The 50,906-nt window shown below is 45.7% G+C and overlaps 1 protein-coding gene across 1 annotated transcript; it reads right to left on the reverse strand.

The window, feature by feature from the left end:
• Positions 1–22,967: 22,967 nt before the first annotated feature.
• Positions 22,968–31,176, reverse strand: LOC104363424. Its single transcript, XM_033010423.2, has 8 exons — positions 31,048–31,176; positions 30,730–30,910; positions 28,724–28,911; positions 28,564–28,623; positions 28,034–28,378; positions 27,236–27,311; positions 26,454–26,540; positions 22,968–24,622 (listed from the first exon to the last, which is right to left on the reverse strand). The coding sequence occupies exons 3-8, from the start codon at positions 28,896–28,898 to the stop codon at positions 24,175–24,177; spliced, it is 1,191 nt and encodes a 396-aa protein (XP_032866314.2). The 5' UTR covers positions 28,899–28,911; positions 30,730–30,910; positions 31,048–31,176; the 3' UTR covers positions 22,968–24,174.
• Between the last annotated feature and the right edge of the window lie 19,730 nt (positions 31,177–50,906).

Below are 50,906 nucleotides of genomic sequence, written 5' to 3' on the forward strand. Positions count from 1 at the left end.
TACACCACCTGCCAAGAATTGTGCTTTGACACAAAATTCAAGGAGGTAGCATTGAGTTTTGCCAGGAGTGGGAACACTCACCTCAAGACCATTTTTTTATCTGAGGAGAAGTCAAAGCTCCTCTCAGAGGAAGACCTATTTTTTTCAGGGAACATTGCATCTGGACAGTCCCCTGGAGAGATATCGAACACTGGCCCGAATCAACAGAACCAAAGCCAAAAACACCTTCTTAAAAACACTTCCCTCTAACAAGTGTTAGTAACAAGTATTATATAAATGGGCTGCATAGACCCAAATTCCTACTCCTTCCAAGAGCACTTGGATTAGCTGATCACACAATTAACTCCAGATAAACCCTAAGGAGAAACAGGGGCTCCTCCGCTTTTCACCATCAGAATAACTAGTCCCTATTTAATTTTCTTTTTCCTTTTATAGGAAACATGACAAGAGAAGAGGTAAACCTTTCCAACTCCAGATGCAACACAGGATTTTGACTGTAGTAGTTTGTAGCTACAGCCCATAAAATGCTTCTTCACCAGCAGAAAGCTGCACAGAATATTGACTTTTAACACCACGTAACCTTTTAAAGCATTATCTGATTGCACAATAACTCCCTATCACTGCTCGGAGAAGAGGAGGCTTTTGCTTTCCCTATTCTCCCACAAAGCCTTTCAAAGACCTTCCTGGTGGCTTAAAGGCAGCACTTCAAGGTTAAAAAAAAAAAAAAAAAAAAAAAAAAGCAGCAATAAAATCCCTCTGCCCCTTTAGAGCCTGACTTGTATTCACTTAAATGAGCCCTGGCCAAAATCTCTACAAAATAACCAGATTCATCATCACCTCAATCCAAAAGCATCTCTCTACCACTTACAGGCTGGGCAGGAGGAAGGAGGGGAGAGTTAATTCGTTAATTAACCATCCCTGATACAGGCTCCTTTCCTTTCCCAGCTCCCACAGTTGAGGTTCCTGTGCTCGCGGGAGGCTGAGGAGGAGGAGGCCGAGTCCCATCCTCCTGCTGACCTTTCTTGTGGCAGAGCACAGCAAACTTTGGCAATGAATCTCCTCCCCTTTACCCCTTTATAAGACTTTTGTTTGAAAGTGGAGAGAAATGCTTGCTGGAGTTTCCCTGCAGCATAAACACATGATATGTTAATAATACCTCCTGCAGATTTACATTTTGCATATCCTTGTTAGCATACTCGCATAAACACCAGGGCATTTGCATACTTCACTTACACTGTGAATATTGCTGTAACTCCTGTGCATCTTAACATCTGAATGTACGCAGATGTTTTATCTTAGCTGTGAGCTCCTTTGCTGTGTGGATGCAGAGAGGACCATGACTGGTTTTCTGTGTTGGCTCCCAGGATCCCACCCAAGGGGGTCGGGGGAGCAGAGCTGCCACACACGGCTGAAACGTGTCCTCAGTTGCGCAGACAGCAGGAAATTTAAACAGAAATACGAGCAGTAGCACTGCTTGCTTTTGGCTAAGATGAAATGGGAACAACTCTTGCTGTTGGAAAACAGCAAGAAAAAAGCCCCCCCTCCTCGAGGGGCTCTCAGGAGAAATCTTGTGATGCTGCTGAACCGATATCGCAGCCTTTCACGTGGCCAATTCCCCCTCCGGGGCTGGGGAAACATCATTTCATACACCAGCATCAACCAACTTGTTGCAGATCTCCTGAACCTGTTGGTTGTGAATCAGACTGAAGAGGCTCTTTCCAAGGACCTCGTTCCCACCTCTCTGAGCAGCAGGCAGAGAAAGCAATAAGGCTGAGTCTTATTATCTCTGTTTGCAACCAGTCATCAGGGGAAAATGTTGTTTCAGTTTCTGTGCATCTCGCAGCCTGTGATCAAGGTTCACAACGGAGTCTCATCAGCAAATATTATATTTTAGTGATTCACATGGTTTCCCATATTGAAGGCTCATGAACTCATTTGGGAAACCCAGAAAAAGTGCAAGACTCACTGCTGTGAGAAATGCTTTTTTCTAACTGAAGAGAAATCCAGCCACTATTGCAAAATGAAATCCCAAATGAGTTTTTTCATTCTCTCCTGCACAATGACCCTTGCATATGATCTTTAGATGCCTAAAAATACAGAAGGTACCTACAAGATCAGGTCTGCAAGCTAACGCAGAGACCAAAATAAAGTTCCCATGCTGCAAACCACCTTCAAAAGCAGCAGTACTTCCACAGCATTAGATCTGCTATAAAGCAGGATATTTCTCTTTTTTCATAAATTCTGTAATGTCTTGGGCTCCTTAAGTACCATAAATAAAGTACTCCTGCAAAAAAAAATATTGCAGCTATATAAGTATGTGTTGATTTTTAGGCTCTAATTCTAGCTTTCTGCTCTCTACCACCACAGATACCCAAATGCATCTTTATTTCATTAGCACTAACTCACACAAAGACAACTGAAATGAAAACAAGCTAAATGATTCTTTATCTTTTCTTAAACTCCTTCTGAATTTTAATCTCTGCTAAATAAGCTTTGATGGTTGAAATCATTGAAAACAATACTTTGGTTTAAAAGGAAAAAAAAATCATGCTGTTGAACATCAAAAATATTATTCTTTCCTCTTGATTTTGACCGGGTTTTAATCAAGTAACACATTAGCTCACAATGAGGAGGTTCAAGAAGATCACTCATTTTTTTTCTGTATACAGAAAGGAAAATGAGAAGAACAAAAACCTGCTACAGAAGTGTTTCACTTGGCACTCCATTATCAGTCAGTCCTTCACTACGCTTTAATTAGTGGAGCTGTTGGCTGTGGTCATGCATGCTGCTAAAAGTCTGTTCCTGTAAGTCCAAAGCTGTTCATATATTTACACTGGCACCACTAATGAAGCTGGAGCAGAAACAGACATGTTGGTCCCTGGGATGTGTGGAGTGGGCTTCTACATAAGCTAGAATAAGTATTTCCCTGTCAAGACCCTGTGGTGTGACTTGTAGGACTAAAATTAGATGGGTGCTTCGTCTGGCTGGAGGGCAGAGGCAGTTAAAGAAAGCAAGGTTAACACTGTGACTCACGGCAAGAAACAGGCCACGTGGCATGTATTTTGGTGAAGGAGGCTGTGGTTGGAATGTAAGCAAGTCACAGCCAAAGTTGGAACTAGATGATCTTTAAGGTCCCTTCCAACCCAAGCCATTCTATAATCTTATGATAAATCAGGGAGAAGCTCTGCTTGTTTTCATTTCAGTTGTCTTTGTGTGAGTTAGTGCTAATGAAATAAAGATGCATTTGGGTATCTGTGGTGGTAGAGAGCAGAAAGCTAGAATTTGAGCCTAAAAATCAACACATACTTATATATGAACACATCAGTTGGGAAGGCCCAGGCTCCTCTCTAAGGTCTACCCTGTTCCTGCAAGGCTGATGAGTGAGGCAATGCTCTTCATCAAGTGAAGGGAAGAGGAAGAAATCTGGTGTCATGGGTGAACACCAGAGCCTATTTCTTCCCTGTGATGACCAGCTAGGATTTTTTTTTTTTTTTTTTAATTTAGCAGAGAAAGGTATTAAAAAAATCAACAGCTGTAACCCACTGCCAGAAAATTCACACTGTATATTCAATGCCCACCTCCTAGCAGGGAGGGAGATGAACCTCCCCAGCAAACCACCAGTGAAAGGAGACATCTTCCATCAGCCAGGGCTGGGCATCCCCAGGAGATCAGCTGAAAGACTGCACAAAAAATAGACCTCAAACACAGTGGCCCCAAGATGTCCAGTAATTCATCCGAGGCCACAGGGGACTGCAGGAAACATTCCCTCATCGTCCTTCCCAGGGACATGTCTCATCCATCAGAGTCCCAGTTAGTCTCAGTTTATCTCAGATGTTATTGGCCTGGTGGAGTTCTCAGATTTTATATTCTTCCAACAGGCTGGTGGATTATGGAAAGAAACAAAGGTTTAAAAATTTTTTTTTGCCTTTACATGAAAGAATAGAAGTAGTAGTTACAGGCCAGCAATTTTGGGTTGCTAGAGAGACACTCAAGGATTGTTCAAGTCCATCAGTTTATTATTAATGGTAAAACACTGCATTTGTTCAACTGTGTTTGGATGGCCACGTGATGTTAACATACTCCTGACATCTTCTGAACAAAAGAGGATTTGAACTGGAAAACTCAAGCAAGTTTTTCTTGCTTCTGAGAACTGGAAGCAAGCATGCTGCCCTTCCCGCTACAGACAGGGCTTGATCCCCAGTCCTGACCCAATCCCTGGCTCTTCAGCATCACCCAGACCTGACTCACTATGGAAATTTCCAGATTTACAAGGGAGAAATTAAAAAAAAAAAAAAAACAACAACAAAAAAACCCCTAAATATTCATATGATACCCCAGCTCCACTACCTCACAACAGCTGATGATACAACACTGGGGAGAGTTTGGCATGTCTACAGGGGGAAGAGGGATCATGCTAAACAAAATAAGACTGACACTTCTAATAAATGCCCCAAGTTCTCTGAAGAAAGCTGTCTCAACAGGATTCTATATAATAAAAAATTAGTTTCCTTGGGAAAAAGAAGTACAGGTGGAAAATGTTGATCCCATGTTTACTATTGTAAGATTTATTGCATGCTGCTATCCCATCAGCCGCAGAGCCGGCTCACTGTCTTTCCTCCTTGTTGAAATGCAATGTGCACTGTGGCATGTCAGACAAAATCCAATTTTCCAAGAAGAGAGAAGAAAGGTGTTACTAGAATGTCATCACTTCCCCCCCTTTATGGAGGCAGTATAGGAAACAGACTGCTGATGCTTGGTTTCCCCCATCCAAAATTGTTGGTATTTTAAATGGAATTTTTCTTGGTTTGAAGGAAGGGGAAGTGTTTGGGGTTTTATTGGGGTTATTTTTTCTCTTCACAAAATGGAGAAAATTCTGGTTAAAAAAAAATACAGGTTATAATTAAAATGACTTTTAAAAAAGAGCAAAGATTAGAAGTTGGGCTATAACTTTGTAATGATTTCTGAGATATTTCCTTTTCACTGTCTTCAGGGTGTGAATAGACTGGTTTTTTGGAAGTCACAAAAGTCTTTGTATGGAAAGAGCATTATTTCCTGGCCACCTTCTTTGTATGCATCAATTTTTTAAAATCATCATCTTCTGAAGGCACATTTTAATTCCACCAGGAGAGATGAGTTAGTGCAGCTGGAATATAGGACAGCCACTTACCTACTGGATAAATTACAGATTTTAAAAGAAAACATTAGGGAGGAGACTAAAAAAAAAAAAAAAAAGACAAACAACAGTTTGGCATGAGTTGTTGTTGCATTACAGCTGCCTTTAATTAATGCTTTCAAGCACTTAAGGTGCAAAATTAATTTAGACAAACTCTTTTCTTTTTTTGTCAGATAAGTATCTCAGGAGATGATCCTGAAAGCAATAGTAGGTCAAAAGTATCTTCTTGGGGTTTTTCTCTTCTTCGGGATCAGGAATATTTGGCAGCTCAGGGATATTTAAACCACTTAATACACGCCGATGAGGATTAATTCCCTGTGACAGATAATTCATCCTGGTTCAGCAACCTTGTCTGAAACTATCCTGGAACAGTGAATGTGCAACCACGGGTTTGATTGTTTTGCAAGAATCAAAATCTTCTCTTCAAATTTAATTTTGAATAGGAAATAATTCTCTGAAGCTGACGAATTTGCAAACACCCTCCATTTCTTTCTACCCGTGATGGCTCAGTCTCCTGCAATCCCACACGAGTGCAACATTCCTGCAGGATCATCCCTCTCCTGCCTGGGAAAACATCGAGCTGAGAAGACGAAGGTGAATGAGCAAGAGGAGCAAAACAGGAGATGGTGGGGAGGAGGACAGTAGCGAGCAGGTTGTGGTGTCCCTGCAGCCACCTCCTGGCCCTGATCCTCCCCTGTGCAAGGAGCGGAGCAGGACCCACACAGGGCAAGCTGGGAACCCCTCATTAGACCTATTTTCCCATTCGTGTTAGTAAAAACCTCTGTATAATTCACTAACTGCAGACATTTGGGAATTGCCTCTGAACCAAGTGTATGGAGAAACACTTGCTTTTGTCAGGTTTCTTAGAGGTGGGGTATTTTATTGAAAACCAAAAGAAAAGTGCAGCTATTTAAAGATTAAAAGAGAATCCATAATCCACAAGAAGCGCTGGAGAGTCTTACAAAATTAGCCCACGTGTTCCTTAACCTAATCTAAAAAGCATAGCTCCCATTTGACAGACTTTGAAATATTTCATAACATTTGCAATATTCTCAGCTTCAGCTTTGAAGCTCTCCCCAAAGACCGGATTTTCCTGTCTCTGCATGGATTTATAATCACCTGCCAACATCTGCGTGGAGCCTGAACTATTCGGGGAGTTTTGTGCTTTGAAGTGACAACGCATCAAAGCCGAAGCGCAATCGATGCCGCCCCCACATCACCTCCAGTCAAATATTGACATGCGAGGAGGTACCATTTCCAGCTTGCTCTAATAACACCTATTCGCTGCGTACAGAGAAAGTTTGATCTGTTTCTATCCCTTCCTAGGTCTTGGCAGGATTAAAAATAACACAAGAGGAAAAAAATGACATCTGCCCTTCTTGCCTGGTGTGATGCCTCCAAGGGTTCTCCTGATTGAATTTGTCTGATACAGACAATAAATGCTCCCTCGCGTAATGCAAAGCTGGCATCACCGACAAATAAGTTTCCTGAACCAGGACAATGAGACCGACACATCTTGCCCCCTACTTCATGTGAACTAGCTTCTTAGTAGCACTTTTTCTCCCAAAGGGGAAACTGAGGAAGGCAGCCAACACACAACCTACCCAAATGTGCCTCGATCTTCAAGCCACGGTCTCCCAAACTCCACTTCAGCTACCTCCCACCTCAAAGCCTTGTTAAAAAAGTACCAAACGGTGGTTTTGGTAGCTGCTATGGAAGCCTCAAGTATTTATTTCAGGCCCCACCACTACCCAGACAGACCTTGGAACACGGTTGTCCTCATTGCTGTAGGGACTGTACAGGGCTTTGGAGAAAGAGAGGGGACATAGTCTGAGTTCTAACAGCAATTTTTTTTAGATTTCCATTTACGTAGAAGTAATAGAGGCTGTAATAAATACTAGTGCTGATTGAATGCAGCTACAAAATCCTCCTGCAGAAGCTGTTCCTATGTAATCATTACAAGGTACTTATGCAAGGGGAGAGAAACACTGAGAGATCCAGATAAGCTCCTCTGGTCCCTACCCAGAGAGAGGAGATCTTAAAAACACCAAATAAAACAAAACAAGCAACCCCCAAAAAACCTCACCAGCCCCTCAAAACAAACATCTTTCCTCTCTTTTAGCTGAACAAAGCCTCAGTGTGCCAGATAACTGCTTTTGCTTCTTGGTAATTACTGACCCTGTGGCAGCATGACTCCAAACGGAGAAAATGACACCTTTTAAATATTGTTCTTCTCTTGTAGAATTCTAGGATCCTAATGTCCTGCCCCAGCATTTGGGGAAGAAGTGACGGTCAGGGGTGGGAGGAGAGGAGAAGGGAGAGATTGAAATGGTGTACCCAGCCCTTGGGGTCAGTGGCGGCAGGATGGGGAACATCCAGCCCTTCAGAGAAGAAGGGGATGAAGGCAGGAGCCTGGGGACCAGCGAAGGACCAGCCCCGCCAGCCACGGCTAGGCAGGAGGAGGGCAGGATCCAAGGCTCAGTTTCATCTCACTGTTGTTAGCACAGATGCCCTGCGGACCTTGGGCCATTCCTTTTTGGTCAGCGAAGGCGGGATGAGGAGATAGCAATCTTTGCACTGAAGTTGTGGTGCCCGGCAGCAAACAGGCAGGAGCCTGGCTCTGGCCTAGATTTACAGCTGCAGTTAAAGCAAAGTCCACCACCTCCCTGCAAGATTGAGGAAGCTACTTAAGTTTTTGAGAACAAGAAAGTTCTTCCTGAGATAGCACTCCCTTGGGAGCCTCCATCTCTCTCTATCTGCCTCATCTACTTACCAGACCCCCAGCAAGATATCAGACAGGTCTGCACTGCCAGATGCTGGAAGAGAAAGCCTGATCTGTAGCTTGCTCACACTTTTTTTCCCATAGGAAAAGCCCAGCCTGGGATTTCCCTCTCTTCCCCCAAGCAGCCCCAGCTCTCGCCTCGGGGAACAGCTCACCTCAAGCCCCTGAGTCCACAGGCTGGCTCAACCCACCTTCAGCACAGCCCCAACAACCCAACACAGAACGTCTCACACGGCAGACAATCAAACATTCAAACCAGCAGGATTAAGGAAGGGAATAATCAAAATGAAATCACTTGCATTTTTGCTGCACAGGTTTCACAGCTGTTCGCATCTGGCACGCGGATGCAGTCATGCACTCACAGCAGCCAAGCAGGGGGAGCAAAACCCATTGTGGCCAGGCTTGCACATGGAACCAGTTATTTTCCCAAGTGAAGCAGCTCTGATTAGCCAGCAAGTAATGAGCATCAAAATTGGAGGCTGGAGCTAAAAAGCCTGGCCTTCGTTACCAGCAATAGGAAGCAGATGGTTCTGAGCAGTGTCAGGGATTCAATTTGGTGGTTTTCAAAAAAGAAAGATTTAAAAAAATGTGAAGGCCTTCACTCCTTTTGTCAATTCATGGTATCTTTGGTCTTCTTAGCAAGAACTTTGTATCTGAGGGGAGAGCACTGTATTTTATAGGAGCTTAACATGATTTAGTGGGCACACAGCTGGACTAGTGTTTGCTTTTGCACCCTTAATATATGATGACTTAAAAAGATGTCTGAGAGAAGAATAATGTTTCTGTACTTCGTGATGAAGGACTTATTGTTTTCACTCTTATTTGTACAAAAAAAACAGTTTAAAGTGGTGTTGGGTTTAAACAATTGAAAATAAAATCCAGTGTGATGATCCAAGCACACAGTCACATGTTCACTCTTACCTCTTCATGGGCAATTAAATGGGTTCATATTAATTCTCAAAGGAAATGCCACCATTATACTATTTTTCTACCTAGTAAGTACCACTTGTACAAACATACATAAAATTTTCTGCTGGATTTTTATCTCAATCCCTGAATTAATTGAATTGTCAGGACCATTCTCCTCCATCATGTTTTAACTAGACTTTTTAGCTTCACTTGTGCTGCAAGATGAATTGTGGGCATGACACCGAATGCGTTCGAGTCCCAACAGCTGAGTTGTAGGCACAAATCTGTTTAGTAGAGGGGGGAGCAATCAGGATTCTGGGATGGTTCGGAGGCCAGCTTGGGATGAGCTGAGTCCACACCACAGCCTGAAAGTGTCCCTTCCTGTTACACATGTCCATGGGAAAAATAACCTGCAGCTTCTTGGCCTGGGAATGAGGTTGGTGTGCACTATTCAGAAGCAAAAGTGAGGTGATGATGTCCCACTTCATCACCACGCCCCCTCCACACCAGACAGGTTTCATGCAGGAGAGTAAAATTGATCCCAGATATCTCTGCTCTGATCCCAATTATCACCATGCAAAACCAGCCGGTGTTGGCGCATCATCAGTGCCTGTTGCACGGGATGCCAGCTCATTTACTGTGTGCTAATTAGCAATGCGAAGCCTGTGCCAGAGTTTATCTCATTTCCCAGAATATGGAAGGCTCAGTCAAGCAGAGCTCAGCCTCTCAGTACCTCAACTCATGACTATTGCAAAGCTCAGCAAAGTTCTCAGGAGAACAGCGGCAGGATGCCCGAGGAGGAGGCTGGGCTCCCGCAGCGCTGGCCTCAGCCCGGCTCTGAGGGGAACACAGCTCGCCCTCGCAGTGGGAGCGACGGAGCTTGTTGCTGAAGGGTGGAATGCTCCTGTGGTGAATCCCCCTTGATGGGAACCCCAGCCCCCCAGCTCGAGCACAGAAAGCCAGGGGAGTCACCAGCACTGGAGAGTCCCAGATGTTCCCAATCCACTTACCACCCCAAGAGCCTCCTCCTCTAACCAAATAAGTTTCAAATGAAATCACGGCCTCATTCAGCTGATATTTTTGCCACCTACTAGGAAAATCCCGTCCTTGCCTTTGAGGCTGGAGGGCCCAATCCCCCATGGGGACCGTCCTCTAATGAGGAGAGCGATGGCAGTTGTCACCTGCGTAGCCCGCAGCCAGTGCAGTGGCACTGCTGCTCTGCAGAGGTCCAGGCTTAGCACAGCCCAAGAGCAGCTGTTTGCCCTGGCAGAAGGAAGGGAGAGGAAAAATTAACCATCTCCTCTTCAATTCAGACAATTGTTCTGACCTCTTGTTACAAAGTATGCCTATAAATAACCTGTTTCCTTCTGAAAAGTCCATTCAAAATGACGTTTTGCTCCCTAATATCATAGTCAGGTGTTGTGATATCAGAGAAATATTTTTTTTTTCACAATAATTATTTTGTTTAAAATAATCTTGCCTTGCAAAATAGTTGCATGTTGATAGAAAAGGCATTTTTATTAACAAGCCCAGTTCTCCAGTTCTTTCACCCCACAACACTGATGAGCTCTAATCAAATGACATTCACAAACATCCCCTGGTGGCAATTATTTGTAGCATTGTTTGCTGGTGAATCCCCTCTCTGCACTTTCAAAATCCTTGCAACTGGATTTTTATCCCAGTTTCCAAAGGAGATGAGGTTTCTGCAAATGTGCTGGTTGATCACCTTACTTCTCACGTTCCGTTCACTATCAGTGTTTAAAATCATTGTTATGGGTGGAATGATAGCTAGAACAAAGGAAGGAAGAGTCTCAAATATAAGTTTAGTGAAAAATATGGCCTAAGTAAAGCAAATGAAACAAACTAGAAAACTTCATCCCTCACCTGTTTTGTTGGCAACAGGCTGCTGATGTGCTGGGGGGATCCATGCAGCCAGAGAGCAGCCCTTTCACTGCCTTGCCTCATCCAGACAGGCTCCGGGTTACTGAAATAAAGGGGGACAGATATGGGGATAAAGGATACAGACCCATGGGACACAAAAACTCATTAGTCCTCCCCTCATATGAGATGCTGCAGAACAAAACCCAGGAAAGCAGAGCTGGCAGTAATGGGAGCAGGATGCTATGAAACATGAATCACAGTCTCCAAATGAGAGAGTGGAAGTCAGGACCACACTCTTCTAATATTCTTTCCCGACAGCAATAGGAACACTTAGGGGAAAGATTCAAGGAGCTCTTGTACTTGGAGTTACGAAAAACACTACAGAGCTCTTCAGGGGCAATGTTAAACAAAATTGCAGTCATAAAACCCACCACAATATTTACATACAGCAATCCCCATTGGAGCTGGGTCTGAATGCAGATGCATATGTGTTTGGGGACAAGGAGGAGAGGAGAGGGGGGTCAGAGGTGCATTTCTCAAGGCGGCTTCCCGTGACCAGATGTGGTCTCCTCCAGCTCCATAAAGCAATGATGTGTCGCTGGTGAAAACAGGTGAATTCAAAAATTTGGGGCTGATGCATAGAAAGCCATGTCTTACAAAACATAAATATTCCACTTGACCGTTTCTGAAATGACAGGCAAGGTTGTACCCTGAACTCACCTCTGGAGCTCCCCTAACCTATGCCAGGTAGGAGTTGTGTATTGGAGAAACCTCCCCAGTAGTAAGGACACTGAAGCAATGGAGCCAATTGCGTGGGGAACGGTGAAGTCTCTAAGTTTATGAGGTCTGGGAAAACAGGATAGGAAATAATAGATCAGATATAGGTAGATGGAGGAGCAGATTTCTGTGATGTCCTGTTGCTCTGTCCCATCCCTGTTTTCTACAATTCTGTGACTGTATTAATATGTATCTAAGAGCAATAGGGAGATTTCATGCTGAAATCCTAGCCCGGTTGAGTTCAGGCAGTTCTGTAATTAATCCAAATGGCTTCATTTTGATGAAGCTCTACATTTTGATTAGCTCTACTCGGAGTTGTCAAATAGAGCTTCCACTTGCAGGGGACCCTTTGTTATCCAACAGTCTCCCCAAGGAGCACTGGGCTATGTTAGAAAGCAAAGGGCAGTTGGCTCTGTTCCTGGGTATTGGTGTTTTTATCCAGGCAGTGCTCAGAGACCCTGGAAACTGGGTATTCATTCTTTTTTGGCTGCTTAGGTCTGATATTGCAGTTCTGCTCAGTCCCATTTGTCTCAAATTACCTGCACAGCATCAAATGAAGGGTAGAGTTGCTGCTGTTGCTGTTTGGGGTCTTTCGTCCACTGTAGTCACAGTGTTAGGACCAGATAAAAGACAAAGGCAGAAGACATTATGAGAGCATTATCAGCTAGCTTTGAAAATAAATCAAAGGAAGGGACTGTGGAAATGGTGTTTGATGACATAGAATTTTGGGAAGAGAATTTTTTCAAGATCGGTTGTTTGAATCCTCCATGAAATCCACTAATGCATTGTTGTGCCTCGGAAATTGGTGGTAATTTAATTCCACTTACTCTTTCTCTCTCCTGAACTGCTGTCTCCTCAGGTCCTGTTCTTCCCTTTCAGCCCACTGTTCTGTTTTCATAGTTCATTAAGACATAACTGAGGCTCTAAGGCTGAACAAAGCCAGAAATAGGACAACAGTGATTTAAAAAAAAAAAAAAAAAAACATGCCAAAATCCAAGGCTACATCAAGACCCTGCTGGCTTCCACACATTTCAAACAGTTAGCTAACGACAGAAATGGGACCAAGGAGCTAACATTTTAAGTAGAAAGGCCCTGGTTTTGCTAAGATCTTCCTCAGCTCTAGGTCTTGCCAAGATCTCATGGCAATAAGTTCCCCAAGTTATTTGTGTCCAAGAACGGCGTCTAGAGCTTCAGCTTCGGTAGCCTGTTCTTACCAAAGACAAAAGGCAGCAACTGGGGTTCAAACAGAGAATTAACAGCTGAAGTTGGCAGATCTATTCATGTAGAGACATGGATGAGTCTTTGATGTCCATTACACAGGCTCCCTTGATGGCTAAACGAAGGGCACTTACCCTGAGAATTACCATCTTCACCAAGCCAGCACTGAGATTCAAGGTGAATTTTCCCATCTTCAGCTCCAAAGTGTCCTTTTAGGCTCATAATCAGGCAGCCACCCGGAGTCCATTGGCTTTGAAGGATGTGAAATGTCACTTGGTTGGAGACATGAGCTTCTGGCCCTGTCTCTTCAAATACATCCCTGTTTCTTGGTGAGAGCAGATTTCTAAGCCATGTTGTGGGTTGTATTATGAAAGGAACCTCTGCAAGAAGCTGGGAGGCCTGGCTGCACGTCAGCTGTGTTTCAGTAACATTTGTCCAGGGATGCTTTTGAGCAGGGATGCTCTGGAGATCCTCTTCCAAGGAGCACAGCACCCACTACCCTTTTGTTGTTTCTTCAGAAGGCATACAAAACAACAATATTTATCCTTTGCTTGCTTATCTACTAGAGAAAATTTAATTTCCTGAATTCATCCCCCCCATTTTGTTCATTAAATTGTCTTTTCTTATTTACAGCGATGAGGCTGTCAGGATGACACTTACGGATGTGTGCAGATATTTGAAATGTACCCACTTCAAACACTGTTCATGCAAAGAGCTGGTAGTTATGTTCAGACACGGTATGAAAAATAATATGCCAGGCCCAAATGTCAAATATAATCATGGTGATATTAACCTCCCCAGTGAAAGGAATACATCCCTTTGTGAAATAACCTGGCTTTAATGTTCAAGATTGCTACAACAGATTAAACGGCAGCCCCTGATAAGTTGCCTACACTAAAAGCATAATGGAAATTGAAAACATAATGTACCTCACTTAAGTGATTCACACTATTAATATGTAGAGTTTTCTAAGCTATAGTTTTATCAAAGTTGAACAGTGGGAATAAATGAGGGTTTATTTCCTCATTTTTTTTTTTTTCTGGATAGCAAAAGAAAACAGATGCATTTATGTCCAGGGAAGAAAGAAGTAGTAAAATTGTTTCTGAGAAATAAAGGTTGGCAACTTGAGCAAAATCTATTCTATGCTGAGTAGATGAAAAGAGAGAGTGCCCACTGCCCTTTTCCTGAAGAATGGCTTTGCACTGACATTTCCAATCCTATTTGCACATGCAACACGTGTTTCCGTTCTTTATACAATTATTGTGGTGTATCTTTGCATTGATCTCCTGTCCAGCTGGCAGCCAGCAGCTCAATTAACGACTGATTCCAGTTCTGTCTCTTCAGTTCATAGCTGTGCTTTCTCATCTAGAAATGCACTGTGCATGGCTGTGTGGCATCCAAAACCACTACGGGCAAGAAGTGATGGAATCCACTTTGTTAAGCACAGCTTGCACAGCAGGGCTGGGACTTTCCACAGGGACCCCCAAACCTTGGTGAGAGTATTTCAATATTCAGAGGCTGAACTGAACCTTAGGCGGTGCTGACCAAGGCTAGACTACAAATCTGGTAGGAGATGATGGGGAGACACTTCAGAGCACCGTTTCTCCAAGTATGAGATGTAAAAGCTTGTCACCTGTAGGATGTAAGAACTTCTTGCATGAGATAATAAAAAAAATAATCAAAAACCCAAACCAAACACACATCCTCCACACAGAAAAAAAGGGCAACGTCAAGGAAAGTAGATGTAACAAATAATTAATAAGCTTATTCTAGATTTTGATACAAGCAAGTGCTAATTACTATGATAATATTGAACAAGATGGTCTGTGGATGCTTGCAAGAAAGGCTAAGTGGCTCATCATGGGATGGACACACACACACAACATTGTATGCGCACCACCACCCAGCCTGTGTTCACCCACAGCTTCCAATCCTTGCAAGATTTAGAAATATCAGATTTCCTTTCAATTACGGTTTCTCATAACCAATTTCAGGGGCAAGCCTCAGGCTGGATACCTCAGCTGTAAGAGCTAAACCTTACTGTTTAATCTGCCTGTTGTCTTTTCAGATTTAGTGTTGCCAGAGCTGCACCTTTGGTCTACAAAAACATCATGCAGCTGCTCCTGTTCCCTTAAAGGCTATTTAATATCCAGAACTGCTGTCTCTTCAGAAACAGTACTCTGTGAGTCTAGAAATCCCTTGCCAGTGCTTCTGCAAGCTTGGGATACAGCTGCCTTAAAGCATCCTTCCAAACAGACATCGACAGTGAAGATATTACACCTCACCCACATATTAAATAGCTCTCGTTTTGTTTTTGCAGCGCTGTGAAACACCCACGTCCAGCCCCTTTGGGAAATGCTGAAGGACAGAGGAGGCCAAAAGCATTTTCTCACTGCCCAAATGAGAAGTCAAAAAAGTCAGCACTCTGTGACAGAGCCTCTGTTTCTCACTGCTTTGACAGCACTTACAGGACCCCGGCTGCCCCGATGGGTTTAAATCTGACTGTAGTGTATCACCCGTCCAGCCACACCTATTTCAAATCCCCCATGGGACTACAAAAACTGAGGGATTGAAGTAAGTGAAAAGAGCCAAAGGCTCCGGAAAAGAAATCCCAGTGTCCATATTTATATATGCACGTGCCAGTGCTGTAAGGGCAATGAAGGGGTGTGTGGAGGACTTGTTGGTTTTGTATTGAAAGGCAAGAGGATTTCAGAAATTATCTTCCCTCATCCCCCTGCACAGGCTCTGGCCATCGGCTCCCTGCCACGTGCTGAGGATAACGCCAACACGTACAAAACCTCTTCTTTACTAGAGCCTTGGGGAGAGGCTGGGGTTTGCCCTGTCGCAGACACATATTAGATTAATTACTTGGTACATCATAGAGTCCTTCCAATTTCCCCTAGTTGCTTTAATGCCTCAGCTATCACCATTTCAAAAGAAATACTGGTTACCCAAATTCCACGCTTGCGGGGACAGTGAGGATGTTTCAGGGATGGAGCCACGAAGCCGCCCCAGCCTCTCTTCACAATTAATTAAATCCCATGTAATACACTCTTCTGCCTTTTATTTTATAGATTTAAGTTTAGTTAATCGTGAAAAGCAAAAGCTTTGTCCAGTTCCCAGCAACTCCTCAATTTGGGTGGAAAGTGTTGCCTTTTGGATGGGTGAGTTGCGGTGCACTGGGCAAGACAGGGAGGGAGCGAACTGCGCTGCTCATCCTCAGTGTGCCTGGCGAGGGGGGACAGGACCCCCTCTTTAAAAGTTGACTGAGAGACAAGATAAAGGTCAGACCATTATAGGATTTCTAGCCATAGCACTTCCTTGGTCTTTATTCCTCTGCTTTGCAAAAAGCTCTTGATATCCCCAGTGAATAAGAGTCCCAATGCACCAAAGCAATTTTCAGCAGCAATAGCCTGTGAAAAAAAAATCATGAAGCATTATCACTCATTAACATTACAAGACAGAAAAGGCTGGGGTAGGGGAAAGAGCTGAAACCTCTTTGATTCTTTTTTTCCATGGTGAAGTGGATTGCTAAATGAGAAGTACACGGGGTGAATCTGCAGATGGGCCAGAAAAAAATCTTGCCCTTGTATTTAAGTGGATAAACATGAAGGTCTGGGGGAGGCTATTCCAAGCTGAGGGACGTTTACTCATCTCATCTCTTTGCCTGTAAATGCATCCAGCACATTTCAAGCAGAATTTCACCAATTTACTTTCTACAGGAAAGGCTTTAAAGTGATCAAACAACACAAGAGCTCTCATCACCCTCTCTCATTTCTGTCTGCAGGAAAAAATGCATTTGCATTTTTCCTATGGATTGTTGTCAGATTGAAATCCAGGGACTGGAAATTGAATCCTGCTGAGTTCTGATAACTTTTTTTTTCTTGGATCTGAACTTCTGATGGTTGAAGGTATTGAGCAAAACTCACACTGACTTCAGCAATGAAAATCAGATCTTGCACCTACAAAATAGGTGGGAAAAGCTGACAGTTCATCAGCTTACCAAAAACATCATCCCAGTTTCCAGCCTAGAAAATGAAAAAACGATTCCTCTGCTCAGGTACATTTCTGTCTGTCATTTGGGGACCCATCCACTTGTCCATGTTCTTATTATACAGACAAAGCATGATGAAGCTTAGCCTGTACCATATGGGTATCATGATTTTTTGGCTGTGCAATATTCTTAATAATTAGGCATTGCAAGTTCAAAATGAGCCTGTATGGAGGCCTCCCCTTCTATGTTTCTTTTAAAAGGTTTCCGGCATGTTGGTCCTAGGGGCCACGAAACACAAAAAAAAATATTCTGTAGCTAATTCATGGTAACTCATCGTTGGGCATTAAACTTTAACAGAAGATGTCAAAATAATGTCCATGCAGCTGGAAGTGCCTCCATTTGCTGTCTTTCCTAATCAAGAGTTAACTTATCTTTCCTCTCACAAGAGAACATGAGCTTCCTCCTTTCACACTTTCCAGGCCGTTTGTCATCAAAGATTACTCCAGATTTATGATACAGTTTTGCAGGGGCAGGCAGGGTTAGTGAGTTATTTTTCCTAGAGAACAGTGCTGTTAGGTCCCGACCCTGTTTCAGTGCTTTGGAAATGCCCACCTTACTCTGGTTTGTACTGCTGGCTCTCGAGTGACCTTGTAAAAGCAGCCCTCCAAGTTGTGCGAGCACGAGAGCGCGAGTCATGGCCTGCAGAAATTACAGGGAAAAATACAGAGCAGACAGTCTCAGCTTTCAAATCATTCACCAGAAAACAGGTCTCTCCCCGGGGCTGCTGAGTCTCTGAGGAATGGCTTTTCCTCCTGAAAATAAATGTTCCTAGCCCACTCCTCAGAGTATAAACTGAACCAGCAGTGTGTATTATATGAATAGGAATTAGTTGAATTAACAGCAAGACTACAATAAGCTGTAAAATTCCTTTACCAAAACAACCCCTTAAAGTGACTGATTTAATTTTTCACTCTAATGGTCTCATTGGAAGGGTCATGAATACACTGATATTCATTTCTTCCACTCTGAACCAAGAAATACAGAAACATCTCCAAATGGAAAGGTAGCACTTCTGCAGAAAACAAACCCAACTTCTTGGTTCAGCTCAAGTGAGAACTGGGAAGGATGCTGCACAAAGGCCCAAAGAGCAGAGAGCCACTGGCACCTCCTTTTTGATCTGGGCAAATAAAGGCAGACATTTTTTGTGGGTGTTTTATAGCTAGTTTTGTTTTTTATCTTCCAGGAGAGGAATAAGCCCTCTTCCTCAGGGCATTTCTGTAACACTGTGAGTTATAAAGGAACACACTTGAGTAATTTGGGGAGTGTGAAGAAGAGTGGGGTTCCCACATCATGACAATATTTTATTCTTGGTCCAAACCACTTTAAAGGAACAACTTTAAACCTCTGACTGTTGAGCCACCCATGCTATGGCTGGAGGGGTCTTTCTATAGCTCTCCTTCACTTTTGGCAATTTCTTGACTTCAGGTTATGAAAAAGCTCAGGGGGACAACAAATGGGATGGGAAGGTTTCCAACCTGCACAGGAGTGGGTTAGCGCAAAGGGGAAATCCTGCCCAGAAACGAAGGCATGAACACTGGATGGTGTTAACTGCTTCCCTCCTGCCTCCTGGAAATGGGGCAAACTGAGGTTAAGATATACAGAAGAAGGATTCAACCCTCCTCCACATCATTCCAGTGAGCTTGTTGATCACAGAGTAGCAAAGATGTTGCTCCACTGAAGTCAGTGGTTTTATCAGTATTCCCACTTAAGAAATGATTGATTTTCTCATATTACCAGGATAAAATATAGCCTGTAATGTGTAGGTCATGAACCCATCTATCTCCAACTTCCATTCGCTGGGCACTGTACAGCTAGAATTAATGGTAATAATAATAAACTCCTTTGGAGTTTAACGATTATTCATTACCTGGAGTACATGAGTTCTTCAGTCTCCTCTTCCCTTGAATGCCTGACATTCTGAGCTACACTGCTTATATTTAAGAGAAACAATCAATAAACACCATGCAGTCCTGGGCTTTGTAGGGTGCTAATTTCTCCGTTATTGAGTTAGGCACGCAGTCTCCTTGCTTCAGCTAACTCTCTGTGCCAAACAAACAAAAAAAAAAAAAAAAAAAACCAACAAAAAAAAAGCAAACAACCAATAAAACACATGATTAAAAGAAAGCACATCTCCAAACCGCGTCTCACGAGGAGTGCAATGTCCTGGGACATGCTGTCAACAAGGGGACACTGGTGTTTTACAAGGAAGTTGAACTGGTGCATGTTCCTCACCAGCCCTCATCGTGCAATGCCGAGAAGAAGCAGCTGAGGAACCATGTCCATACACCCGATCCTTTCTGGAACCCTGGAGGGATCGGAGTGGGGCAAACGCAGGGTTGAGAAGTCACCGCTCCTCTGCAGGGTCCTTCCTCCACCATCAGGGCACTTGGGCAAGAGCCAAAGTGATGGTTGAACCCTCAGAAGGTATCAGGAAGAGCTCCGGCAACCTCAATGGGATTAATATTTCATTGGGAGGGGCTCTAACCACCTCTGGACCCGTGACTCAAGCGTTTCAGCAAGTCCTGAAGCTCACTTTCTGAGCAGAACGTCACACCTTGTTCTGAAGCTTTCATGGCATGTTTAGATGTGCTACACATCAAGGCAGTGAGAGCCTCACCCTGCAGTCGGAGGGCTCCGAGCTCTCTCTTCTCTCTTTTTGGTCTCTGAATATAATTCATTTAAGCTCTTATGAGGCAATTCACATCCAGATCTTATTAGAAGTGGAAGGTTCTTTCATTTCCTCAGTGTATTCAGCACACAGAGAACTGGTGCTATGCTTAATTTTATTTCTATGCTTTCTGCGTTTTGATAACAACCTCCCCAGTTCCATTTGACTCTGAATAGATGGGGGAGATAAAGAGATATGAGTCAGAATAATGTAACCATGTACTGCAGTCAGAGAAATATTGGTAAAAGTTATGTTTAATGAACGCGACAGAAGCAGAGACATGAAAAATTGCTTAAAGTTATTAAATCTGATTTATTTGCACACCTACCAGGTATGTGTGTGCACTCTCAAAAAAATATGCAGGTATGCTTTCAAGAAAAATTTTAAATGGTCCAAAAAATTACTTTTGTAAAAAAATATTCCAAAAGTGCAAATACAATACATGCATATAGCTCTGGGGCCACACCTCCACGTACATTTTCTCTCTTTCACTGTCTTTTTGAAGCCAAATAAGATAAAGAATTATCAGAACAGCAACAACAAAATCTTCTCATGACACTGAATATTTGTGTCTGGAATGCCAGTGGGAGATGGCACACAGCTTCAAGCTCGTACAGACCAAGGCTTGTCTTTTTAATATTTCATTGACCATCCCCCCCGCCAAGCTGAGCTCTCTGTAGGTCACGTCCCTGACAGAGGATCTCAAACCAGATGAAGCCGCGAGCACAAGACACTTCCACCACCCGCTGCACCGCTAATTTTGCATGAGAAGATTTTTCCGAGCGCATCCATCAAGCTTCGGAGCATCGGGTGGCCTCAGCGGCGGCTCCCTGGGATTGGTGTAAAGGCAGACAGGCTTTGCAAGGCTTGACTAAAAGCCAAGAAGCGGTTTAGTTACATTTTAACATCAGTTCTTTAGCTGACACTCACAGTTTTCATGTTTTCATTGAACTCGTGTGTTACAGTTTCTAGGGGGATGCAGACACTGAGACACTTAGGGGTATGGGTTTTTTGCAGGCCAAGAAATGGGCAAATTAAAATCTGCCTGTGTTGTACACTGAAATGCCCCTGGCAGAGTCAAAGACATAAAATTGAAATAAATGGGGTTAAAGACAAGAGAATTTCCCTCTTATTCTGAATGTTTGTTTTTTGGTTTTGGTTTGTTTGGTTGGTTGGTTGGTTTTTTCCCCACTTGAAGTCAGCAATCCCATCAGCAGCAGCTCTGCAACTGGAAATTGCAGAAGCTTCGTGCTGCGGCCCAGCTGCACTGTAAAGGCTGATGTACAGCAGGCTGGGAAGGCTCCCATTTTTTCCCCTAAAAACCTATGTATTGCCAGCACCATTGCTGCCAGTCAGCAACACGCAGCTTTCAGCCAGTTCCTAAGGAAACAAAAGAGGTGTGACTACACAGTGGGTGGTGGGCAGCAGCGCCCCACTACAGCGTTTTGGGGTGCTGGGACCTTCTGAGAGCCCCAGAGCCCTGTAAGGTCCCTGCTCAGTTCCTGCACACCCTGGTTGAATCATGCAAACCACTGAGGACAGCATTGCTGCTCTGGTTCCTGTTGAAAGGAGGGGAGACCGGACGTTTCATGCCTGTCCTATATTTGCAGAGGTTGATGAGTCCCATTTCTGCTTGCTTTTGAACCAAGTGCAAAACCTCCTTGAAGACCACTCGGAGTTTTCACCCTAGTTTTCACTGCCCACGTTCTCCTGTACCCGGAGAGCCCAGAAGCTGAGCAGGAGTATCGTTTTCAACAAGGTGCTGTGTATTCAGCTGAGCAATTCATCTCAACAGAAAGACCTGTCCAGCTTCCCCCAGTAATTATTTTAAAATGGGAGGTTAACGCAATTCAATGGAGCTGCCCTGCGTCACTTAGAGCAACACAGGCTTTGAACATCCCCAAGTGAAGTAGTTCCCTCCTCCTCCTCCTCTATCTTCCCTGACCCCTTCATCCCCAAAGGGCTGCCACATCTCAGCACTGTATGATCTTCCCTCTCGAGGCTGATTAGCCAGAGCTGGAGTTCAGGGAGGTGAGAGCATCGGCATCCTCGCGGTGACGTTTGATTGTCGGTGTCTGCGAGCGCTCCCAATTAGCCTGGAAACACTGCCTCCGGTTCACAAATGCCTTAAAAACGAAGTTTAACGAAAAGCCGCCTGCGTTGCCTTTCTTCAGCCCTCTCCGCTGTATCAAAGCATTCGAGAGTAGCTAAGGACAACTTTTATGGCTGAGAAGGGCCTGTTTGAGTGTCAGCTCGTTAGTGCCGTGGCCGTGCTGCACACTGAGCCGGGGAGCATCCGTCAGCCCCCGCCACCGGCCCCGCTGCACGGGAGCACTCGCTGAATATCAGTAAGGGTGTTAGGCTGTGAAGTTTACCTCCGAGGAAGCCACCAAAGGGCCTTTCAAGCAGAAAGGTCACCCGGCTCATCTGCTTCCAGAGGAGCTGATTAGAGACGACTCGTTTCGGGAGCCATCGCTCCCCGCAGCAAGTCCATCCTCTCGGTCTTTTTTCTCCCTCCTTTTGCAGTAATGATCTGCAGCCCGTCAGAGGGGGCTCAGCAGGGGAGGACAGCAGAAGCAGATGTTTTAATAAATAACATTTGTGAGCTGGCTTTCAAGGTTTGGCGAGGGGTCTGATGAAGCACTGGCAGGGGAGATTAAGGCAAAAACGTGCGCGCAGGAAAATGGCTTGGATGCAGCCCTGGCCATGCCGGAGGTGCTGGCGGTCCCTCGCTGGGGTGGGTCTGAGGCACCCATCTTCTCCATCCCTCCCTGCTGCCGTGTCGCTGGGGAAATGAGAAGCAGAATCTGCAGGGAAGGTGTGAGAAATCCCCAAGGGCTGATGCTAAAGCAAGTGCCCGCAGAACAAGGCTGTTTGTGCCTCCTCAACCTTCCCTTTGATAAGTCAACATTGAAAAGATCTCCTGGGGTGTCTCCTTGGGCAGCGATACCCGCAGGCTGTGCCTGCAGTGGGAAGGTAACACGTTTCTGGCAAGGCAGCCGTATTTTAAGGGGTGTTTCTGCGTTGAGGAGGTTTTGGGGCAGTTCTGCTCAGGTTGAGCGTATTTTCAAGGTCTGGCTGCACCCTTGGCTTTAAGTGATCACAGTAGACCTGCTCCAGCTGCTGCTCAAGTCAAGGTCCATACAAATGAGAAATCATCACTGGCATGTTTGCATAATAGAGAGTTAGGAAAAGCATTTGCACCAGGAAAACAGAAGGAATAGCTTTAGTTATTGGCTACGGCAATTTAGCATGGCTGTTAAACACATCTGATGAAAATAGTGCCAAAAACATTGGCAAGCATATCTTCCACCAAACTCAAAATGCTTCATAGCATTAACCCTACTTTAATGATTTTGTTTTTCAACTAGAGAAAAGGGGGTGGAGGGGGGGAAATTCTGAAAATAACACATTCCCATTTTTTCTTTAAAAACAGCTCCTTGTTTTTGAATACATTTATTTTGCATTATTATTTCTCCTGTAGCTGTGAATAAATTAAAACCTGAAAACAGAACAAAACATATAAATTAAAACAAATGTTTTGATTAATGCAAAACAACTGACATTTCCTTTCCTAAATAATTTGAAAATTAAACTTAGAAAACCAATTTCTTGTCTCAGAAGCCTCTTTAAAAGGGAATGTTTGGTATTTTGCAGCACTTCTATTAGGTGGACTGGTGTCAGCATCCTATTCTTTTAATGTTAAAAATGCTTTTAACCCACCTAAACTCCAGCTCTGAGTTATTTAGGAAAATACATGCCTTTCCAGCCCTTCCCTATAGCCTCTCACACAGCTAAACTCCTGGTTGCACCTGGAATTTCTTAACTAGGATATAAATACTATATATAAATTATAGCAACTGTGTTCATGATATGTCTGCTCTTTGCAGGAAAGGTGTAGCTACAGTGGGCCATATTTTGCCCTTCATCTCCACACTTACGTCATAAAAATGTATAGGATTTCTCCATGGAAATAATCTGGTTTTGAAAGGAAAATTAATGCAAAGTTATTTCCATGGGTGACGACTTCTCTCGTTCAGCAGACTTTTGTTAGTGAAGGCATTTCTTCCGTACAGCTATGTTAAAACAGAGGAAAAAATGAAATTATCTTTCTCTGAATGTTTTATCGTGTCGTTTTAATGGGCCCGCCTTTCTACTACTGCAGGAAATTGTAAAACACATTCACTGGGAGCAAAAAGAGCAAAAAATATCCCACAGGCAGGAGGAGACAACCACAGGCATGCAGAGAGAAGCCATGTCGGGTGACACAAAGCCCATCTGTGGATGGACTCCCTGCCCCAGAGCCAACCTTTCTCCCTAACCCACTGCAAGGTGGAACAAAGCTGACTTACTGACCCGTACTTGGACCCAACAGGAACCCTCAAGCTCTTGAGCATGTCCATCAAAAAGGCCCGGAGATCATTACATGCACCCTGCAGTGAGGTTTGCACACAGACTGGGACGGAAAGGAACTTGTAAAGTGCTAGCAGATGTGCAAAAACCTTGCCAAGCTGGGCAAACTTCCCGCTCAATTAATGCAGGCAGAGGTTTGGCAGCAAAAGGTTTATGCTTTGTTTAATGCGCAGTTCACTTGGGTTGGCTCCTTGGGGGGGAATCAGCTGAGCAGCAGCAGATTGGACTCATCTTTTCTGGAAGGGCTGCTCAGGTACACCGATGAGCATGGTAGGAAGAGGCACCAAGTCCCCCGTGCATCAGAGACATTCCGTCTTAAACTTCTGCCTCAGGGCTTTCTGCACATTTTGGATCTTCTCCGTGATCACTGTGTCACTGAGGTGATCACCAAACTTCTGTTTCAACAGCACCCTAATGATTTTGATGCAGCGTTCATCCATCATGGGCTTTGCCTCTCGGAAAGTATTTCCCCTCCGCCCTGTGATGGAGTGGCTCTGGATGTAGTCGGATGTGAAGAGCTTGTAGAGCAGTGTCTTGCAGGCAGTGCTGATTTTCTGGTCAAAGCGGATGGTCTCTTTGAGCTGTTCCTTAGTGTAGCCGTTGAAGAGCTCCACCACCTCGCATGGCTGCCGGTGGGGGTCCTCCTGGAAGGACAGGGATTCCAGCCTTTGCACCTTCTTCTTCAGAGAGAGGACATCCTGTTGGAGGTCCAACACCATCCTCTCCAGCTGCTCTATCTTCTCGGACCTGAAAAATTAAAATTACATGTGTAAAGTTGAGAAGTCATCATGGCCTCTCTGTGGATATTGCTAAAGGATGTAGCACCTCCACTGTCGTGGTTTGGGCCTGATTGGCAGCCAACCACAATGCAGCAGCTCTCTCTCCCTTCCCCTCCGGCAATGAGAAGGGACAGAGAGCCAGGCTTGGGGTTCAAGATAGGACTGGGATGGGGAAAAATTCCCCTTTATGATCACGAGCAAAAGGCAGACTCGTTAGGGGAAGAGAAAAAAGAACATACATTTATTACAGACACTAACAACACATAACAGAGTAGGAGAGTGAGAAGCATTGCCACACCTTGAGAACACCTTCCCCCACCCCTCCCTTCTTCCCGGGCTCAGCTCTGCTCCCGATATCTCTACCTCCTCCCCCAGTGGCGCAGGGGCAGGGAATGGGAGGTGCAGTCAGTGCTGCCACTTCCTTCATCTTCGGTGGGGGGAGTGTCCAAAACTTGTTCCCCCTGCTCCATCGTGGTCCCCCTCTCACAGGAGACAGTCCTCCACAAACTTTCTCCGACATGAGTCCCTCCCACAGGCCGCAGCGTTCCCCACACTGCTCCGTCATGGGTCACTAACTTCCTCCGACTGGATTCCCTCCCACGGCTGCAGCCCTTCCCGAGCTGCTCCGGTGTGGGACACCCCCACATGCTGCAATCCTCCCAGCGCTGAATTACAGCAGCGGGGCTGCCTTTTCCCACGAGACCCCGGCCTTCTTCGGGTACAGCACCTTGATCATCTGAGCAGAAGCCACAGGCCATAAATCAATGTCTGCTCCACTGTAGATCTTCATGGGTGGCAGGGGGTGCCGCCCTGCCGTCTCACCACAGGATACAGGGGGGTCTCTGCTCCGGCACACCTCCCCCCTCCTTTCTTCCTCCGTTCCTCCACTGACCTTGGTGTTCACGCAGCTGCAGCAACTCCTCCTCACAAGTCTGACTGCCCGTCACCACGTCCCTTCTGAAATACGTTATCGCAGAGGCGCAGCCGATTGGCTCAATTTCCCAAACAGAAGTGGAGCTGACGTGGAGCTGGGGGAGCTTCGAGAAGCTTCTCACAGGGGGCCGCCCCGATAGCCCCCTCCCCTGCCACCAAAAAGCTCCACCACTCACTCAACCCAGGACATCCACCCAAGCAGTGATTACATGCCTCCTGCAAGCAGGGACAGGACAACTCTTCTGCCAGAGTGTGAGCCCATCCAGCTATTCTTGGATGAGGAGCAATGTAGGAGAGAAGAATTACATGGTCTGGACTTTTCAGTAGCTCAGAAATGTTCAGAGTTTAACCCTCAACCGCCTCTTGTCACACATGCATGGAGACTTTGATGCTCAATTTTCTTTTCAGCTTTAAGGGAAGATATAAGCTCTGTCCTGCAAGTCCCAGGAGGTACATATTTGTGGTATGAAACAACAGACGTGTGGGAAAATGCAAGTACTGGAACGTGATTTTTTGGCACCCATTTCTTTGCAGGAAATCTGTCTCTAGCAGTTACTTCATCACTGAATACTTGTCATCAAAGTAAGAGGTTAAGGCAAGCAACACACAACCATGTTCAAACACGATAGATGTCATTTTGTTATAGTCAAGAGCTTTGTGGTCTCTGTGCTGCTTTACAGCCTTCTTGCATCTCTAACTCAAAACCCTACAATCAGAAAGAAACACCTGGCATTGATTATACAGAGATTCAGCAGCTCTTGGTTCTAAAATTGCACCATTTTGTCACTCAGCTGTGGTCTCACTGCTCTTTGTTACAGTGAGGAGGAAAATATACTTAAGAACAAGTGCCTTCTTTTGCTAATTACCTTTCCATTTCACCAGGACCAAAATTTTTCTGAACTCTTTCAAAGTCATCCATGTCTTGCAAAGCATCAAGCTTTCGCTCTTCACAGCTGGAAGAAACAAGCAAGCTAAAAAACAATTGCCACAAGAAACAGTTCATGTTCATATTCATATTCATTCCTGATAAGAATTATCTGTAATTCAAAGGTTGGAATTCAAAGTCAATTCTGTTTGCATTTACCGCAAGAATAAAATGGATTGAGAGGAAATAGCAATAGTTAGAATCGTAGAATGGGTTGGGTTGGAAAGGACCTTTAAAAGTCATTTACTCCAACCCCCCTGAAAAAAGCAGGAACATCTTCAACCAGGTCAGGTTGCTCAGAGCCCCATCCAACCTGGCCTTGAATTTTTCCAGGGATGAAGCATCTACCACCTCTCTGGGCAACCTGTTCCAGTGTTTCACCACCCTGGAACCATATGGTTCTTCACGTGGACAACCTCCTGTGCACCGCTCTTTCCTCGCAGAGGAACCCCTGGCACACAGATACTGGGGGGGGGGGGGGGGCTCCCATCTGACCCACCAAAGGATCAGGATTCCAGAGCACGAGGGACTCAATTGCTCTGCAGCATAGATGTGCCTGCACAAATTCCCATTATCTTTTGCATTTAGCATTTATTCCTGCGCTAACGTCATCCAAAGTGAGCACTGCTGGGGCATGGGAACAGAATGGATAGACCCCACACTATGAAATAACTATACATGGTGTGAAACACTCAGGGTCCTCACCGTGCTTTCAAGTGTTACCTGTTCAGACAGATGTGTTGCTGGCACTGGGACAAGGTGCCATCTGACTTCCTCTTCATTGCCAGGGCAACATAATCTACAGGCAGGGATGGGAGAGAAGCTGAACAAGCCCCTGTTGAAACAGTCCTGAATCCATCGGTCTCCAGAACAGATTATCTAAACACTCCTGCTAGATTGCATGGCATCACGTTATTCCCTTTGCATAAACAGACTGATTCAGACACTCTTTCTAGGATTGAACAATAGGGGTTTTGTTATTAGAAAAAGCTGGTATCTCAAGGGCTTCTTCTATTGCCATCACAAAAGACATGGCAAGGCAAGCAGAGCCAATGTGTCTCTGGATACTGTTGTTAGTTTGCAGGTAGATGATGTGCTATCATATTTTTATAGGTGTGTTTAATGTATGTAGTAGTGGCTGGAAAAGCAGGGAAATAGGCAAATTTGAGAAGGTTTGAGACACAATACTTTGGGGTATTTCACAGTTATTTAGACAGGCTAGACTGCTTTTTGGCTTGTGGGGAAAGAACTACTAGCCCAGGAGACAGAGTTGGCGTCTGGTAGAACAGACACCATATGCTATCTCACAGACAACTCCCTTTAGACCTGGGAGATCTCCCAGGTAGAAAGGACCTGAAAATTTCATCCCTAACCTTTGTAGCCCTGGAAGAAAGCACAAGCAGCCCTGGAGCAAAGCAGAGGTCTCCTGGCACCTCTGCGAGTCCCCATCCCAACCTCCCATTCTGGATGAGGCAGAAGAGAACTAAAAGCCAATGTTCTAATTTACAGCCATGATTATACCTCTAGTAGCTGGACCAGCCCTGTCCTCTTCACCCTGGGAAGTCCCCGGCATGGCCATGGTGACAAATGTGGATGGGGGTGTGAAGGCGCTGGCTGGGTGGGGAGGCCCCGCCAGCGAGCGAGGGCTTCCTGCCACGATGCCCAGGGCACGTCTCTCCTTGTTGATGGAGGAGCTGCCAGCGTCATGGGGCAGGTTGGCCTCAGTCACCCTCAGCAGTGGCTTGGCAGGGTAAGTCCTGTCACCGTGGTATTTCCTGGACGCATTCCCCGGGGTCCATTTTGGAAAGGTTTTCCTGGATTTTTTTGGCTGGGGTGGCATCATGGTGTGGACAGCTGGTTCTTCTTCTGAAAGCAAGGCAGACACTCAAGATGTGCAATGGGGTATCAGTGTTGTGTATCTCCCGCCTCCCGTTCGATATTTTTTACATGGATCTTGTGAAATTTATGCCAGGACTACAACGCACTGCATCCTCCCACCCCAAAAGCCCGATGGAGGTAGAAAAGTGCAGTCTTCAAAAGACCCGACTCACTTAACTTCTCCAGGAGCTGTCTACCTTCCAGCAGCTTCTTCTCTAAAATATCTTTATGCTCTGTAGGAAGAGAGAACTTTTCAGCAATTAATTCATTCCCTAAAGGTTGCTCCCAAGCAGCCCCAAGTTGCAAAGCCCGAGACAGAGGGGTGTCACTCACCACTTATACCTTCCACCATCCCCCAGTAGAGCCCGCTGAAGCCGGGGCAGCGGGCCAGCACCTGCTCACCCACCGCGTAGAGGTGGAAGGGCTTGCGGGGCTCCTTGATGTTCTCGATGTTGATCACCCGGCTGCCGTCGGGCCAGCTGATGAGGACGTAGAGCTTGGCCGACATCGGGGCTGCTCACCTGGTGCGGGAGGAGAGCATCACCGCACGGCTTTGTGCGCTCCCATGGTTGGGAGCACAAGCAAATGATGCTCTATCTGAGAGACCGCAGCCTGCAGATATAAAGTGTTTATCCCTACATCTTTTCTGCCCATTATTTCTCCTTCCTGCTCCTCTGTGCTTGCCTTGTCCTAAACCCCTTCCCTGGAAGGTTGTCCTGGGACTGACCCGGGCACAGCTCCGTGTGCCTCAGCTTAATTTGAAGAGGAAATGCAGCTCCAGCCATGACATGTGTCACCTGGGGTCAGGCAGGACCAGCTCTCACTCAGGATGCATCGAGCAGATGCTGGATAAGCCATCAAGCAGAGACAGGCTGGTTCCTTTGCCCATGCGAACCAGCACAGCTCAGAAGACTTCAGGGGGTCTACTGCAATTTGCTACAGTGAAGGATTATATATGTATATCAAGGCAGTATAGAGAAGAGACTCAAAAAGAGCCAGGTGTATTCCAGAAAATGATCATTCCTTTGCCTCTACAGTTATTTTCTCCAGTAAATGTCAAAGTGCTTTGATAAGGAAGGCAACACATTACACCTCTGTCTCACACATGGGGAAACTGAGGCATGGACCAGCGACATACACATCTAAGGCAGACAAGTAGCAAAGCTGGTCTCCTGGGTCCTGGCCGACTGCTCTGCCCCCTGAGATACCCTGTTTCTCCCCTTAGAGCTGCAGGCTGAAATCACTGGAGAAATGGGAGTTCTCGACAATCAGCCAGACTAATTGTGACTTTCAAAACCTTCTGAGCCACAGGACAGCTGAGGAGCTAAGGGCTGCTGGGTTTAGAGAGGATTTCTTTCCAAGTTTCAACCAACACACGGTGGATGGGGACAAAACCAGGCAGAAACCAACTGCCAGAGCTCCTGAGGGCCCTGGCAGAGCATCACCCCAGACCATCCTGCTCTGCAGCAGGATTTGGCAGAAGAGTTTTGGGGAACGGGGCTGAGCCCCTGCACTGGGCAATGTGTGGATGGCCGCAGTGTCCAAAGCCCACGGGAGGGAGCTGGGACAGGGAGAGGAGAGCTGGAGCAGGGACAAGCTGTCAGGAAAGGCAGCTGCGACCCAATTTATTGCAGTCTCTTGTTTTGCCTCCACACCCTCATTAAAATCAAGCCTGGGTTTGATTCTTCTCATTTGGAAGGTTCAGTTCACCCTGGGGAACTTTCTCTTTCTCCTTCCCCCCCCCCCCCCCCCCCCATCATCATCTCCAGCAAAGCTGCTTGCAGAGACTGTAACTTTCCCCGAATCTGCCAGCCTGCCCTGCTGTCACTGACTCACACCAGGCTCACTCCAATCCTTTTCTCTCAGCCAAGTCACACTCTGGGGTTTATTTTTATAAGGAAGCACCATATATAAATTAATTGTGTGGTAACTGCCTCGCTCCCCACCTCCCCTTCCCTGCTGCTGGATGCTCTGCAGCGGGCAGCTGCACCCAGCCCTCTCCTGAGCCCAGGGAAGGTTACAGACCAGGAAACTGGAATAAATGCATAACTGAGACCTGTCCCTCCCAGAAACACAGCTCCGCTTTAGACAGCCCCATATTCCAAACAGCAAACAACCCCAACCCCAAAAAGCTCGCTAGAGGGATTTTCCTTTCTTTAACATTTAAAGAAAAAACACTGATCTTCACAACTGCTGCTGCTCCCTCCTGCCCCACTTACCAGTTGCTCATTTATCTTAACAAATGCAACAAAACTACACAAATGCACAAACACAGAGAGAAATAAAGAGAGAGAGAGAGAGAGATCAAAATCCTGATAGCAATAGAGCTCAGTCCTTGCCTGGTTAGCACTGCTCCAGGTGTTGAGTCTTGCAAAATGTCTCCTGTCTATGCAGATCTCAGCTGCCTGCTCCAGGAGAGGAGGGGACCAGACACTTCTTTGCCTTGGGCTTGTCCCTTCACCACAGTTCCTTGTCAGGTCTCCTTTGTCCAGCTTAGAAAGCTCCCACCTGCCGTCCCCACTGCAAAGGAAAAAAAAAAAAAAAAAGACCCTTTGCTTTCTTTTTTCCTGGTTGTTCTGTTTCAGCATTATTATTCCTGTTATTTTTCCATATACATTTTTTTTTTTTCATTAGCTTGTTTCAGGTCTGTTTCTTACAGGGAGAGAGAGCAGAAGAGAAGAGAAAAAGCCTTGGGTTTTTTGGAGCATGAATAAACCTTGCATTTCCATGAGTTATTCATGAATAATTCATGAAAATGCATGATTAATTCAGGTTCATGAATTATTCAGGAATAATTCTCGAACATTCCTGGTTAATTCATGCTCACACAGTGAGTGAGTCAGGCTCTAGGGCTTGGTGAATTCCTTTCTCCCTGAGACAGGAGAAGGGAGGCTTAGAGACAGCTGCATTGTGCTCTTCCCATTTGCTGTGTCTTAGAAGAAAACATATTCTGGGCCCTTTTTGAAACAAGGGCTTGAAACAGAGAATTGAAATGCCTGCAGCCTTCTAGCCACAGAGGAATAACACAGCACCAAAAGAAAGAAAGGAAGAGATTGGACTTGATCTCAGAGGGAAGCCTGATAGCAAGTTTTACTCCCTTTCAAAGCATCTTTCAAACTGACTGTGCATTTCATCCTCCCCCTGCCTCCAGATCTCTTCCTGGTTAAGATACATCTCAGCGGCTCCATTTTTTAACCTGTTGTGCAATGAAAAGGACCCTACGCGCAGGCCTCTGCTTGAGGAATCAAAGGGACTTCCCATGCCACGTGCCCCTGTGTCCCTGCACGCGTGTGTGCAAACAGGCACAGTTCCCTGCCTCGCTGTCCCCGCCCGCGTGAGCACCAGCGAGGCAGTCCCAGGGGTGGCCCGGGGCAGCTGGGGACACAGCCACAAAGCCAGCCAGTTTATTTTGCTGGGATGCTCACGAGCAAAACGAGGTTTTGCAGTGAAGCCTCTGCCGTGGGGACACTGAGCTCGGCAGGATGACAAGACCTGCACTTCAGGGTGAGGTAATGGGAGAAGCTTCCCCCCGCTCCTGAAACCAGGCGCAGTCAGTGGGTACAGACCCCACGTCTCTGGGGAGACGTCGCCACGCTCTTCCCAGCTTGATGCTCAGCTTTGCAGGTCACACACCCCATCTCTGTTGTGTTAGTCCCCCATCTCCTCAGAGAATCACGGCTGTGGCACTGATCTGTCCCTGGGGAGAGGTCTTCTGGTTGAGCTGGCAGCAAGGAGAGGCCACAGTGTTGGAAACCATCATCACCGCTTTGATCCCGGCCAAGGCCAGCACCACGCTGCTGCCTCCCAAGAAGAGAAAGTCTGGGTAGGTGCTCGGCTCGAGGTGGTCTCTGGCTCCGCAGTCAACACCTGCTTTGGCCCAAGCACATCAGGATATGGCCATGAGCAATCAGGTACTTCAACCAAGAGGAGAGAGCCACCACAGCAACCCCAAATCCCACAGATCAGCAGTGGTTTAATTGCACTGATTTCTAACACCTTGAGCTTCCAGTTCTCGGAAACCAAAGTTCAAATCTTTCCAGACCACATCTTCAGCTAAAACACAAGGCACCAGCTTTGTCAGAGCTCATGGTGAAGAAAAGGTTCCACGCGGCATCCAGCCTGCTGTGGGCTGAGCTGGACACCAGCGGGCAACGGTGCAGTGGGTTGGGGCAATCTGCAGACCTGCCTGCAAAATCTGCCTGCCCAACCAGACATCCTACCCCGGGCACTGCATGAGATGGAAACACAACAAGGGAGGGGATCCAAACTGCGCTTTCTGTTTTATCTTAGCCAAAAACAGCTATGGAGGCTGTTGGAAGAAAGGGAGACTTGCGATTTTCAGCAAGATATTAGAAAAGGACCTCAATCAGATGCACAGGGTAAGAAAATTTCTGTATCCCGGATTTGCAATATTTACAGCTCAAAGAATACATCTGTCAACCCAGGGAAAACCAGATGTTAAATGGAGATCTAGCTGAGATAAGGTATCACAGCAGATATGAATAAAAAAGAAGCAGTATCTGAATTCTATGTAGTTTTGAAGGATGTTTCTGAAGAACAAGAACTGCATAGGATGAAGAAATGGAGAAGCAATGATAAGGAGGAAAATAATAGAGGTACATGACAATGGAGATTAGATTAGATTCTGCTTTTATGCAGGACCTGGTTCAAATAAAATCTGCTTGTGAAGTGGGCTTGTTCAAACAAGCATTGTTTGCTTTTCTTTGAAGAACCAACAATATGCAAAGCATAACAGATTAATGGTCCTGGGGGCAGAGGCGGGTAGTTCAACTGCAAACTGCAGAAGAAGAAAGATTGCAGTGACCACAAGAAGAAGAAAAATTGTAGTCTCATCAAACAACAGAAAAGTCAAGTGTCCATGTATAAATATACAGTGTTTGTGTTGAATTATTCCAGGAAAATGCGAGTCTGAAGTGAATCCCAAGTGTTTGACTTCATGAAAATTAGCAAGTCCTGATTAGATTTCCCTCTCTGTGTTTGAATATGAAATCCCTTGCCAGATGCCTCGTTAGGGGCTGTATGTAGAGTTATTATTTTCAGGAACCTCTCTTTCTGCACTTCCTGATTCTTTGAAAACAAATCCCATACTGTGCCCCCCAGTGCCAGCACACGTTTCACCCTCCAAGCTGCACTAGCTGAGATTTAGATTTCAGCTGGGACTAAGGAACAACAACAGCTTCTTTGTAATCTTATCTAGAGATGCACTAGAGGCACCATGTTCAGCATCTGTTTGAATGCTGCCCTGTCTTTATCAGGACAATCATAATTGATGTTTGAAGGGATTTAAATAGCAAACACCGGTGATTTGAATCTCCCTTTGCATTTTACCTCTGCAACATTACTCGTCCCGTAGCGTGGGTTTAACAGCCCAGACGTGCCCTTCACTACTTCAGAATGCAGCCACAGTTTAATAGTTGAGGGATGAGAAGCTAGATTGCTCATTAATTTTTATCATCATAATGAAATGACATGGGAACCACCAAGCCCTGTGGTTCAGCGGGGCCAGACCCAAGACACAGCTCTGCATCCCTCCCGCTCTGGGGCCACGAGCTGTGCATCACCAGGAGGGATCAGCAGTGGCGGGGTCCACGGCCAAGCTACAAGAAGGACAGAGAGACCCAGGCATTTAGCAATGCCCCCTGTCACCAGCCCTGCTTGGGGTGGCAGGTTGGGCTGATGGAGCCACGAGGATGATCCGGGGCGCGGTTTTGCGGGCGGCCGTGACAAACGCTGCAGCCCAAGTCACTGCCTGTACTGAAGGGGGACCGCCTGGTGGCATTCTGCATTTTTAATGAAATAAATACAAGTCCCGTCTCTGCCTGCGACGCAAGGAACAGTGAAATACAACCCAGACCAATGAAGCTGGAATTAACTGCATTTTAATTAAAGACTTGTCTCTTTCCTAACAAGCCAGAAATAAGTTAAATTAGTCAGAAATGGGGAGGAAAGCAACAATCCCACGTCAGCAGCCAGCTAGACTGGTACACATTAAGTCCTACTTACCACAGTTTGTTAAATGCTTTCCTAGACTGGAGCATTTCCATATTACTCCTTATGTGGCAGAGACCATAAAATGATGAGAAAATCAGAGGCTAAATGCACAATGCACGGTTTTGCAGGGTTGCAGAGCTGCAGAGGCTGCGTGTGCTCCTGTAGCAAGTCCACAAGCCTGGCAGGGCTTTGCTTTTACCAAAATGCAAGTTATTATTCCTTCTCTTTTATTGCCCTGAATTCAGAGAGATATTTTTTGGAGGCTAAGGTAGGTTTTTTTCTCTACGGAAAATGATTTCTCCTTTGTAATCCCATTCCAAAAAACCTTCATTTTCACCTATTCAGCCTCCGAGTGTTTTGCAAAGCCTTTCTCCTGAGCTGTCTGTATTCATTTGACCTTTGCACTCTACAACATCTGTTTCCTTATCTGCCTGGCTGGATGCTTTCTTGGGTTTCTTTTGTGAGCTTGTCAGGGAGAGAGCATAAGCACAGTTAGCACAAAAAAAAAGAGGGGGGGGAAAAAAAAATCACAGAAAAATGGAAGGTACTTTAACTGAGATAGTCTAGAGCCATAAAACACAATGATGGCTTTTAAATATCCCCAAACCTTTTTCTGATGCTTTCAAGTATTTAGTTTTAGCCTCTTTTTAGTATTCGCAGGGACATGAAGGGGACTAACAGGAATTAACCAAACTAAAGATGTACCAGAAACCAAACAATAGGTCAGTCTCTTGAAACTGAAAAGGAAGAAATTATTTTACATCATAATTATAGCATAAGTATAGGGCAATACAAACCTGCTTAACTTTCAGGTACCCCGAGCAGCTCCCGAGAAGGTGGCAGGACTGACCGCGTTTTTGAAATTAAGCACATGCCTGCCAAGTCACAAAATCAGGGCCAAAACCAGAAAAAGCCTCAAAGTTTCATACAGTAACAAACCCCACTGAAAGTTATAGACACGTTCTTGATGTACAAGTCACTGTAATTAAAAAAAAAAAAAAAAAAAAGAAAAAAAAAGAAAAAAAAAACAAAACCCCAATAATGCATTTTTTAGGTTTGGATTTCCAGAGTGCAACAGTGAAGGAACAGAAAAGAAAAAACATCCCAGCGCATTATCTCATAAGGGGAAGAAATAACAGAGCGAGAAAGGGCTGGTGTGGAAAATGGATCTCATCGCATCACCTCGGCACCACGTCCCTGGGGGACTCGTCACCCTTTTCCACACCATTCCTGGATGGAAAGGCGCTGCAGGGACACGATGTCCATGCTTGGGAGCACCAAATCCGAGCGCTCAGCCTCCGTGGAGCCGGCACCGTGCTGCCAGCTGCTGCCTGCGCATCTTCTGAGTCATCGCTCCCCGTTCCCTTGGCGAACGGAGCCGCGGGCACCGTTACAGGAGCTCCAACGCCAGGAGAACATGTTGTTTTGTATTCCTCCACCGGCACAAGTCTGATTCCGGAATCTCAACCTGCTGCTAATTAATTAAATATAATCAGCAGCACGTTAGCGGTTGCGGAAGGGGCTCACCGGGTGGCACACGCTGCGTGAGCACGGGCAGGGTCCTGCCTCCAGCCCCCTCCACAGCATCCCTGCAGAATGAAGCTCCTGCCCTCAGCACTGCTCAGTTGGGTTTGTTTTTTGTTTTTTTTTTTTTTTGTTTTTTTTTTTGTTTGTTTGTTTGTTTGTTTTGTTTTTTGTTTTTTGTTTTTTTTTCCACCCCCATTTCATCCTCTTTCCGGCAGAAAGCACAAAGAGTAGTTCTTTGCATCAGGAGGGGATGGGGTCTGGGCTGATTTGGGGCTGGAAGCTGTGCCAGGTGAGACCAAGATGCCATAGAGACTTCTCCATGGTGTCCCCGGGTGCTGCACCCTGGATCGGTGCTCCCACAGCAGCACTCGCTCCTCTGCCAAAACGCGTGAAATACTCCACTTTCACCTTGCATGACCACAGCCACTAATCATTTCCCCGCAAGACCTTTGGTGCTGCTGAATAATTCATCAAACTCCCTCTAACCTGTCACAGCTTTGAATGAAAGGGGACGGAGCCCTCGCAGACACTGGTGCACCGTGCAAGCCACGTCGGTGCCACCACGCAGGCGGGAAGGGTGTGGCAGGATGGTCTCAGCAAGGCCGCCCACAGGGATGCAGAGGGAACGCAAAAAAAAAAACCCACCACTATCAAACAGCCTTGTAGCAACACGGTGTAGAATCACGCTGTAAAATGGTCCTTGACCAGCCGTCTCTCTGGCCCTGCTTCGTGGAGCTGGCATTAGCAGACGGGCTCTTGCATGAGCAGATCTGTCCCCACGCTAGCCCTGCCTACTCAGAGTGACATTATTTTTGTACCTGGCTACTTAAAAGGTACAAGTATATCCTGTCTAATTTGCTAAATTGACAAATTTACTCCTTTCAGAAGACAACCTCATCTCCACCTTCACCCTCTTCAGACTTGTACAATTGGTTCATAACATGAAAATGTTTTTTCCTTAATTTCTTCTCCAGAAAAGAGGAATCGATCTTCTATTTGTAGCAGGTTAAATTGACATGTTGACTGCAAAAATCCACTGCTCATCACCTCAAAGCTGATCCAATAGTGCCTATTACTCGAGTAATGGAGCTCTTCTTGGGGTGGGTGGATTAGTACAAAGGGAAGGTGGGAGGGATGAAGTGACAGTACAAATGGGTGGGTCTGCTCACTAGAGGTGTGCATCAGAGCGAGGAGGCAGAGGACAAAGCAGAAGCTGAGAAGACACTGACACTTTAAATTAGCATATCTGCTGTACAGAACGAGCCAAAACATGACACATTTCTCATCTTGTCAAAGAATGCGACTCAAGCCACTCCTCTCCAGCTGTGGAAACGTGGTGCAGAGTCTAGTCCTCACTCACCTGGCAAACGACACAGATGATCTGAGCTCAGCCTGGAATCTTCTGCCTTGACTTCACAGACTTATACAAGAAGTAATTTCTGTGCTGGCAATGAGCACAGCATCAACCGATGGCGAGTGGCAGGGGAAGGCTTGCCTCTTCATCCTTCCCACGCTCCAGGTGTTTGTCCAGTAAAATGTGCTCTGCTCTGTGGACCGAAGCAGTAGAGATGTGAGGGTTTGTGTGCCCCAACAAGCCAGCAGCCCATTCATCCCGTGGCTCTGTCGCTCACAACCATCAGTTCTACGCGGAGTAGGCAGCAAACCGGTCGCTATTTGCATTGCCTGAGGTTTTGGAGTGGGAACTGTGGATCACCATCAAGCTTCAAGTATTTTCTAGTGTTAAGTGCTTCACATAGTTCCATCCAGATTTTGGGTTTAGGCCAGTCCAACATTGGGCTTTGGGAGTGTCCATCAGTGCTTAGGTCAACAGGGTCTTATCAGCCTGGAGTTGGGGCTTGTGGCCTCCCTCCAACCTATAACAAGTTAAAAAAAAAAAAATCTACTTAAGTCACAATGAAAAATCATGTGCTAAGCCTCCTTCTTCTTTTAACTCCCTTGGCTCATAATTCTGATTGTGAAATGCTATTTAGGAAGATCAGATTGATCAAAAGCAGGACATTTTTGTAAAAATGTTTTTCAAAGTTTTAAGATGAAGTAGAGATTTTCACTGAACACACCGTCTCTCTCACAATTTTTTCAGCATCCTGTTGTTTTGAGGTTTCCACTTTCATCTCCTGCCAACTTTTACCTGCCCAGAGTAACTCATTTTGCTGACAGCTGCCATCGACACGTACCATTTGCTGAGCATCAAGCTGCATGAAGACACAGGTGCTCACTAAGGGAAAGCTCACTTCTTGCTTTTCAGGACCAGGGAAGGTCTTGCTCGCTCAGTTGGGAAGTGAGATAGTTTGCTTCTCAAACCTATCCCATATGGCATCACTGATGTATTTCTGACTCAAAGAAATCTCCTTATTGTCTGCTCTTAAATAAAGAGCGAACGGCTCCTGTGAGCAACACCAAGGCGCAGGAAATGCAAATAGACTGTTACTTGAACACCATTTCTGAAGGGATTGTGCTCTGCTTTTCAGATAAGATTAAGAGCTCAATTACAGTACAGAAAGGGTCTTTCATTAAAAATTCTTTCATTAAGTCACACGTGGAACATAATAAGGACAAATTATAAAGCTTTTCAGAAGCACATCTGTGCCAGACTGCTAGGTAGGGAGGCCCATCATGGGGAGCATCGGCTGTTTCTCCTATCCTTCTGAAGAAATGAGCTCCACATATCTCATCTAATCACATTTTTGAGGAAAACACGTAACCAGATACCTGTGGGACACCCAATTCTTTGAACGCATCTCTTCCAATGGTGGGGAGCACCAGTATAAGCAACAATCCACTCGTGTTTGTAATGAGTGGGATGAAGCTTTGAGGTGGTACTGATGTGCACAGTTTAGATGTGCAATAGCGTGTTCAGCTAACTCAAGAAAAGTCCAGAAGCTCGGTCAGAAGGAACAGAAATAAACACCTCTTGTAGAGGAGAGAGCCCAAAGGCTCTCAGCCAGAGAGCTCTGTGCCCTAGCAGCCAGGCTGGCCAAATTTTCGAATTAAAGGTCCTGTGTACAAAGCCCAGGCGCATGAACCACAGGCAGAAATACCCGCTGGCTTCTCTGGGTTCACAGGGGATTGTACACGTGTGAACCTGGAGCAGAGTGACAGGGTGCTGTTTGTACCCCAGCATTTCAAGGCACTGCATGACAGAGCTCAAAGGAGATGGCAGTGAGTTACATTCAGGATCCTGCACCTGGGAAAAGGCGGGTCCAAATTCAGTCAAGACTCTCCCAGAGTTGTCACTACCTGATATACCTGACGGTTAATTACCAAAGGCAGTTAGCTAATTGGATTGGAAGCAGGTGTTGGTGAAAAAAAAAACCACTCCCCTTTGAAATCCAAAATGGAGACTCATTGAAATTTCCTTTGAAAAGAAATCCCAAAAGCTCATAATCTGCCGATGAAAACAGTCACCTGAAAGGAAAGAAACAGCATTGTTCAGCAGCTTTTGCAACTCAGGCAACTGCAATCCCCCTCAAGTGTCAGGATTGTCATTACCACACCAGAAAACCCTTCAAAGACTCAAAAACCATCCTTGGGAACAGTGCCAGCATGCACAGACTTGAAAAATGATCCACGAAGACCTAATATTTCCATCAAGAACAGGATGAAATGAGTAGGAGAGCATGACTGGGGCTCTTCAAAAGCCAGACCTCAGAGCTGAGAGGGGATTAAATCCTGACATCGCCCTGATTATTCTGGAAAAGGGTCAAGCCACAAGAGAGAGCTCAGAAAGCAAGAGTGCTCATAACAAAACATTAGCATGTACACAGAGGGAGGAAGAGAAAATATGGCTGAATGCATCCTAATGCTGTTCTTTAGACTGACCGGCTGTCTAGCACACAGTGCAGTGAGTCATGAGTGACTTGCTCAAAACATGGGTGGCAGAACTGAAAAGTCCACCAATAAGCAACAGAAAGAATTAAAAGCATATAGGAGTGAGCATACTGATTAAAACTTGAAGAAATAACCTTAAAAAGGCTAGGCATCATATAATAATGTGTATAATGAGGGTAAAATAGATTCTGCAATTCATTATACATCAAAAGAATGACAGACTGCTCAAAGAAACCAAAAAACAATACAGTAACTGTCAGGGGAAAAATATATTGAAAACGACCTGAATTAGAAACAAACCAGCAACTTCTTTTCTTGAGCTGAAGATTTATCAATATACAGATAAAGTTTAGATGTCTACAGTGGTAACATGATATCCACATTTTGTTGGGGCAGAGAAGGATGCAAGCCTTCGCCTTCCAGGCTGTTGCAGTCAGCAACTGAGTAAATGAGGGAGTAAGAGAGGGACAATAGAGAGGGACAAGAGAAAGGGACAATAGAGAGGGACAAGAGAAAGGGACAAGAGATGAGCTCATCCTCGAGGTCTCGGTGCTCTGCTCCAGCTCCTCTGCAAGGCAGGGTGAGATGAGCACAGACACGCCGGCACAAGATACAGTCTGAAAACCCAGTTTGTTCCTGCATGCCCACGTCCCCTCCACTTCTGACCCTGCCTCGCTCAAACCAGGTGCTAAATTTACCTGGCATACCTATTCTTTAACACTGGCTGCTTTACTTTCTAGTCATCTGACAGTCCTTACCCAGCACCTTCTTTGCACAAGCTCATCTCAGAGCTTTGATATCCACAGTAGAGTTCAGAGTGGCTTGGCGGGAGGGGACAATACCTGGACTCAAGGGAACATGCCTGAGTTCAGCCTTGCTGGACCTTCCACATCCTAAGTCCCTTTGCCAGTGCTACGTTGTTCCCCAAACAAGAAAAATCAGCATCATCAGCATCAGTCCCCCTGCCCCCAGCATCCTGCAAGCCCCCCACCAGCTCGCTGGCTGCCTGCCAGGCTGCGTTGCTTAATTACGCCTCACAGATGGCTAATGACTTTGTCCTCTCCTCTCTGATGAGCTGGAGAAGGATTGTACAAGTTTGCTCGTTAGCAGCGTGACCCTTCAGGCCGCCTCATGCAAAAGAAAAGAGGCTGAAAGAGCTCTGGCAGTGCTAACAAAAAAAAAAAAAAAAAAAAAAAAAAAAAAAAAAAAAAAAAAAAAAAAAAAAAAACCCACAACAAAAAAATGGGGGTGGACATTTTCCAAAGACATCACTTTTGGGAGCAGCCAGAGTATACAGTGGGGCAGTGGGCTTCTGTGGGTCATTCGTTTGGCTTCTGCATCTGTCTGCTGTTCATTAACGCATCCTTTAGGTCTCCACTGCCTTATTTGCGATGTGGATATGCTGTTTGGCATGGAGGGAAACACTGAAACGAAATCCAACCTTTCTCATTTTCCTGTGCCATGCTATCAGACATCTCCCTGCTTGCCAGCTCCTGCAGAAACATTGGACTTTATAACATGATCCCAATGTGGCATCATCTGGGCACACACGTGTGAAATAACCACCACAGAAAAAGCCCATCACCATTTCTACAAAATATAGCAGTTTTTACCTGAACACCAAGCAGCACTAAATGTTTCTGGAAAGCACTGGGAGTAGCATAAGCAGTGACAGAAAAGGGATGTCTGTGGGCTGGTTTAAATTCTCATTAGGTTGTTAACGGTTGGTTTCATTAGGCTGCCTACAGACAAAATATAATTGCTTAGTGGCTACTGCACAGTGAATAGCCATTTCAGTTTATTAATGTTCTCACAGCTGTAAACCTGTCAGTGAAATTATTTTAAAACTGCCTTGTAAAGTTTGTTCCTTCTCAAATAATGTGTCAGGTTGATAGACTGGTGTTCGATATTAACTCTCCCATAAAAGGGAGTTTTAATGCAGTTCAGTAGCACTTAAGTGTGCTCTGCTGTGAGAGCTGGTTCCCAAAATCCAGGTGGACCTTTCTCCACTGGAGCCCCTAGAAGTCTGTGGAAGTTGTAACTTCAGTGTTCATTTCACAGGAGCATTTACAGTCCAAGAGTCAAGACCAAGGCCATAAAATTCTGCTCAAGCCCTGAACTTCCTCTAACCACAGGGAAACTTAGATCTAAAGGTCTGTTTGGAACTCAGGACTACTAAATCCTCTTTAGTAGAGGCCTGTTTTAAAGCTTAGCTTGCAAAGAAGACAGACCCTCAGTTTAATTTAGTTAAATGTTCCCCCTGAGCTGGCATAAATTGTAGTTGCTCTGCTAAAACTCATGGCTCAGCCACTCCTAATTTACTCTTCCTACTTGTACAAGAGCTACTTATCTTAGCCCTAAGCACCATCCTTACTCCTATAACAGTTTGATGGCTCCCACTTATTACTATAAAGACACATCTTGGATTAAAGTTTACCTGAATGAGAGCTTTGTCCAGATCCTGACAACGCTAATAGAGAAGATATTTCAGTATTTTCAATGTGGCTATTATCTCAGAAAATGGTTCTTGCTTAAATTAGAATAAAAGTTCTGCCAGAATCAGTATTCCTTTGTTTCACTCAATAGATTCACTAAAAGCTCTCACTTAAGATCTTTTGATATCATTTCTAACATTCACTCCAAAGTCAATCATTAAAAGAGCCATGGACCTGCAGTGCAGTTAATGACTATCTCTGACATATTTCTTACATTTTTTTTTCTCTCTACATTTTCTTCAACAATAACTAAACAGGTGCCCTCCCCCCCTCCTGTTTAATCCATTTACTATCACCGTTAATAGCACAGCACATGATGTTTCCACAGCACCTCCCGCGCATGAGTCTGAACCAGCCACTATTTCATGATTCACCCACGAAAACCAGCCCCCAGCCTTTGCGTTTTCACCTCTTCATCTTCCTGTCTAGGGAGGAGAGTCAAGGTCAGCCACATGCAAAGGAGATATTTGAAGCTGAAGCATGGCAGGGTGATGATTGCTTGATGAGCATAAGAAGAGTGAAAGGTCTTGGCTGTGCCTCATTTATTAAATCACCATCAGTTGTGCAAGGGAAATTAAAGACAGGGCAGTGATGCTGCTCTGACCAGCTTCCCCATGTAATCATTCATGTCATTAACACAAAGGCAGCAGGTTACACATATCCTCTTACCCCAGCCCCTGCTGTGATAAAAACATTGGGAAAAGAAGAAAAAAAAAAAAAAAAAAAAAAAAAATCAGGGTTTTTCATCACATGAGCTCTGGATTTTCAGTTTTCTTACAAAGGGTGAAGATTTGAGAGGCAAAGGGTATCAGAAGGAGCCTCAGATTCTCCAAAATACCAGTAAAAATATTTTTTTCTATGCAAGTCTTAGCAATCTAGGCAAAGCAGGTCAGCTTTTCAGACCCTTTGGCACATGCCATTTCTGTATGTGCACCTCATGACGGGGCGGGGGCGGAGAGGGGTGTTCCCACTGCCCCAGCACCCCAACACAAAAGCTTACGGTGCCGCATAGACACAGCCCCGAGGAGCTGCTGCCATCCCTCCAAGCCCGGGTACCTGCAAAGGGCACCTCTGTGCTGATCTGAACCAGTTCCTCTCCAAAATGAGGTGGTCAATTTAACCCTTAAAAGCTGGGACTCAAGAGAAGTCATTGCTTCACACCTATAATCTCCACACTGAGACTTTATCCCTCTAAAGTGGTCCAAGGACATAGGTAGCATGAAGGCAGGCATTTAAGTGAGATGAGTTTAACCCAAGAGAGAAGAGCTATGCAGCTCCTTGTGAAAGCTAAGAAACAGTAGAGAAACAATTAATACTCATATAACTGGCACCTAACAACCATGAGGCAAGTGAAAAAATAAATTCAGAGAATGAGGGGAATACAGGAAAAACACTAAGTAATAAAAGACAAAAAAAAAAATCCATCACTCCAACAGGAACAGGAAGGTAAACAATTTAAAGAAATACATAAGTAGCTGGGGGGAAATAAAACAAAACACAAAACAACAAAAATAAAATTAGCAAATAGTGAGCATCACACCCAGAGCCAAAACAAGCCCTGGGAAGTCAGGAAAGAGCTAAGCATATGCTCCAAATAACAGAAGAGAAAAGAGCTCGTGTGAGAGGGGAAACAGAGGAAGAGGCAGCCTGAAGAAAGGAAAAAATGCCTCTGCACTCTTCCCAAGTATCTAATCTATTCCCTGCCCACTAGGGTTTTTTTAACCCATACTTTCTTGTATCATGTAATAGAAATCCAGAAACGTGAGAGCAAAAGTCAGGAGAAGCATGGCTGATTGAGAACCTTCCTACAGAGCAGACAAGACACAACCTCGTACAACAGCAGGGTTGCGTGACATCTCAGAGAGATCAAGAAAGAAGCAAAGAGAAAAAAAAAGTCTCAGGAAACACAAGAGTTTTCTCCCTCGCTCTTGCACGGACAATTTTAGACCCATGCTTTCCACCCGCTCAGCCTGCAATGAGCCGGGACGGTGGCTGCTCTGGCCGGTGCTTACAGCAGGACAGGGACGTGCTGTGTGCTGGGGAGCTCAAGATAGCTGCCTCATTTGCAAACGCTGAGGTTAACGATGCAAACGATTCCACGCAGCGCTCACATCTTTAATTGCTTCTTTTCCTCTTCCCGGGGAAGCCAAGTTGCCCTGGTTACTACAAGCAATATTTTCTTCCTCCTCCCTGCCAAATAACAAGCCCCCCTCTTGGCAAGTGCTCCCAGAGTTACCTAATGCTCATCACACCCATGCTAAGGGGAAGGGAAGAGGTTCATTTATCGCTAATTACACTGATTAACTTCCCCAGCCGCTGAGTTCAAGAGCCCCGGCATGCCTCAGGTTACAAACGATCACAGAAAGAAAAAGCTCCCCTGAATTAAGCTGCGGCCGCACCAGCCCTTTTTTCCTGTCAGATCCACACAGCTGCTCTTCCACTGCCTTGTGGAAATCCCCCATAAAATGCAAGTTATTAAATCCCTCAGCACCCAGGGGTGAGCGTGGCAGGGTGCTGCTTAGGTCTACAGTGCAAAACTCCATGGGATATTTGCGGTCTTCCCTTGCAAAGGCAACATCTCTGGAAAACAGAATGTTTGTCTTGTTCCTCACAGACCTAAAATGATACCAAGCTTACCAACAGCCTCAGAGATATATATCTATTAAATATCTAAATTTTTCAAGGAAAGGAATATAGACAACCCTCTTCTGTTTGCATCCAACTCTTCAAAAATCAAAACAAGGTCTTCCGAAACGGCTGCCACCCTCTTTTGTTATTTTTCCCCATTTGATGGAAAATTTGCTTTCTGTTATTGTTTGTAGCAGTATATTTATATATCTGCCTGCAACTGCCTAAAATAGTACAACGAGATACCAGGGTGCTGGGGATGGAAAACTCTGCTCTTGCACATTCAGTGTTTCTGTTGTTGAAAGCCTTAAATCTGACCTCTCTGATGGGATGAAATAGATGCTACTAATCCGATTTCTAAAATATCAGGCATCAAGCTGACACTACTGTAAGACTGTAAGAAGCCAACTTAATCAAACCTCTGCTCTTCTCCCTGTTCCACAATTTATGACAGAAGACAGGAGAGGGAGATTGTTTTGGGAACAATGTTTTCAAAACTCTAAAAGTAATACAAAACGGCTCTGCCACATTTGGGCTGTTACAGCCCCAGCCCCAAAATGCTTTAGCTGTGCTTGCTCGAGGAGTTGCAGTGGTCGTGGTGGGACTCCTACACAAAGATATCAAACCCGTCATCCCAGGAGGCAGCAACTGCATTTCCACCTCCCCTATAGCATCAGATGGAACAGAGGAATAATTACCTCACCTTTCAGATTTCAGCCCCCAAAATCTCCCAGAGGCACATGTGGAGTCAAAAACCAATCTTCAAACCTCCACCAAAATATTTATCATCCTGTGTTGTAGACTCCCACTCCATCACCACCATACTCCTGTTTACACGGAATAGTGCAAAATCAGGTTTCTCCCTTGGTGTTTATTTGGCGGTAGAACACTGTTTATATATCTGCAGGGACAGAAGGTAACTGGAAGTCAAGATACAAGCTGGGGGGAAAGCAGAAAATAAATTGTGAGTGGTGAATAATTATTTAATAGCTGGTTTCATTGCTGACAATGAGAAAATGTAATGGGCTCCTGATGCGATAACCAGGATCGTTGTTGTACCTCATGCAGAGACCAATGAGGTTGGGAGCAAAACAGCCACTGGTTTGAAAGAGCTGGGATTTGTCACAATAAGTGCACGGAAGAGAAACCAATTAATTCTGACTAGATGTAAAGTCACAGCCCTCTGGCCCCCAAGCAGCCCAGGGTGGCAATGGTCCATCAATATCCAGGTCAGAGCACTCCTTTCCCTCCCAATAATTTATTTTTAAAGTGCTTTTCCTGTATTGATGCCGGGCCACGAAAGCAACTACGGGAGCAGGTGGGAGAGCGGTGCCGGAGGGCGCAGGGCCACGCCGTGGGTGGGTGACGAGGGGCTGTTGCTCTGCGGCTGGATGCTGCGTGGTCTGGGGCACTCAGAAAAGGTGGCAGGGAAAACACATGGCCTCGCGCGTGGCTTGCATAAATTCCACCTGCCCTTTGCAGATTTGACGACTGGGATTTGTCTCTGAGATGGTAGGAGGGGTGGGGGGGTAGGAAAGGTAACGCCATCATCCCCAGGTCTGGGTGCAGGGCCAGGAGCCCATGCTGAGCTTTACCCTCCCAAAGAGGAGCTGTAACCTCAGCGGGGTGGCAAGCATCCCTGAAAAACATGGGGAACGGCTGAAAGGAGAGACTGTGGCAATTCATGACAATTTACTCATCAAAACTGCAAGTCCACAAAGAAAAGTTTGCTTTGAAATAAGCTTTTCCGAAAACAAGAGCCAGGTTTTGGGGGTTGGGTTGAGGTAGGGAGTGCACACTTGCTGAACAGGGGAAAAAAAAAAAAAAAAAAAAAAAATCAAGGACTTTATCAGCCACAATTCTCACTCACCAGGACCCAGCATCACCCCGTGGCAGTGATGCAGCCGCTGTGATTTACCATGGTCGGCAGCCACAGTGAGCTGGGGTCCTCTTTGTCCCCAGAAACCTCCAGCTACTGTGTGACCAGGCAGGGTGTCTGTGCGTGGGAGGTCACTACGGGCGCTCCTGTGGGACAGTCATTTATTGTTCTCCTGTGGGTAACTGCAGCACTTCTGTCCAGCAAAGCAAACACGAGCCTATTTTAATGGCCCTTGAAATTGGATGTGTGAAATGAGGTACACGAAACCAGAGGCCGGCTGAATCTGTGGTCTGTGAATGAGCCTTCACATTCCTCCCAGGAAGATGAACTGGAATCGGTGTTTTGCCAGTGAAACCGCATCAGCTGGGAATCTGGTTTAGAAAATGTGCTTTCTGCTCCTCACTGAACCAAAAATCAGATTTCTTGCCGAGTTAGATGAGGACCACATTCGTCTGAGTGACAGTGAAGTAAAGCGACAATCCAGGAATACATTTTTCTATAGAGAGCACCATCCATATGCATGACTGATTACTCACAGGCACACAGGAATAAGGAAAGGAACCCAAATACATCACTGTACATAAATAAAATCATGTTTGTTGAGGGGAGAAAAAGTCTTGCAGACAGACTGGAAACCTCCCATGAAGATCTGATTTAGGGAGAGCCTGAGGTCTTTTGTGGTTCTGGGAGTGACGATGCTCAGGACCTTCCCTGGGTGCTCAGCAGCTGGCAGGATCGTGGCTGAATCCCGCTTTGGAAATACCAGCAACTCAGCTGAGAGCTGCGGGGATGATTTATGTTGCATTGAGAGGGGCTGAGGTCATGCAAAAGCCGTTCATCGGGAGCAAAAAGCAGGCTGGCGGGTGGGGGGCGCTGGATCCAGCCACCCCACGTCCATCCTTCACCTTAATGCGGAGCGGCCACAGCTGGGGCTGCCACTCGCCCCCAAAGTCACCATGTATCACTTTTTATATTTCTCTTGTCATGTTTATTTTTGAGCAGCTGGTATGTATGGCTTTTCATGATGATCCTGCAGAAGCAGCCTTTCACAGGCTGTGATACCCACACAACTAATACCAACACCTTATTCCTTTTCTTTTTTTTTTTTTTTTTTTTAAATAAATGACTGGTGAGGTTCACACTGCCGAGCTCAAGAAAATGTAAACCAGGACTGACTTACCACAGATGACTTTTGACTGGGTTTAGCTGCATCCCCAGGTACAGCCAGACTCAGGATCACCATTATATTTGCATGTTTTGCTCTACACCATCAGCCTGCCCAGGCTCCATGTGCTCGGCGCTGCGCAAAGCGGGAGGGAGACAGACACTGCACCAGGCTCCTTTTCAAACGACAAAACCTGGGTCAACACAACAGCCAACAGCAGGAACAAAAATAAGACAACGTGAATCAGCTCAGAGCAGAGAGATCATCCCACCATCTGCTCCCTCTGCTTTTATTAATTTTAGACATTCAGAGACAAACCTGGGTCTAACGCTACCATTTCTCCTTTCGGTTTCTGATACTACTTGTCACCCTCCAGCTGCGTTTCCCACTGACGTAACAAACTGCTGTCCATAGGGAGCAGAGAGGAAAAGCACCACCAGGTCCTACGTGGATTCTTTAGAGACCACCTCTGTCACCAGACTCTGGCACAAGCATAACACGACTCAATCCTCCTAGTTAAAGGTGTGAAGTTTGTTGGCGTGAGTTTTCTCCTTGGACTTTACACCACAGTAAATGTCAGTGCTCACAAGCCCTGTGCTGCAGTCCCTGCTCAGGCACCAAACCAGATTAACCCCCCCAGGCCCACCTTTAATTAGCACCTACCTGCAGAGAGCTACGGGGTGCGGAACGTACAACCAGCAGCTACACAGAGAAATTAAACACTTTGCATTGATAGTCTGGGTCACGGCTGAAACCAAGGAGAGAGTATTTTAATGCCAAAGGGGGAGATTTTAATGCTGAACTCATTCTCCAAGAAGAATAATAAACCTAATGAAATCTTCAGGTCCCCTCATCTGCCACGAATGCGTAGGGCAAAAGGTTTGCCTCTTGGATTACAACTGACTTTTAGTAGTAGGTTCAGGACTCTCATATTGTTCTTGGTTAAGATGCAGAGGTAATATTCTAGGGCAAAATGACCTCAGCATGGCTTCTCCAACACGCGGCGTGAATTTTCAGACCCAGACATTTAGGCCATGCAAACCGATACTTTTCCACCCCCGTGTAAAGATAATTATTAGTACGTCACCGATGTGCTGTGCGCTTCTCGGAGCTGTCCCTTCTGCCCGGCCCTCCCAAGTGTCCCTTCGCAGCTCTCACTCCTGAGCAGCTACTGATAGTGTTAAATAGCATGTGGCATTTCACCCCGGCTTCCCTTCTCCTTCCCCTCCTCCCGAGCTGTCTTCAGACACGGTGTGTGGGCACGGCCCGACGAGCCGACAGCCGCCGCGTTAACGCGTCACCTCGCTGACACCGAGGTGCATGTCACCACTTCTCGTCGGGAGCAGCAAACGAACGACTCGCGCCGGGTCCCACGCAGCCCCGTGGGGACCTTGCGTGGCTGCCACTCCAGCACGGGACCTGGTGCGTGGGTGAAACCCGGCCAGGATGAGGTGGGCTCTGGCCCGAGCGCGATGCTCCTGGGGCGAGGCTTCCACGGGTCCCACGCAGCCACCCCGCAGCACAGAGCTGGGGGGGTCTCCTGCAACACAGAGCTCCGCTGGGGTTTGGCAGGACCTGCATCTTGCCTGCTTTTATATGGGTTTATCTACTTTTTAGCAAAGCGTTAAGCCAGCAAACAAAAAACTTACCAGAAAATAAGCAAATAATAATTAGGTTCTGGAGAGATAAAGATATCTATTTTTCAGAACGGTTTAAAATTACCAGCGGACTCAATTGTCTTTTGTTGGTTTATGGTCCAGAGGACTCTGCCAAGACCCAGGAAACCAACTCAACTTGACAAGAAGCACAATTACAAGCCCTTAATCCCACAGTGGCAGATTTGACAGATCAGCTGGAGTTAACAACAGTGCTGGACTACTGCTTTACACTGAATTACACTCCGAAGGCACTTTTACCAAATAGCTTCACTATGGCCCAGTGATGGTCCTGCAGGAGCCAGGCTCTGATGTGGGTCCCTGCTTGGCAGCAGTGGCTTTTCTTGCTCTGCTGTCACCTCTCCTCCCACCTGGAAGCCCAGGAGTTGCTCCTGGGCTGTTCCCTGGACAACCCGTGTTTTTCCCAGAAAATGTTACTTTTGAGCAGCAGAATAGAAACCAGTTGACAAGAGAGCAATTCGTAAACATATAGAAAGAGATGAAATCCACAACAGTTTTTCATCATGAATTATTTGCCCAAGCAGAGATGCAGCTCCTTAATGAGGCCCCTGTGGCATCACGACTCAGAGCTTGGTGCACAACCCAAAACCCAAGGCAACATTGTCTGTGGGATGCTGTGCCTAAACTCAGATCCAGGGCAAGGAGGTGAGTCTAATTACAGCACTTTTTAGATCTGAGCTAACATCCAAGCAGATTTCCTCTGCATGACATGCATTAGTTCAACCAGAGCTAGCCCCAAGCTCCCTAACACAGCAACTTACACCCATCTCAGTTCTGAGGACTTCAAAATAAATTTATTTCCTATAAGCAACCCCTTGAAACTGCCCAGGGCAGCTCCTCGGGGTGCAGAGCTTGGGGACAGGAGCACTGCAGTGAATCACCCTTGATGCTTGTCCTTAGCCCTTCTGCTACAGAAAACAGCCTCCTTGCTCAGCACAGCCACCTCTGGCTTTTAAAAAAAATCAGGGAGTGACAGGTAATTATCAGGAGCCTGAAGTGCCCCAGGCAAGCTCCGGCCGCTCTCCAAAATGTCACATCTCAAGGGGTTCACTATTTGATACTAGCAGAACAAGCAGTTAATTGCAAAATGTGGGGTTTTTTTTTAATTTTTTTTTTTTTAAAGCACATGAGACAAAATACATCCATCTAGCAGCTAGAAATTGCCCTGAGGGGGCCATTCAGCCCCACGGAAAACACTGCCTGTGGGACATTTTGGCTGCAGCATCAAGGGACAATAGCAGACACCCCTTCGGGACCCTGGTGCAGGGTCCCAATGTATTTCCTG

This window comes from Tyto alba, unplaced genomic scaffold, assembly GCF_018691265.1.
Source record: "Tyto alba isolate M040663 unplaced genomic scaffold, T.alba_DEE_v4.0 Super-Scaffold_33, whole genome shotgun sequence".
In the NCBI taxonomy this organism is placed as follows: Eukaryota; Metazoa; Chordata; class Aves; order Strigiformes; family Tytonidae; genus Tyto; species Tyto alba.

Coding starts and splice junctions, on each gene's coding strand:
- LOC104363424 (XM_033010423.2), bottom strand. CDS start 28,898: ATGTCGGCCAAGCTCTACGTCCTCATCAGCTGGCCCGACGGCAGCCGG. Junction 28,379..28,563: donor ACAGCTCCTGGAGAAGTTAA/GTGAGTCGGGTC, acceptor CCTTGCTTTCAG/AAGAAGAACCAGCTGTCCAC. Junction 26,541..27,235: donor CAACACATCTGTCTGAACAG/GTAACACTTGAA, acceptor TGTTTCTTCCAG/CTGTGAAGAGCGAAAGCTTG.